This window comes from Gymnoscopelus microlampas, assembly GCF_963454915.1.
Source record: "Gymnoscopelus microlampas genome assembly, chromosome: 12".
In the NCBI taxonomy this organism is placed as follows: Eukaryota; Metazoa; Chordata; class Actinopteri; order Myctophiformes; family Myctophidae; genus Gymnoscopelus; species Gymnoscopelus microlampas.
This window is the reverse complement of record NC_139949.1, coordinates 3,078,965-3,151,053: the sequence shown is the minus strand read 5'-3', so window position 1 is coordinate 3,151,053 and position 72,089 is coordinate 3,078,965. Positions and strand designations below refer to the sequence as shown.

General features: G+C 41.8%; 1 protein-coding gene across 1 annotated transcript; it reads right to left on the bottom strand.

Moving 5' to 3' along the window:
- Positions 1–17,034: 17,034 nt before the first annotated feature.
- LOC311056782 (protein POF1B-like) lies at positions 17,035–32,208 on the bottom strand (the record flags this gene model as incomplete). The annotated part of the gene is made up of 12 exons (XM_084073588.1): positions 17,035–17,365; positions 19,091–19,205; positions 19,802–19,872; positions 20,651–20,785; positions 21,212–21,340; positions 22,266–22,409; positions 22,537–22,650; positions 24,075–24,167; positions 26,603–26,677; positions 29,019–29,052; positions 29,695–29,945; positions 32,164–32,208. 12 exons carry the CDS (start codon positions 32,206–32,208, stop codon positions 17,345–17,347), a joined length of 1,227 nt encoding a protein of 408 aa, XP_083929714.1. The 3' UTR covers positions 17,035–17,344.
- Positions 32,209–72,089: the final 39,881 nt, after the last annotated feature.

Sequence of the window (72,089 nt, the reverse complement as noted above, 5' to 3'; positions counted from 1 at the left end):
CTGATGCTGAAGCTGCTGGACCCAGTGAAGAGACAGAATACCACCAGTATGAGGAGGTGGGTGTACAAGGAGGTTCTGAAGCAGCTGGACCCAGTGAAGAGACAGAATACCACCAGTATGAGGACGTGGGTGTGCAAGGAGCTTCTGAAGCAGCTGGACCCAGTGAAGAGACAGAATACCACCAGTATGAGGACGTGGGTGTGCAAGGAGGTTCTGAAGCAGCTGGACCCAGTGAAGAGACAGAATACCACCAGTATGAGGACGTTGGTGTACAAGGAGGTGCTGAAGCGGCTGGACCCAGTGAAGAGACAGAATACCACCAGTATGAGGACGTGGGTGTACAAGGAGGTGCTGAAGCGGCTGGACCCAGTGAAGAGACAGAATACCACCAGTATGAGGACGTGGGTGTACAAGGAGGTGCTGAAGCGGCTGGACCCGGTGAAGAGACAGAATACCACCAGTATGAGGAGATAGACCACCTTGGAGGTTCTGAAGTGGCTGGAAGAGGCAGGAGACCACCTGTGTATGAGGTGGATCTCTAAGGAGTTCATGTCACATCCATCACATAACTGTCCATCACCTCAGGCAAGGTTTGAACATTTACACTGAACACAATGTACTCCGGTTTCAGGTTTCCAGTTATCCTCTCTTAGGCTGCATGTGGAGATGGGGAGGTGGAGTCACACACCACCTGAGCAGCGTATGTGTCAATGTCAGACTGGAACACAAAACGAACAACACATACTGCTGTGTCCCCTCACACAAGAGGCAGTGGCTCAGGAGGTAGAGCGGCCGCTTGGGAAAACGGTTTGATCCTGTGTTCCCCCAGAGTTAGTGCCGTAGTGTCCTTGAGCAAGACTCTGAACCCTTAACTGCTCCCAGTGAGCAGGTTTGGTGCCTTGTATGGTTTCCTCCACTGTCTGTGTGGGTGAATGTAATGCACATTGTAAAGCGCACAATATGGGAGTGAAGTATGGACATGAGTTCATTCAGCTCACTCTTTGTGGGCACTAACAGAGGAACACTGACTATATTACAATATGTTACATGCTTGTCTGTCACTTTTGGAGCAACAGAAAGCTCCTATTGTATGAGTCAAGGGATGTTTTTTGTTGTGTATTGCATCTTGTAATGTATTGTACCTTTTTATGTTTTCATTCATGGGTTTGTGATTGTTTTCTGGATCAGGGCCCACTTTAAAATCTTGAAAGCGTTCGTGGCCCACCCATCTGACCACTGGGTGGGCCGCGTGCATTTTCAGGCCGTGTTTATTTGAATGATCAATCAATCCATTGTGTTCCAGCTTGGCTCAATGGAACTCTTTGTTTCTATTTATCAGTGTCAAAATGACATTTTCTTTTAAAGAAAAAATATGAATTTATTTACTGGGGACTCCTGCTCCCCAGGCAGGCTCTCTAACCATTCAGCTACGCTGCCCTCAATTACAATGGTCCTGCTTAAAACTGATTTTAAGCAGTTTCAATGTGACACAGAACAAGTATGAAAATAGTGCCTTTTTATAAGGACCATTAGTAAGGACACATTACATGAAGTTCAGGTTGAAAGTCGTTGAAGTGCTCCTTTAATAATAATAAGATAGCATTATCATTTTATTGTCAATTACAGTCATAATATTGCCAGACTTTTTTGTTTGGTTCGTATTGTATTAAACAAGCTTGTTATGTGCATTAACCCTTATTGTACATAGTAATGGTATAGATGTGTTACTAGTTTTATATGATTTAATATCTATTTTAATAGTTTGTATTTTTGTCATTTCCATGTTATTACTTATCTCTGTTGTTGTATTAATGTATGTTGACTTTTGTTGATTTGAAGTTGAAGTGAACATTGGTATTGGTCCATTATGGCTCAGATTTCAAATTTGACAAACAGGTAAATGCAGTCGTAAAAACAAGTTTCTTTCACCTCCGCTCCATATCAAAAATCAAGCCGTTTCTCTCTGTCCATGACCTTGAAGTCGTTATACATGCCCTCATAACCTCCCGTTTAGATTATTGCAACTCCCTCTACATTGGTATCAGTCACTCAGCCCTATCCCGTCTCCAAATGGTCCAGAACGCAGCAGCCAGGCTTCTGACCGGTACCAAAAAGAGAGACCACATCACTCCTGTTTTGGCCTCCCTACACTGGCTGCCAGTGCAGTTCAGAATACATTTTAAGATCCTCCTTTTTGTTTTTAAAGCCCTAAATGGACTAGCCCCCACCTACATTAATGACCTTATAAGTTACCCCCCCGCCACAAACTGGCAGCTCAGATCAACTGACTTGGGGTCACTAAAGATCCCAACGTCCAATTTGAGGCGCAGAGGTGACCGTGCTTTCTCGGTCGCCGCCCCTGTGCTGTGGAACAGCATCCCACTCTCCATCAGGTTTGCCCCTTCCATCGATTCTTTTAAATCCAGGCTAAAAACATTGTTTTATGCACAAGCGTTCCAATCCCCCTGACACTTTATTGTACGTTTGCTATGCTGTGCATGCTCTTTTTTAAATTACTATGCTTTCTGGTTTTATTATTAATTTTATTATTGTTTGTATTATTGTTGTTTTGATGTATATTGTTGATGAAATGAATTGTGCTGCTGAAATACCTGTATAGCACTTTGGTACAACGAAAGTTGTTTTTTAAATGTGCTCTATAAATAAACGTGATTTGATTTGATTTGATGGATGACAGTGGAAACAAAAACGAGCACATCACTCAGTCTGTATAATGCAGTTTGCCAGGCGCACGGCTCACAAAGTTTCACAATAAGAAAATAACAGCCAGCACTCTGAAGTCCTTCGGGTACTTTTAATTCATTGATGCACAGACAGCATATATTTCAGCGTCAAGCCTTCCTCAGTGTGTATAAATGAATTGAAAGTACCAGAAGTGTTAGGGATGGTGAGTGTGACCCAAGTGCACAGCAAGGAGGAGGCAAAATGGAGGATTAAAGCCCACCCGGGCGAGTGTATTAACAATAAGCTGAACAACAACGGGGGGAAGAGGGGTGTAGGCTCCGATGGCTGCTCCAACTCAGCTCGGGATCCCGGGAAACTGGAGAGGAGAGGAGAAGCAGGGTCAGATACAAATTCACAATGAAAGTGTGCGCTGCCACTGTGTAAGGTGAACAGGCTAAGAGCTCTACTAAACTGGGAAACTAGTCAGCAAGCTATACTTTACCATACGAGTGGAATGGTTAGGATCTGACGCTGAGCTGCATGTCGGCCAGGCTCTTATAGCCTCGGGGGTGATTGCCAACGCAGGGCAGGTGAGGAGATTGGGGACTGGAGGCAGGTGTGCTGAGAGTGTACTTTTGAGCCCTCTGGGTGGTGCTGATGAGTACAGAGAGGCCACAACAGCAGGATGTGGAGGCGAGGGGGAGCGAGACGTAACAAGAAAGACTTCAGAGTGCTGGCTATTATTTACTCATTGTCCATTATGGATGAGCCTATAAGATCCATTCAAACCATTATGGATGAGCCTATAGGATCCATTCAAACCTTTATGGATGAGCCTATAGGGTCCATTCAAACCATTATGGATGAGCCTATAGGATCCATTCAAACCATTATGGATGAGCCTATAGGATCTATCCAACCATTATGGATGAGCCTATAGGATCCATCCAACCATTATGGATGAGCCTATAGGATCCATTCAAACCATATGGCTGAGCCTATAGGATCCATTCAAACCATTATGGATGAGCCTATAGGATGCATCCAACCATTCAAAGACCATTGTGTTCTTTTAAAGCACAAGGACCTGAATGTTTCTTAATGACTGTAAAGTTCACCGTTGATTTGTCATCTGACAGCAGAGTTAAACACTTACATTAATACAAAAATTATGTTATGTTTGATTTTTTTTTTTTAACTCAATAAAGATGAAAGTCCTTGAGGAAAATTAAATGTCTCTTAAATGTGTTTTGTGTTCTTATAACCCAATGAACCCTATTTTAAATGTGTTTTGTGTTGTTATAACCCAATGAACCCTATTTTATCCTTCAGCTATTAAAAAAATCACACCCTGTGTGAAGGTAGCGGCGCCTTTGATACATTTTGTCATCGATATGTGTTTATAATGTGTTTATAGCCATGTGTCACGTGAAGCTTGACCAATCACTTTGTTGACGCACCCGACCAATCAGAACGTTGACGCACACAGACAAAGTCAGGTATAGAGCGGCTAGCGCCGCTAAAAATCACACCCTGTGTGAAGTGAGTGGTGCCTTTGATGAGCCCCGTATTGACCCCCGTATTGATGTTGTCATCAATGTTTTTGGACATACATACATACATACATACATACATACATACATACATACGGACACACAGACAAAGCCACGTATAGGAGTGGTTGCCTTCGGCACCACTCAAAAACAGCAGATGTACAATCCTATATTAATATTGGCTAATGAAAGGGTTAGGCAGACCTCTGATGTCACTCTGACACAGCCAAATATGGAGTGTGTTGTCTAACCTAAATGTGTCGTCATGCCATCAGCCACAAACAAATCAGTCAGCTCCGTATATGGGCACAAAAGGGGCATGCCCATTTATGGGCATATACTGATGATATCAGAGATCTCCATATATGGACATAAAGGGACAAGGACTGACAGATACTGTGTCCAGAGCCACAGATCCGACCTCTATGCCCACATATGGTCATGTCCATATATGGGACCGACCGACTTCAAACTCAGTGCGTGTAGCGGCAAAGGCTTAAGGGCATCGAGTAGTTCGGATATCCAGTTGTCCAGAACCGCCGATCCTACCAATATACCCATATATGGGCATATACTGATGACATCAGGGATCTCCATATATGGGCATAAAAGGGACAAGGACTGACAGATATAGTTATCTCCTTATAGGGACTACAAGGGACACAGACAGATGGGTACAATGGGTACTGTGACAAAGCCCCCAACACTATGACTCAGACATATTGGTTGGATCGGCGGTGCAACGTAAGTGTGAGTAGCTGCCCGTTCGAACTGTAGATGTGCCCAAACCTCTAGTACTATGAAAGGGCCTTTAATGTAGTTTAATACTAACATTTCTAAGTATTAAACCCAGTTGGGGGAACAGGGGTAAAGTATCTGTCCATCACCGTGGAGTTTAGGGGTTTGAATACAACGTGGTGCATCCGGCTTGGCTGAGAATCAAGCACTTCCTGTGGTCCCGCCCCTCTTCGTGCCCATTTCGCCGTTGCTTGGTTGGACAAAAATCCTCTCTCTCCATCCACTACCCTTGAAAAAACATGTTTTTCAGTTTCCTCCTGTTGATATTTAATGTATTCAATTATAAATGTTGCCCTTTTTGTTGTTGTTAATTTTTAAACTGGATATTTTTAAAACTCAGCATAAACAACCAAAAGGAGGCGGAACCAGGGCAGAGCAAGGCAGAAGGAGCCTGCTGGTTGGTCGGTCAGGGACCAATCAGAAGGCTGACAATGGACCGTACTGGGCTGTCAGCTAGGAATGTTGAACAGGAGGAGTAGGTCGGGGGCTCCTCCCTGGCAGGTGAGCCAGTAGGATACAACAGCATGTCATCCCGGTGGGGGTTCCTCACTGGCAGGTGAGCCAGTAGGATACAACAGTGCGTCCCCCCGGTTGGGGCTCCTCACTGGCAGGTGAGTCAGTAGGATACAACAGCAGTGACAAGCAGAGGGATGAATTAATTGGCATGAAGTCTCAACGCTATATCCATTCATAATGCCGACTCCACTATTTGCGCCTTGCGGTGTGGCAGTGGCCTTGTTGTTGCATTATCCCCAAAATTGCTATTTTGCCCACACACGTTTGGGAAAGTGTATAATGGAATCTAAAACCACCCACAATGCCAACTTGGTTTGGTAGAGCGCGCCTGCAATGGATGTCTGTAGACGGCCAGGGCGCACAGCGCGGCACAACATTCAAAGGCTCCCTCTCTCTACTAATTCTCAACAAATCTCTGTGATTCTATTTTCCTATAATCAGCAGAAGGGAGTGTCAATTCCTTGTGTCAATTGTGTTTATATAAGATGATAGTCTATTCAGACAATTTGTGCGTCGCGCAATGCAATGCTCTCCAACTTATACACACAGTTTTATTCAGATCCGTAAGAATGTTTTCTGTGTACACGCGCGTAAATGATGTCGTCGTGTCTCTGAAGTTGTGTTGTGCTGCGGTGAACGGAGCGTAGTGAATGGAATGTGGCGTCCCTGAAGAGTGGAGAAGTTGGTGTTGCCATGTTTGCCTATTTTTTTTCCAGTTCTAATTCTCTAAATACTGTTCTTTAGTCACTGTGTTGAACATACCATTTTCAGAATGTGTTATATTACTGGATTTTATGCATCTTAAGGCTGTGATGATTGTCAAGGTTCATAATGTTATTGTGTCTGTTTTTGTTTCGTTTGTCTAGTTATTTGTTTTGTCTACTCCGTGTACATGTAACGATTGTGACATGTATTTATGTTGGGACCTCCTCTAAAACGAGATGGCACATCTCAAGGGGTTTATCCTAATAAAGACACTTGAATCTATTGTAAGCGGTTTAGGGGCAATATTGGTGGTAGTGTGTTTTTGGCGTTGGTTGTGAAAGTGCAGGTGGTTGTGGGGACACGTTGTGAGCTTGTAGATCGGCTGTTTACCAAGAGGCAATGTTTATGTGTGAAGGTGCTTCATTTGGTGCTGTTTTCATAGACCTTGTTGCTTGTAGGGCTCGCTTCGTGTGGCCTTGTTTTCATAGACCTTGCTGCTTGTATCTCGCGCAAAAGCTGGCAACGCTGCGCAGTTTGATCTCCCATTGTTTGACACATTAACGCTAATAATAAGCTGAGATTTAATGAAATTGAAAAACGGGCTTCGCAGTTGCGTTCAGATGGTAATGGTCAATGGCTGTTAGTCCAGTTCTATATGTCCAAAAAAGAAGGTTCGTTCAAATTTTCGGGGGATTAGGAAAACTATACATTTTTGGAATCTTCAGAGTATAACAAATCAGAAAATCCATGATTCCATTTGCGCAGAAGCCAATATGGTGGCCATCTTGGATTTTGAAAAATGGCAACCTTTGAATATTCGTTTTTCAATATCTCGACTTCTAGATTACATAGGATCTGGATTCTAGTGGCTAAGTCTACATTTTTAGGGTCAGGAAATCCAATGGTGATAATAAAAAACATTTACAAATGATCAATGGCACAGATTTGGGTCATAATCCTTGATTTCTGGGGGAAAATTGAAAAATGTAATATTCGTTTTTCCACTATTTTGACTTCTAGATTACATAGGATCATGATTCAAGTGGTTAAATCTACATTTTTCAGGAAATCCAATGGTGCTAATTAAAATCAGTGATCAATAGCACATATTTACATAACAATCTAGAATTGTAATATATGATTATCTGAAGAGACAGAGATAGATGATTTCTCTCATTGACACAAGGTTGCGTCATTTATTTACACAAACACAAACTAGACCAGTCTATACTGTACATCATCCTCATTATCATCATCAGCTGGCCGTCCTTGTCCTTGTAGTAGCCATTGTTGAGTGGGTCAAGGAACTCCTGCTGACAATGTGTGCCTGACTCCACACTCTGGCCTGGATATGGACTCTTAGGACATACTGCTTGAGAGCACCAAGAGTGGGTGGAAGCTTGTCCCCTTCTGCCATGTGTTTGCAGAATAGATGCCATCTCAGCTCAGGGATGTTTTTGATTTTTGATCCCCTTTGGTAAGTATGCAGTGCATACAAACTTTGTTACTGCAGTTAGTAGATCCTCTGACACATCACTGGTTTGAGAAAGCATCTGCAGAGCCTCGAGGACATCATCACCAGCTTTGAGGTAGCTGTTCCACCAGGTAGGTTTGCCTATCCTAGACAATCTCCCAGTGTTGTCTGCTCCTGTAAAGGCATGAAATGCCGGGCAAAGCTTTTGCTCGATCTGCACCCAGAATTTTCCATATTGGTGCCACTTCCAAAATCCCAGAAGACTGTCAAAATACATTGGCTAATGACAGCAATGATGATAGTGAGTGATATTCTGCAAACACAAGGTAGAAGGGGACAAGCTTCCACCCACCCTTGGTGCTCTCAAGCAGCATGTCCTAAGAGTCCACATTGCTCAGCAGGAGTTCCTTGACCCACTCAACAATGGCTACTACAAGGACAAGGACGACCAGCTGAAACCAGTTACAACTGAGTCCCTCCCAGCACCGGAGGCAATCATTGAGATGGTCAGATGTCACTGTAAAGCAGACTGTTCTTCACTTAGATGTTCGTGCAGATCAGTGGGGCTACCCTGTACAGAGCTATGTCAGTGTACTGCTGACTGCCAAAATGATGAAGACTGTCAAGATACATTGGCTAGTGACAGCAATGATGATAGTGAGGATGATGATACATTGGCTAGTGACAGCAATGATGATAGTGAGGATGATGTATAGACTGGTCTAGTTTGTGTTTGTGTAAATAAATGACGCAACCTTGTGTCAATGATAGAAATCATCTGTCTGTCTCTTCAGATAATCATATATTACAATTCTAGATTGTTATGTAAATATGTGCTATTGATCACTGATTTTAATTAGCACCATTGGATTTCTTGAAAAATGTCGATTTAACCACTTGAATCATGATCCTATTTAATCTAGAAGTCAAAATAGTGGAAAAACGAATATTACATTTTTATTTTTTTCCCCCAAAATCAAGGATTATGACCCAAATCTGTGCCATTGATCATTTGTAAAATGTTGTTAATTAGCACCATTGGTTTTCCTGACCCTAAAAATGTAGATTTAGCCACTAGAATCCAGATCCTATGTAATCTAGAAGTCGAGATATTGAAAAACGAATATTCAAAGGTCGCCATTTTTCAAAATGCTTCTGCGCAAATGGAATCATGGATTTTCTGATTTGTTATACTCTGAAGATTCCAAAAATGTATAGTTTTCCTAATCCCCCGAAAATTTTAACGAAATTACATAGAACTGGACGTGCAAATTCAGATCAAGTGCTCCAAGCACTGAGGAGAACCAGCACACATTTTTGCTCACATTTTTTGCTCTCACCAAGGTCGGTCGACCACAGAGGTTTGTCAAATTATAGGAGGATCAATAACATGTAGGTGATACGTATGTCTATCAACTGTGGTTTTATTGAAAGGCAATGTTATTTATATTTATTTATTTAGCTGTCAATGTTATTTCGCCTGCACACACACAAGCATTTGCAACATAATAGCAAGAATAGGAATACCACGATAACGCAATGGTGACTATGAACCAGCAACAGATTCCACATACCCAAAACCGTTGGAGGGTTCTTTTCCCAAGCTGAAATCTGTGCTTAAACTGCAAGGCTGCATGGCTGTATTGTTAATACACAGCTTAACGTCAGGAAAGTTACACAACTCACTCGCCCAGGTGGTGTCAATAATACTAATCACCGTAATCGTAACAAAATTCAGAATCACAGCGCTGCCTGTTTCTGATTCCGCACGTTAAAGTATATTAATTCATTTGTTTGTCTATTTATTAACTGCTACTGTAGTCTTACCCTGCGGTACATGAAAACTCCTGTTACAGTCATGGATCAATTTCAACCTGGTGTTTGCACTTTCTCCATTTACAGTCCGTACATCTATATAAACGTTCAGATTTCAAATCTAAATTGTTTACCCTATGGCCACGGATGTTAAAATTATGCACGGGACTCTCAAAAGTACCCGTATATTCTGTATTGTTCAATAAAAGGCATTTTAATCCGATCGGTGGCCATTTTCTCATAGAGTTATAATGTATCAGAGTGCAACACCTACCAACCGATAGGGTCGCTTAGTTGAAAGCATATGGAGAAAATGGCCACCGATCAGATTAAAATGCTTTTTATTGAACAATACGGATGGTACGGGTACTTTTGAGAGCCCGTACACAAATGTAACATCCGTGGCCATGGGATAAGCACTTTATATTTGAAATATGAACGTTTCTGTAGATGTACATGGAGAAAGTGCAAACACCAGGTTGAAGTTCATCCATGACAGTCGAGACAGATGACCGTCGTGTATCCATGGCTATTTATTGAAATAATGTCATGCACATTTTTCCAGTGCATAGCCTACTGCAGGCCTTGTTGACTAGATTTAGAAGAGATTTTGATGACTAAATTTAAAAGAGATTTTGAAGCTATTGCTGCTGAAATGATTGATTGAGAGTTTGCCAGGCCTGGGTGTGACTAACTTGCACCACACAGAGTGGAGTGGGTGGGGCTTAGCGAAGGGTCCATTAGGGGTTCAGTGTCTTGCTCAAGCTCACAGCCGGTCTACCATTATTTACAAGCAACTTCACAGAAAAACAAGCCCAATGTGGCTTATAATAAGCAGACCTGGCAACGCTGCAGACAGGGACAAAGGAGTGCGCACGATTGCATTGGGGATAATGGCTTGCGCAGCCTTCTCTTAAAGGCAATGGCATGTGGCACGGTGATTAGTTTTATTAATGTAACGCCCAAACCACACCTATGCATAATGTAACGGGAAGTGCAGGTGTTTTGCGGGTACGGCAGGTGTCCCAAAATTGCAACTTTTGCGGGGAAACGCCCCTTCCGCAGTCCTAAATCCCAAATTAGTGGGTTTAGCCAGTTCGGCCCTTTATTGATAGCCTCGCGTGGCCAGACTATATCATGGATATGAGTCTAAGGGGCGGCATCAAAATAATGGCTCTGGATGCAATTGGTTAGAACTACAACCAACTACCAATTACAGTCTCCCATATTTGAATACTGGGCCCTGATTGGTCACCCCAGACTTCGGGGGCAGGAAATGGATTCACAACGGAGCGGTGCCAGACCGTCGAGGGCAATTTTGTTTTCACTGGCAGATTCATCCCAGGCTACTATATTGAGCCCCTTGTCTTTAATGTTCTGGTGGATTTGTCCGACAATTGCTCACTTAAAAGCTAGGACAAATCCACTGGACTATAACGAACACGAACACACACACACACACGCGTAGATTTTTTTTATTGTGAACATAATGTTCTACTTACTGCAGTGGAATGTGACAACACTCAAAACACATCAACAGCTTCAGTGACTACATGACCTCATAACAGTACCCAGGGTTAGAGTTAAACCTCATTATAAACCATTACACCTCATCATAACACCACTAACATCATTTAAACCTCATTAGAGCATACAAAGCCGAGATATGATTGGTTGTTCTGCTGGTGAGCTGTGTATTATGGTCTGGCATTAGAAGGTTCAGTTGTATTGCCTTAACACCATATCTGTTCTAATACCATACTACTGCACTGAAATACTTGGAGTAGTGCAATACTACAGTACTGAAATACGGGTGCAGTACGTTAGTCCGACAGCGCATTCCTCCGACAGCGCAGCGCTCCGACGCTTCAATACTAAACCCGAACCAAACCCGCACCCTAACCCTAACCGCACGCGGATGCCACATAGTCGGAGAAAAGGTCTGTCGGATTAACGCATGCCTCCCCTGAAATACTTGGGTGTGGTACTGCAGTATTTGTAATATGTTTGTGCCATTATATTTACCTGGTATTTCTCCATAACCTTAAAAGGACCCTCCTGCTCATTTTCCTTGCATTTGTTCCACACTAAATGTAGCCTGGGATCAATACCTTTTTCGAGTGTGTGATCCGGTCAGGAGTGGAAGCAACCCTATGCCTCACCCCCAAATAACCCCGGCCGCGATCAAGGGCATTATAATTTTAGGGCCTACCTAATAAAATCCTCGATGTGGCGTAGTTTAGCTTATTTTTAAAATACAAAATAAATATAAATGTAAGTGTACTTTCCGGGGACTATTTAGACTAGGCTACCTTTGTATTCGATTCAGCATTTAAATTGGGGAACCAAAACAAAGCGGCTCCGCTAAACCGGAAGCAGCAAAAACCGGAAGCCGGAAGCTATTTATTTTCTCTCTTTTTTTGACCGGGTCACACGGGCCATTTAATAACGAATAGCAGGCTTTCCTCCGAGGTGGAAAGACTGGTGATGCCAGGTTTCACTAAATGTATCCCCATATCGCGTATGGGCTTTTGGGTTGTTGGTTGAAATCCTACGTCACACCGTAGCAACGCCACGGCTGAGTAGCAGGTTGATGAAAGGATCTACACCATGAATTAAAAATATATATAGCCTATGTATATTTAATATCATATTGTTTATGTCCCTCAAACGTTTTTCAAAAGGTTTGAGCCTAAATCAAGCCTCAGATATACTCATTCCAACTAACTTCTCTCTGGCTTATAAAGCACTTTCACCTGCAATACCACATTGTCCTTTTTAGGCACGTGGCGCTATTGAGCCAGTTTGTATGCATGTTATCTCCTGATTCTGTGTGGAAAAAGTAAAAAAAAAACATTTTGTGAAATGTTGGAACTGAAAAACGGGAGGGGTTATACAAAGTCGGTATCGCTTGTGACATCACAGGCGGGGGCATGGTGTAGTCCCTTTAAATCACTTTTAGCCATTATGGCTGGGATATCAGAGAAGATTTTTACAGTGTGGCTATAGCAGTGATCAAACTTTTTCACAAGTTATCAAGTTTGGAAACGTCATTTCGTATTATGTTTTTTGAAAGACGCTACTGTATATAAATTCAAGTTATTATTATTCAGCTATGGTGCTTTGTCTTCTATGGTGCTTATTTGTCTCCTAAAGTGCTTACTATGGTGCTGAAAATAGTATAGTATGACTTATAGATTTTTTGACAACATAGTTGGTATAAGATTTATTTTTAATTTGACAACACATCCTATGGTGCTTCTATGCATCTTATGCACCATACTAACTAACTGACTATCTGACTAACTAACTGACTGACTACCTAACTCATTAACTACCTAACTCACTAAGTACTAACCTAATGACCTCCCTCCCTCACTCACAAAGCATTAGTTATTGTTACTTTGTAGATGTACATTATTATTACAAAACATACATTAACCACTTCAGCCCTATTTAAACTTCGGCTGTTTGAAAATAGCCAATCTACAAGATCACAATATGTTGTGTTTTGAACTTGTAGATCTGCTATTTTTAAAATATTTTTACATCATTTGAAAACTTGAAATGGGACATTCTGGCATAATGAGTACTTTTACTTTTGGTAGCCTACTTTAAGTATATTTTGTAACTTTTTTAATTAGGTACTTTCACTTGTAACAAGGCATTGTGGTAGTGATGCTTTTACTTCATATTTAAAAAATTGCGCGCGCACGCACGCACGCGCACGCACACACACACACACACACACACACACACACACACACACACACACACACACACGCACACGCACACACACTGTATTATTCTTGTAATTAGTGGAAGGTAAAGTTCTATCAGAAACTGGATAATAAAACTTCAACTATGATGAAACACATTGGTGGGACGGGACCTGTTTTTGGGTCGCTGGCAATTTTTTATGGGTCACGGGTAAATTTACTATCCCTTTTCTTTTTTTGTTTCCTACATTTAAAAAATATGTATTATTTCAAATATTATTTTCACATTTTTCAAAAACAAACCACAAATTGATATTTTTTCCAAAAAACTTCATGAATGAAAATTAAAAAAAATCAAAGAAATTCCATAAAGAAATAGACCTTTAAGTAGTGAAAATAGCACAAGCTCACAACACGTTGCATTGTGACACGTTGTGAGCATGTAGATCTGTTATTTTCACTACTTTAGTGTGACAATCTTGTTTGATTACGGCTTTATTTTACGGAAAAAAAATAATACGGAGATACAAGGTTTCTGCCCGACACAATAGTCGTAATTTACAAAGAGCTTTGTTAATCAAACCCATCTGTAGCAGTGAGATTTGAATCATGTCACACACGCACGCACGTACACACACACAATGCACACGCACGTGTTACACCCAAAAACGAACAAAAAACAATGCAAGCAGATTGAAGAGTTACGTTTAATAACAAAGATATCAAAGATAGAAACAGTTTCAGTCCAGACATCTGTTCATTAACCCCTTCCTGTCTTGGTTTGCAGTTAAATTGGACGTCTAAGACATCTGTCGTCGTCATCGTATCACTACGACTCATTTTACATGATATTTTACTTTACGTTTAACCTTGAACCTGAAAATAACAGATCTATACAAGTTCACAGTGTGTTGAGAGGTGTGAACTTGGCCATGTTGACTGCTCCGTCACCCCCTAAAACCCCCCTTAAACAATGAATATTTATTCAAATATTAGAAGGACGGAAATGTTTAATAGAGGGGTCTTTAACGTTTTTCAGACCCCTTAGCTAAGAGACAGATGAAGCAGGGACCCCCACTACATATTGTATACAATTGTGTTGCAGATTAAACTATTCAATATATTTCTCCATAGACTTAATTGACAGCTCTATCATTGGGTAGCGTTGTGTTCGATTCATGGTGATGTGTATTTTCAGACAGTTAACCACTTAAACCCTCAAAACTTGCACTTGGTCTGCTCTTTTTTCCCTCTACGCCAAACCTCTTTGGCAAAAATAGCCGATTGGCTATTTTCAGCTCAGAATAGGGATGCTGGGTTAATGGGTTAAAGATTTGGCAGCCCCCATGTAGTAAATATGAGGACCCCCTAGGGGTCTTGGACCCCTGTTGAAGACCCCTAGTTTAATAGACTAGGCAACTACAATCACACTTCCCTAGCATCTTTCCTATTTCCTCCCACTTCTCTATAGCTCCACCCACCACCCTCCTCCCAAATATCTGTTATTAAAAAAAAAAAAAAAAGCCATGCTAAGGGGCCGTGCACACAGGGAGAGCCTTGCCGCTTTTTGAGCTGACAGCACCAGTCTTCCTTGTATTTCTAGGTGCGCTCCTCTTCCGAGCGCCGAGCATTGCGCAGATTCACACTTCAGCGATCCCGGTGTTATTTTTTGGGTGCAGTGCCCTGATATCCACAGTGTGGATTCCACACTGTGTGAACACTAAGGACATGATATCGACACTGTGTGTGAGCACTATGGACATGATATCCACACTGTGTGAACGCTATGGACATGATATCGACACTGTGTGTGAGCACTATGGACATGATATCCACACTGTGTGAACGCTATGGACATGATATCCACACTGTGTGAGCACTATGGACATGATATCCACACTGTGTGTGAGCACTATGGACATGATATATAGTAGTAAACAGGGCTATCAATCCCATCATGCGTAGCGGGATTTGCATATCCTTTGTTTAATGGTTTAGGGTTAGGCTCTCTTTGTCATGTATGCTCTCTGAGACCAAGTGTTTGCCACTGCCCCCTGATGGAACCGGCTGGTTCCAGTGACCAGGAGGTCTTAACTAAGATACCTTTTCACAACAGTTTTAACAAAATATGATTGTTTATACATCTTTATTTGACATTCTCATTAGACACAAGCCAACAGACTAGTGATACCTTTCAAAACGATCGGGTAGAAATCGCGGATTTTACCGCGATTCCACGATGTTTGGATGGAAACTGAGGATTTTGTTAGCAATGCTAGCACATGCTAGCTCTAACCTTATATTTTAATGCATGTTTATGCATTTATTTCATATTTACATGTCGATTTAAGCTCTGAAATTTCTGTCAGACATACTCTGGTATGTGAAGAGTCTAACTGGGCTATAAACTCATTTTGTGTAAAAAATGGGCACAAGCGAGATGACTGTCCTCCAGTCAAAAATGGTCACATATGGACATGATATCCAAAGAATAATAAAGTATCAATCTATGGACATATCCAAAGCACTCCTCAGCTCAAAATGTGTTTCTCTGTGGACACGACCCCCTCACCCACACACCTCTGAACATGTAGAAAAATCATAACCCAAAACAAAACATGACATTTACTAGAATAACCCCAAATAAAATAACATGACATTAACTAGAATAAATCATGAAATGACATCAACAGGGACACCTTGGGAGTCCAGCGGTTCCCAAACGTTTTAGCTCGAGACCCAAAATGAGACATGTGATGTCTCCCCCCGGGGACCCAAACTAGTGAAAATAGCAGATCTACAAGCTCACGAAGTGCTGCAATGTGATGCAAGCTTGTAGATCTGCTATTTTCACTAGTTCTTAATTATAATTTTTTATATGGAATTTCTTTGATTGTATTTTTAAATGTAAGAACATTCTTGATTCAATGATTTTTTTTAAATGTAGGGGTAAAGAAATATTATTTTGGACTTTTTTTTAATAAAAAAGATAAAAATAAAATGACTACTACTACTACTACTACTACTAATTAAATAAAGAATGGGTCCCGACCCAGTGTTTGTGGACCACTGCTGTAGACAACCACAAGGTCTCTCTGGTCCATTGATGGTAGCATGCTTCTGTTAAAGGCAGGTGACATGCAGAATATGACATCACATGCTAGTTGGTAGCCATAGTGCCTTAGCTCAGCGGTTCTCAAACCTTTGATGCCACAACCCCCCCAAAATACAAATATTTGAACTGGGGACCCCCCAAAATAATCATATTTGAACTGGGAACCCCCCACCCTGACTAGCACTTGGAATTGTAGGAGTTGAGGCATTACATGTTGTTCCACAGATACATGTGAAAATAGCATTGTAAGCTTGTAGATCGGCTATTTTCTAAATTGTTACCTCTTTCTTATGTAACATTTGGCCAATGTTTTTATAGTATAGTGTGTTGACTACTTATGATGCAGTAATGGTCTTGTTTTTATTTATTTATTCTTCATTTTCAAGGTATTAAAAGACTTTTAAGACCTTTATTAATTGTCACTTTAGAAATGTGCAGATACCCTGTATACACGTACAGTATGCTGTATGTTGGTTTGTTTACTGTTGACTGAGGAAACAATGTTGCACATTAAGCTAATCATCTGTGGACCACCTTAGGGGGTCCCGGCCAACAGTTTGAGAACCACTGCCTTAGCTAGCTCTGTACTTTGTCCCACCACTGCCCCCCCCCCACAAAAACCCACACTTTCCACCTCCACACAACAACAACAACAATACAACATTAATAACAATAGAGGGGGAAAAAAACTAAACAGATTAGGTCGACAGAGAAGTCGATTTCTCATTGGTTGATAAATTCATGCATCAATATATTAATTTCCAAAAACCCTAAGCAACCAATCAGACACATTTGAGTCTTAAGCGAGGATTTCAAACCACCAATCACCATGTACAGTACGGACTGAGAGAATTCAACCAATCACCAGCTGACCCCGCCCGCCCCCTATAGGGAGAGGCGGGGTCTAGATCCTCTTGCTGCGGTTGTGATTGGTTCATTCCTGTCGGAGAGAAGAGGTGTTTCTTTAAGGAGTTGTAAACACTTCCTGTTTTGGAACGAAACAGACACACATGTTATTGTTACACAATAAAGGCACGCACGCGCACGCACGCACACGCACACACCCACACACACACAGTTAAAACAATAAGACCATTAGGGGGAAAAGGATTTTTTCAAATGCTAGTTTCCAGATGTAACGTATTTTATTGACTGGGGATGAAATGTTCATTATCAATATCACACCAAATACAAACCTTTTCTGGATCAGGGCCCACTTTAGAAACCTGAAAGCGTTCGCGGCCCACCCACCTGACCACGTCTAAACACGTGTCAAGTGGTCAGGTGGGTGGGCCGCGTGCATTTTCAGAGCATGTTTTATGTTAACTCATTTACTGCCAAGAACAACTTTAACGACTTTTTTCCCCATAGGCCCAGACTGCCAAGAACTACTAAAACGACTTTTTGAGAAAACAAAAAAAAAGATAAGATTTGTTTTTCTCACACAGAACCCAAGATATCGTGATCCGAAGATTTGCTGCTCCATTTACTTCTTGGTTAACTTATTACTTAAAAATCCTGTATCTCTGCTCCTGTGTACTTTTTTCTTACTATGTATTTTTGCAGCCAGAAATAAGTTTGGCAGTGAATGAGTTGAAGGGATATTTCACTTTCAAAAAAATGTTGAGACATTTTATCGTCTACTCAGGCTTTTGTGTTTCACCCCAGACGCCCCCTTCCTATACAAACCCTTGTAACTTCAAACTCCATTTTAACCATGTTAGATTAATCGGAAACATCCGTCCTTGGTTCTGGTGACTGATGTTGTCCTTCTAATACGTGAGGAGACCGTGTTTTTTCAATTTCTTTTTTCATTTATTTTGAAGATTTGTTTCGGAAAATGAAAAAATGGATACAATAAAAAAAAAATGAAATAAATGAAAAAAAGTAATCGAAAAAACACGGCCCCTCACGTATTAGGAGGGCAGGATGAGTCACGAGAACCAAGGACGGGTGTTTGTGATGAATCTAACATGTTAAAAATGGAGTTTGAAGTTATAATGGGTTTGTATAGGAAGGGGGTGTGTCTGATAATGAGAATATCAAATATTTAAATACTGAATCAAGCAACTTAAAAACTGTCTGGGGGGCTCACAAAAGCCTCAAAAGTAGCAGATCTACAAGCTTGAATTTGCGCCGTGTTTCCAGCTTGTAGATCTGCTACTTTTGCTATTCTTGAATTTGAATCCTGACAGAGACGACACGTACGATATGAAGATAATGATGAAAAGGAGTAAAGCGCTCCTTTAAATGGTGTCGTGCACAAATATAGCAGATCTACTAACTCGGCTGAAAAATCATTCGCAATTTGGCCCAAAACAGTCATGCCAGAATGAAATGTTTCACTGTTGTAGCTTTACTGGACCACAGTTATGATACTCCATTAGTTTATTAAAAGCTATTTGTTTTTTATAATCTATTAGTTTGATTAACTTCAAGTTTGATTCCACCTCTATTTCAGATCGTTGTTTTATAGGTGTCACGATTCGCCTAATCCAGGATTCAATTCCACTTTCGATCTTAAGGTCACGATTCGATTCAATGTTTAAAACATCCTTTTTTACAGCACTATATCATTATTCATTGTTAGGCTGTTGAGTCTTGATTTGTAAAGAACAACAAGTTTCTCTGTCCTGCTATGCTACTATAAAATGAAGAAAGATGTTATATTGTGTGTGTGTTATTCTCCAGCAGGTGGGGGTGGCTTCACCTGTTTGATAATTTCTCCGGTCCTCTCGATGACGATGGTTTTCTCGTCCCTGATGGGAGACGTGGCCAGATAGTCGTCACCTAGGAGACCCAGGATGGGATACTGGTTCCTGTACCTACACACATGTACACACACATGTACACACACACACACACACACACACACACACACACACACACACACACACACACACACACACACACACACACACACACACACACACACAGTCACACACACAGCTCATTACCGTTTTCAAAAGGGATTCATATTTTATCTACACTTTTTAAAAAAGAATACAACAGCCCCAAGGCATAGGCGGCGGGTGAGCTCGACAATTGGGAAGGCTGGGGATCGGCCGCACGCTGGGGATCGGCCGCGGCTGGGGATCGGCCGCGAAGTTTTTGGTTACTTTATTTCGGTTATAGGGTTAGGGTTAGGGTTAGATTAGGGTTAGGTTTTTTAATTCATATTTCTGCCTGATTTTACTGATTTATTATTAATTCCCAGAATTTCCCAGCATAACATTTCGGAAGGCTTAGCCTACCCTAGCCTTCATTACCCGCCGCCTATGCCCGAAAGGGCTGACACAGAAAAAAACAAGATAACAAATAACCACTTAAAAACAGATACCTACACAATGACAGTCGATAACACAAAAAACTAAAGATATAAGTAAAGAAAGAAAAGACAGAGAAATTATGGGATGTTTACCTCTTAGTGATGGTTGTCTTGGTAACACTCTTGGAGCTGTCGGTTCTCTCCTGCTTCAGTCTCTTGATCTCCTAAAGGTCACACAGAGGTCAAACAAGATTTACATGTTTTGATATAGATTATTAGTTTCCATTATAGATTCCATTATAGCATGCTAACTTTCCAGGAATGGAAAGGCTGCAGTTTCTATTAGCTTGGATTCCCCCATCGATGATGTCACTGGTAGGCAGGTTTCTGAACTGTCCACAAACCACCAATGAGACACAGAGTGAGTAGACAGAAATGGTGCCATCTTATAATGAGCAATAGTGAGGACCAATTATATGAAGATAAGGTTGAAGATGGGTGAAGTGCTCCTTTAATTATTGATTAATGGTGAACTAATGTGCGCCGTTTCCTGATAAAGGGACAAGCTCATCTTGTCTGCGCAATCATTCTATTGAATGGGTCACCACTTTTGGTGTGACACACAGCTGACGGTATTACTGGTCTTGTTTTTATTACATTAACTTGTTGCACCTGTGAGACATGGCAGAGATTGAGAGAAGACAGAGAGGTTGCCGTGGAAATATTCCACTATCTTTGGATTTATTGGTGAAAGGAGGAGAACGTCAATGCAAATTGGCCTTGATGATTGATGAAGCCCAGCACAGCTCACAAGAGTTACTTTTAAAGGAGAATTCTGCCTATGATTTTGTGATATCATAGGACGAGTGGTACAGTAGAAACAATTCATAACTCCATCCTGAATCAACCGCAGCTAAAAAACAGTGGGACTCGTGTATTTTATGTTTTTGTCCCAGATGGGCCACTGTAGACTTTGCAAAGTGACGTATATTGTTTACTGACCTCCTCCTGGGTGGATATTATGGTCTGTCGTTGCTCCAACATGGACAGAAGTTCAGAGATCTTCAGCTGAAGAGATTTATCTGAAGAAGAACGATCACATGACTTTACCTCCAACTGGAGTCTGGACACCTGAGACTGAGAGAGAGACATAGAGATAGAGAGCGAGAGACAGAGAGATAGAGATAGAGATAGAGATAGAGAGAGAGAGAGAGAAATGAAGAACAATGCAACAGCATACAGCCTCTACATAAGCTTTGCATTATGCAGGACAAAATGAATAAGAAGATAACACAGTAAGCATGTCAGATAGAGTCCTTTCTGTAATGAACTGTTGTTACTTCACAGATAATTAAGACTATTGAACGAGTAGAGTGACAATTTTATTTCATTGTAAATCTTCACGGCTACTAAGATCATCTTAAGGTCCGTACACACCGGGAGCGTTTATTTGGTGCAATTAATGTGCGTTAATTCAATGAAGGAGGCATCTCACCAAATGAATAGTTTGATGTGAAACAATGGTGACACATTTCCGTTTCATTCATCGGCGTCGTGCATTACCTGTAGACGTTGCACTTCAGTGTTTCTGTCCGTCTTGATGCTGTTCAGCTGCTCTTCATACTGTCGCCTCAGAGCTTCAGTTTTCACCAGGAGAGAGTTGCTGCTCGAAGCGCTGGACGCACTGGACAACTACAATGTAGACAATTGAATGAATTTGTGGGATGAGGAGCACAGCTGAGTATGTGGGTTGATGTATTGATGTATTAACGTTTGTGTCTGCATGTGTTAAAGGAGTAGTTCACCGACTTAAAACTTATTTTCTATCACATCCCATGAAGTCTTTTCAAGTCAATTCATGGAGAAGTTCTTGTCGCATTCCTGAGCCAATAATTTGATGACCGGCAGAGTAGGAGACTCAAAGAGTTTCCTACCGAGTCTCCTATTTACCGATGACCCGGTCATCGACTTATTGGCTCAGAAACGCGACGTGTAATTGATAGAAAATAAGTCATTTCTTTGGGGTAAACTAGTTTAGTTTCAGTTCACTCAACGTCCTGCATGTGTGCCATGCTTGACCAACGACCATTGAGTCGGAATACTGATATATTATTGATTTCAGCTGTCACAATTCCAAACATACAAACATGACCCGCTTTAATTACTTCAGTCTATATTAGTAACTAATGACTAGTATTAAAATACTATTGTCTTTTTTACGTCCAATGTATTTGTATTTAAGTTCATAAGGTTAACATAAGTATAACTACATGCATTTGAAATTAAATTAAAATGTTACTTTTCAGGATTCCAATTCCAAAATAGCAAAAAAAAATCTGGATTCCAATTAAAAATAGCAAAAATAAAATATAATTGTAGATCGGCTATTTTTGCTACTTTTGTGTGACAGAGAATGGCATTTTAAAAAGTTTAAATATGGAGATAAGAGGTGTCTGCCTGACAGTATATCCAATGTTGCCCTCTGGAGGGAGTGTGGAAATAATAGTGGCCCTCCCCTGAGTTAGACAGACAGACAGACAGACAGACAGACAGACAGACAGACAGACAGACAGACAGACAGACAGACAGACAGACAGACAGACAGACAAACAGGTACCTTCTGCCTCAGTAGATCGTTGTCTCTCTCCATCGTGCGGACGGTTCCCTCCAGCTCTTTGATCTTAAATTCTCGTCCAGAATCGTTCGATCGGCAGCTCATTAAATCTGTCTCTAACGACGCACTGCTGTCCTTCAGAGACGTCTGCACACACACACAATTTCACTTTTAAATGTATTAGCATGACAGTATGAATTATGATGCTTTTTACAGTTTAGATAGGACAGTTCACGCACGCACGCACACACACACACACACACACACACGGTACCTGAAGCTGCCTGTTGTTCTCTCGCAGGGCCTCTAGGAGACGATCATACTGCACCGCCTGATCAGACTTAAAACTGAGATCTCTCTCTAGAGACTCCTTGTCACTCTCTAAACGCTGAGACACAGACAGACAGAGAGACAGAGACAGAGAGAGAGAGAGAGAGAGAGAGAGAGAGAGAGAGACAGACAGACAGACAGACAGACAGACAGACAGACAGACAGACAGACAGACAGACAGAGACAGAGAGAGCAAGAGAGAGAGTTAATTTTATCTATAAAGCACATTTCAAAACAACCAAAGGCTGACCAAAGTGCTGCACAGCAAGGCAACAGACAGACATTGAAATACAGTGCATACAGTACCAATAGCTGAGTTTAAAACACATAGGAGTTTAAAAGAAGTGTCCAACCATTGCTCCATAAAGGCAGGAGGTTTTTGAAAAGGCCAGAGGGAGAACAGGTGTGCTTTAAGTCTGCATTTAAACAATATCCAAGGAAGGTGCAGAAACAAGTCCCTAGGACTGTTTTGTGTTATCCTTTTAGCATTAATGTCTGACTGTACCTTGTGCTGTTTACTGTTCTAAACTGTTGATCTAAGCCTGGTGGTGTTGGGGCGGGGCGAAGCAGCTCAAATATATCTACGGTGGTACCAGCCCATGTTGGGCTTTAAAAAACAAATAGTGACGTTTTAAAATCAATTCTGTATTTGACAGGAAGCCAGTGAAGGGAAGCCAAACTGGGAGTGACTGGCGCCCCACTGTGGGTCTAGCAGCAGCGAGCAAGGTTTCTCTTTTCAGCCCGTGACCCCCCAAAACGATCCTATTTGAACTGGGGACTCCCCCACCCTGACAAGCACTTGGAATTGTAGGCATTACATTTAGTTTGACTTGGCTTCACAGATTAATATTGTGAAAATAGCCGATCTACAAGCTCACAACGCCTCGCACTGCAATGTTTGCCTCTTTCATAAGTAATATTTGACAGTTTGGTATTAAAAAGGTCTTAAAAGTCCTGAAATTCTAACTTTAGAAATGTGTAGATACCTTGTATACACTTATACTGTATGGTTTGTTTACTCTTGAGTGACACAACAATGTTGCACATTAAGCTGATCATCTGGGGACCCCGACCCACAGTTTGGGAACCAGGTCTAGAGAGAGAAGCGCTATAGCAAGTTGCAGTAATCTAGGCGGGAGAAAATGAGGGCATGGATGACTTTTTCCAGATCGTGGGTTGATAGAAAGGATTCGATTTTGTGGCAACTTGTCGAAAACGTGGACGAAAACTCCATTGACAACAGCATTGATCTGTTATTGACTCTGCTATCTAAGGGCAGAGTCTAGGAGCACACACACATTTTTGTCATGTGAGGTGGTGGTATTATTTCTGTTTTATTGTCGTTGAAAAACAAGAGGGAGAGTTTGGATGAGATGGAAATGTAAAAAACTTCATAACAATGTGATGTGATGTCATGTCATGTCATGTCATGTCATGTCATGTCATGTCATGTCATGTCATGTCATGTCATATGAAGCTCACCTTCAGGTCACCGGTGAGGTGAGACAGTTCTTCTCTCAGGCTGCTGAATGTGGACAACAAGAGGCGCATCGACCTGTCTGCTGTTAGACGAGTCTGAGAGACAGACAGACAGACATACACAGAGACACACACACACACACACACACACACAGACAGGCAGTCTTAATTGAAACACGTTGCACTGTGATATTAGAGTTAATTGACATTGATTGGCTGGGAAGTTGATTTCTTCTGCTGCATTCCGATAGGGTTGAGTCAAATTCTATTCTAGGTCTGTTAGGGGAACAGATATACCTGTACACTGTCATGTTGTTATTACTTACGCTTGTTTTTCTTGACCACAGTTTAGAGAGCACATTTAGAGAGCAGGCTATTTTGACAGATGCTAGGGTTCATTGTTTACCAGGTATCCTATAGTTTCAATGTACAGATTATTATGTTGATAGCATATTGTTTACACTGGGGAGAGATTCCTGGTTCTTGTGATCCTAGTGTACTGAGGCACCCCACCGTCACTCTACATTCTATGTACGTATGTGTTTAGCTTGCTTATTGTAGGACACTCTGGATAAGAGCGTCTGATAAATGCCTACATTGTAAATTGTTCACTGTGTTGATGAGAAAGTGTTGGAATAGAGTGATTTATGTTGAAGGTTTGGCAGTGGAACAAACGGCAACACCAACTGGACAGTCAAAACAGATTCAATGTGATTGATGTGATATTGAAGGGTATGGCACTATATAAACTGAACTGTCAAAACAGTTCAAGATGATTGATGTGATATTGAAGCTCATGGCAGGGTTTCAAGAAATGCAGCTTAAAATAATCTTTGTACAGACTGTGCATGCTTCTGCGTGCTCAGAATAATGTTGACATTAGATGTCATGCTCATAACCTGACATAACATGTTGACATCAGATGTTGACAAAACTCTCTCTTTTCTTGTTGTTGTTGTTGATCCAATTGGAACAGAGATTACGGTTCCTTTTTTTTAAACATTTCTGTCTGACAACCGGATTGTAGTTATTATTTAGTCACAAGCTCTTGTTAATACATACTTTTCATTGGTCCAATATGTATTAAAACCACAGAGACGCTTAAACACTTTGACTTCACAACAGTCAATGTTGTTCAATGCTTTGTTCAATGTTTTTTTTATTGTTTTTTTGTCCAAGGACCCCTTTAGCTGAAAGAGAGGACTGCCATTACATACTGTATAACATTGTGTTGCAGATTAAACTTTTTTCATTAGATTTCATAGATAGCTTCATAGACTTGTTTGACAGCACTGTCATCAGTGATGTGTAAATTAATGTTTGTTTGATTGTTTACATAATCCTTTCTATTAATGTGTTGGATTCATGTTAATGTGTATTTTCAGACATTTAACCACTTAAACCCTCAATATTTTTGGCTCTGTACTTGGTCTGATCTTTTTTCCACCTCTACACCAAAACTCTTCGCCGAATAGGGATGCTAGGGTTCAAGTCGTTAATGTAAAGGAAAAAAAAGAAGGACAAAAAAGTTCCAATCACACAATGATTTAGCGACTCCCTCCCCTGTAGTAACCTTGAGGACCACCTAGGGGTACCCCAGCCCCTGTTGAAGACCCCTGCTTTACAGGCTTTCACTTTACTTTCACTACACACGATCACAACACGTCGCGATGCTTGTACCGGCTATTTCTGCTACTTTTGTGACGCTAGTATGATGAAGTAAGGCATTAATTAACAAAAAAGAAGAAGAAAAACACATAACGTCTCTGTCAGGTAGAAATCTAATATGTCTAAAAATGTTACTTTTCAGGATTCAAATGAAAAAAATTGCAAAAGTCGCAGATCTAAAAGCTCTAAACGTGTCGCTTTGTGCGTTTCGAGCTGCAGATCTGCTACTTTTGATGTGTTTGTGTGACACTGTAGTATGATCAAGAAGGGCTCAATGTAGAAAAGAGGTTTCTGCCCGACAGCAAGGATAAAAAGTTGAAGTATGGAGATGGGAAGTTTCCAGTGGTGGAAAGTAATTGAGTACATTTACTTAAGTACTGTACTTAAGTACAATTTTGAGGTATTTTTTACTTTACTGGAGTATTTCCCATTTTCAGTACTTTTACTACTCCAGTACATCTCAGAGGCAAATATTGTACTTTTACCACTACAATTCTTTGAAGACTTTAGTTACTAGTTACTTTTCAGATATAAATTATGATATATTGAAACATACATTAACCACTTTAGTCCTATTTTATACATAGGCTATTTGAAAATAGCAGATCTACAAGCTCACAACCCGTCGCATAGCGACGGGTTGTGAGCTTGTAGATCGGCTATTTTCAAATATTTAGTACTTTTACTTTTAGTACTTTAAGTACATTTTGATGCCAATACTTTTATACTTTTACTCAAGTAAAGTTGTAATTCCGGACATTTACTTGTAACAGAGTACTTCTACAGTGCATTATTGATACTTTTACTAAAGTAAAACATTTGAGTACGTTTGACACCACTGGAAGTGTCTGTGTGTCACTTACCTGCAGCAGGTATCTGATCTGTTGTTTTGTAAGTTCAGAAGCTCCTCTGGGAATCAGAGCTTCAACTTCCTCTTCCTGGAAAACATACGCATGTGCACGCGCGCGCGCGCGCACACACACACACACACACACACACACACACACACACACACACACACACACACACACACACACACACACACACACACACACACACACACACACACACACACACACACACACACACACACACACACACACAATGAATATGCACGACATGTCCTAACATCACATTATGAAGGTTTGCTGTGTTATGAAGGAGACTGACCACTAGGTGTCAGTGTAAGCCTGCTACTTGCACAGTCTAACTCAAGGAGCAGAAATCCACACAAACAAAACTCCTGAACTACATTGATACAGTCTGCTCTGCTGTCTCTGTCTGTAGTTCTAAGTAAGTCAACTTTATTTGTATAGCACCTTTCAGAACATGCTGTACAATAACACACAATGTAAGTAAGTACACGATAAAGTTAAGACACAGAGCAACAGAAAAGCAATAAACATTCAGCTTACGCAAATAGCAAGATAAGAACATCATAAAATAAAGTGCTACTACGGAACACATGTGTTTTTAAAAGACTTTTAAAACAGTCAACTGACTCTGCCTTTTTTTTTAATGCTAAGGGTGAAGCTTTCCCTAGTGTGGGAGCAAACACTGCAAAGGCACTAAGGTCAGCCTTAGTGTTTGAAGCCTGGTCTTTGGGACATCTAGAACAGTGCTTCTCAAACGTTTTCATGTCAAGGACCCCTAAATGTATACATGTGTATTTGGCCACGGAGCCCCATCAGATAATATATTGTGCCAGGGACCCCCTATAGATTTGTGGTGTCAAAAATCTCAGAAATATTTTAAAAAATCACACCCTGTGTGAAGGTAGCGGCGCCTTTGATACATTATGTCATCGATATGTGTTTATAATGTGTTTATAGCCATGTGTCACGTGAAGCTTGACCAATCACTTTGTTGACGCACCTGACCAATCAGAGCGTTGACGGGTCTGACCAATCAGAGCGTTGAGGGGTCTGACCAATCAGAGCGTTGACGGGTCTGACCAATCAGAGCGTTGACGGGTCTGACCAATCGGAGCGTTGACGGGTCTGACCAATCAGAGCGTTGACGGGTCTGACCAATCAGAGCGTTGACGGGTCTGACCAATCAGAACGTTGACGGTGAACACGGACAAAGTCAGGTATAGAGCGGCTAGCGCCGCTAAAAATGTTGAAATATATATATAGGATCAAAGTGGTTACATACTGTAGCTTTTGATATATATTAACTAATTTAGCTGGGGACCCCCTGGAACCCACTCAAGGACCCCTGAGGGTCCCCAGACCCCAATTTGAGAACCTCTGCATTAGACCACGGACCACCATAACTCTGAGAGTGTACAAATGGAACCAAATGGACCCGTACGGGTCCATTTGGTTCCATCTGTACACTCTCAGAGTTACAGACCCATAAGGGTCCATTTGGTTCCTATTTCCTAACTATCAATCATTTGGCTGGGGACCCCGTGGAACCCGTTCAAGGACCCCTGGGGGTCCCTGGACCCCTTTGAGAACCACTGATCGTGAAGGCCATTCCCAGAAGACCTGAGAGATCTCACATTTCTAAGTGGACGGAGTCATTCAGAGATGTACATTGGGGGCCAGCCTGCATGTGTAATGCTTTATAAGTGATTAAAACATATTATTTGAAATAAATTCTACAAGCAATAGGCAGGCAGTCAGTGAAGTGAAGCCAGCACCGGAGTTATGTGTGATGTGAGACTGGTGTTTGTAAGGAGTCTTTTGTACTTAGTTGTAGTCTTAGAGATGGAGGAGAGACTAAGGGTGGTGAAAAGGCCATTACGGTAATCTAGATGACATGAAACACATGAAAAAATGACTTTAAATGAATGGAAAGTTACCTGCACCCGGAGGGCAGTGGGGTAATTGAAGAGAGTGTGTGTGTGTGTGTGTGTGTGTGTGTGTGTGTGTGTGTGTGTGTGTGTGTGTGTGTGTGTGTGTGTGTGTGTGTGTGTGTGTGTGTGTATGTGTGTGTGTGTGTGTGTGTGTGTGTGTGTGCGTGAGTGTGAGTTTGACCCAGTTACCTGGTTGTAATGACCGCATGCATGTTCTCATTGTTAATTAGGGTTGTTTTGTTTGTTTGGTCTTTTGTTTCACATGTACAGAATGTTATTTAGATAGCATGTTGTTTAGACAGATGCTAGGTTCATGATTTACCTGGTAACCTAGTTTACTGAGGCACTACACTGTCTCTCTGCATTCTATGTGTATGTGTTTACCTTGCTTACTGTAAGTCGCTCTGGATAAAGAGCGTCTGATAAATGCCTACATTGTAAAATGTGTTGTGTATATTGTGTAGCAGTGTTACCTTGAAGTCGACACCGGGGTCCAGCTGGTGCTTCCTGTCAGAGGAAAACACACAATGAACGAGATGGGAGGGACAGGGTGTGTGTGTGTGTGTGTGTGTGTGTGTGTGTGTGTGTGTGCGTGTGCGTGTGCGTGTGCGTGTGCGTGTGTGTGTGTGTGTGCGTGTCTTCAGTGCTCATTATGTGTCCATCATTCACATAATGTACTTTAATAACAGGATTATATTTTTTGTAAAAGACGTCGTCGTGTCTCTCCACATGGAGTGAGGAGACAACCATTTGTTTGAAGCTGGTCTTATCTTGAAGCGCAAAGTCTGTGAGGAAAACAGCATTGCACCGCGACGACGCCAGACCAAATGGCCGAAATGTATACGGGGTTGAAGTGGTTAATGTATGTGTTGTAATGACATTCAAAATCTACAAAGTAACTAGTAACTAAAGTTTTCAAATCATTGTAGTGAAGTAAAAGTACAATATTAGCCTCTGAGATGTAGTGGAGTAGAAAGTACTGAAAATTTCAAATATTCCAGTAAAGTAAAAAATACCTCAAAATTGTACTTAAGTACAGTACTTGAGTACATGTACTTAGTTACTTCACACCACTGTACACATCGCATAAGCCAAAGTATGCAAATCCTTTGAGTCCTCGTTAGCTCTTATTATTCTCGTCCATCTTACCGTCCTTGTATCTTGCTAACGTGTTCAGAGATGATGGAGTGCAGGTCACAGTTCTTGCGGTAAACCTCGGCCAGCAGCTCCCCGAAGAAGCGCGTGTCCATCTTGTCCAGAGGGGGCGCTATGGCCGCCTCCGCCCGGCGCTCCATCACCCGGTGCAGGACGGCGGGCTTCACCACGCTGACGATCTCCACCTCCTCCACCTCCACCACCTCCTCAGACTCCTGCTCCTCCTGGTGCTCGTCTAGCACCACCTAGTGGAAAGAGAGAGAGAGAGAGAAGTGTAAACAGGTTTATTTACAGAGCAATTTCATAGTAGAAATAAAGAATATCAAAAATAAAAACACATTGTTTGCCTTGAATAACAATATTTACTAGAAATTGAAATTACAGCACTAGCTTAACGATATAATTAATGACTAATGTTGGTAAAAGCAACGGAATTGTTTCTGTACGCACATGTGTTAACCCTTTAAGACGTGTTCTTTGGCTATTCAAACATTGCAGATCTACAAGCATTTTTGTAGTTCATGGAACTACAAAAATGTAGTTCCAGGAAGCCCCAGCAGCAAAGATTTGAGTTAGAAATGTCCACTTAAAAAAATGTAATTCAAACATTTGCACAAAATAATGTTCATGATTTTTTCAAAAAATAGCAGATCTACAAGCTCATAGCACAGCACTCGGTAGATATGAGCTTGTAGATCTGCTATTTTTGAAAAAATCATGAACATTTGTGCAAATATTTGAAATATTAGCTATATTTAGCTATATTTGAACATTAACTATATTTGAATATTAGCTATATTTGAATAGCCAAAGAATCTAGAATGACACAGATGCGTTCCCGGATTGAATGGGTTAAACAAAGCAAATGTAGCCTAAATCTGTTGACAAAACATTTAATTTGAACACTGTTCCGTGATCACGTGGCTGCGTTGAGCTGAGAAAGAGGCAAAGGGGACAAGCTTTCTCAGCGCAGCATTACATAACTGTGTGGATACTGATATCCAGAACTGTGCGTGGGGCTGTCGGGTGAAATGGTCTTTCAACAGCTCGTCACATGAAAGATCAATGAGTGCCTCCTGCTCAGACAGTGGGAGGCTTGTTGCAGTGTGCGTAAACAAAATGATTGCGGATCGAATTGTCCGTGCGCTCTCTTTTGGGGAAATCGTTACGAAATAGTCTATGTAGGCTACAGGTAAGCCTTTTAAAGCCTTTCCGGGCCTCCAAAAAGGCATCAAGCAGAGCAAAGGCCCCAAAAATCATGTAAGCGCAACAACCTGGAGTTTCTTACTCCAGTGTCCTGACCTGGTAGCCCCCCCAACCCACCCCACGCTTACCGGGGAACTGCTTTATTTACGAGGTCTATAGACCAATTATTTGTTTACTAACATTGAGACTGGATGCACAGATTGTTTCATGCAATCAATTCTCAACCTGTCTCAACCTCCTCCTGTGTGTTGGCTAGTGAGGAGTGTCCTAGCGAGACCTGACAGAATGGGTTTCATTTGGAGGCAGTATGACGTTTGGAGCCAGTGTGACATTGTCTTTTAAGGGGTCTATAGACAGCTATCACCAAAATCTGAGTACCTCCCAAAAGCTTCAGTACCTCCCAAAACAAACTGATACGACGACTACTTCTCCGCCTAAAGCCCATCACCCCATAGCCTGACACTCAGCCTGAATTTTCATTTCGTTTCACTCCATTATTCAGTCTGAAAGCCCTCTCAGTGCAGACATTTTCTGAGGTGGGGGCATGGCCAAAGTTGGACTCTTTGGCGATTGGTTCATACTGGATTATCCCGATCCCGATTCGTCGTGCAGATTTTCAACCGAGAAACCCCCGCCTTCGACACCGTCACCAGCAGTGTTGTGCCTGAACGCGTTCAATGAACAATCGTTCATGAACTCGTTCATATTTTGGGCGAACGTGAACTGAACGTACTGTATATCCGATAGATGAACGTTATCGTGAACGCGTTCATTCTGGCGTTTGTGAACGGCGTTCTCTCTTCGTTCAACTTCGTTCAAGAGTGTCCCAAATTTCCATGGTTACATCGGTTTGTCATGTTGTATTTCATCCTATTCTGTGTTTCCGAGGCGTCTTGAACGCACCATCAGCCAAAAAAAGAGAAAAGCAAGGCTGTGTCTAACATTCATATGCGCAGCGCTGACTAGTCAGAGCAGCACAGACAGTTACGGCCACTCGGCCAGGGCGAAGAGCTGACACAGGGCGAAGAGCTGACCACCCGCTCTGCGAAGCTCATTTCCCGGCCACAAGCATTTGGAAGTTGAATTGTGTCTCTTCCAAAGTATCGGTGTTGTTTCCTTGGCTTCACTGCCGACGAAATTAACTTGAAGCTGGGCTGAATTAATAAGTAAACACCGCGGAACGGCGAAATGAGTTTGGGATCATGTCACAACAACAACGTGGCTGATGCGTCGTAGCACCGTAGCCTAACAGCCGACTTTAGGACGGTAGCCCCGGCCCCCGAACCTCTGAATGACCGTCATATTGTAGTCTGGACGTCCGACCCGACTTTATTTTGGCATTAAAAGTGGACTTCTGCACCTGGCTTTTGATGTTAACAGTGTCATACACTCACTTTGACAAGCCCCCAGCCCCCCCCAAGATGAATGAAAATCTTTAGAAAATAGCAGATCTACAAGCTCACTGTGTTGCACCGTGACCTGTTGTGAGCTTGTAGATCGGCTATTGTCCAATAGCCAAAACTTAAATAGGGCTGAAGTGTTTCATGTATTTGTAAAATCTACAAAGTAACTACTAAAGTTTTGAAATAATTCAAAATAAAGTACAGTACTTGAATAAATGTGCTTAGTTACTTTACACCACTGGAAATAATAAATATAGGGTGCTTTGTGTATGTACACCAGAGTATGTGGATAATATGTTTAAGAAATATATAATGTATAAGAAAATTAAATAAATAACATTGGTTTTATAATGAATTGGATAAATAATAAAAGTATAGTAATAATAATAAATAATATATTTGGTTGCATCCTGCTCCATATACAATACAATGCACTGCTTTTCAGTTCATCATTCAAGTTTGAGCCAATAAAAAATATGCGATTAATATATGATTAATATGCGATTAATCGCACGATTAACTACACAAATCATGCGATTAATCGCGATTCAAAATTTTAATCGCCTGACAGCACTAATACATATTGAAAAAAAAAGAACGAAAAAGAACTGAACTAGTTCATTTTTTGAACCATGAACTTTAGTTCAAAATTTTGAATTATGAACTGAACTTTGAACTAGTTCATTTTAAAATTTGTGAACTGAACTTTGAACTAGTTCATATTTTAAGTGAACTTTCCCAACACTGGTCACCAGACCCTGAATGCGGCGAGGCAATCGATTCAGGGGGTGGAGCCAGGCTACATCACCCATCTAATTCCAACACACGTTGCTAGTGTGAGATGGCTCAGGGTGGAAGACAGGGTGCACCTTAATATCAATGGGATTGGTATAAGACAGTCAGAGGTTGAGAGCCCTTGCCAAACTACTTTTTTTCTGATTGATTGAATACTTTATTAGTCAGAAATGTAAACATCACGTGGTGCAGTAAGACATGAAGGCTATAAAGGATAACATAAAAAAAGTCCAGGGGACTAATTTCCATTGTGGTCCTAAAGGGAGTCTCTCTCACACACACAGCCACTCCCTTGTAGCTGTCCTAGCGTGTTCAGGTATGGTTTATGATGATAGGTCATTACAGTGAAGTACAGCCAGACACACCCAGACTGACTGAAGTTCAAACACACATGTACGCACGCACGCACGCATACACACACCCCCACCCAGACCGACTGAAGTTTCACACACTTAAGGTCCTTGCAGACTGGTGCGTTTTTTTTGTTGCGTTTTATTAATTCGAAATCTGCAAAAAAAAAAAAAACGTCACGCACAACATCCTTGCACACTGAGTCTGATGTTGCAATATTTTCGCAGAACAAAAAAAAAGGTCATGATCTTTTGGTTATGTCACTTGTGAAAAAAATTAAAAGGAAAAGACAATATTGTTGGGTTCATCCTATCATTCCATAAACAAGAAGGAGATTTTCACATGTTGTTGAAGAAGCTGTGGCATTATCCCGACCGTTTCAAAGTTTATTTTAGGATGTCAGTGGCCCAGTTTGATGCTTTGCAAGCAACACTGGAGCCACATATTAAACTTCCACGAACCAATTGATACTGAACAGCTGCCAGTATGTCTACGGTAGTGAGAGAGAGAGAGAGAGAGAGAGAGAGAGAGAGAGAGAGAGAGAGAGAGAGAGAGAGAGAGAGAGAGAGAGAGAGAGAGAGAGAGAGAGAGAGAGAGAGAGAGAGAGAGAGAGAAAGAAAGAAAGAAGAGAGCAGTGGCGGCTGGTCATTTATTGGGGCGGGGTGCGCCGCCGAATTTTTTTTTGCGGTTATGGGTCGGATTGGGCTAGTTTTGGTTACTTTATTTCGGTTTTAGGGTTAGGATTCGGGTTAGGATAGGGTTATGTTATTTAATTCTTATTTTTGTCTGATTTGACCGATTTATTATCAAAAAAATTAAACACAATTAAAACTTTTTTTTTTGCAAAAAGTGGGGGGTATGAAATCTTCTCTGTAATAGGAGTATGATAATAATAACTATAATAGAACTACTATGCAAATACAAACTTTGATCTGATGGACAAGGTTCTGTGCAGACTGCAGTCAATTTAGAAACACTTGGTTGGACCCTACCTGCTCGTAGTGTCTGTGTCACTGTTGGCTTGGCAGGTCCAATGCTCCTAACATTATCAGAATGGCAGCTGCTAAATCCTCTGATCTCTGATGACCATAACATTCTCCTCTTCAATACCTTCGGTTTACCCCCAACTTGGAAGCACCAGGAGGTTGTTTGTTTATAATTATTCACAACGTGGTCAGTGGTCGCTATCACTTTTTTTTCCTTTTTCCTCGGTAGCTTTCACTGTTTTAAAATACTTAAATATGCACACTTATCTGTGCAAAAGCTGCAAAGTGTCGCAGCTTTTGCACAGATGTTGTTGAGCTGCAGATTATTTTCTTTCCGACTTGTATTCCACCAGCAACACTGCTCGTTCAACGCGGCCGCGCGTCACTGTCAGTCTGTCTCTGTTATGATGTGTATGCTGCCCCCAAGAGGTTGGTGGTGTGTATTGGTCTGAACGCAGCTAATGTGCGACCCACAGGTCTCCTATCGTTTGCATTGAAGAGGAGCCAATGCGCATGTCGAACTTACAACGAGAGGCACTGAGTAAAGATCTCTGAGCACAAACATGTGACAGTCTGTAACCTATCAGTAACGTTATACAACGTAGAACATTTTTATCAACATTTGACATTTAATCAGGGCAGATTATACCTTTTACCCACTGGTTAGGCCTACTTGCTATTATATATTTACCTTGCTCATTTTAAATAAATTACAGGACAACGCAGATATCAAAGTGAAAGTGATTTTTATTCAGACCGGTGGGGGTGGTGGTGCGGCGCACTTGCGCCCTCTATGGACCAGCCGCCACTGGCATCAAGTGAGGCTTGAACTGGCGACCTTGAGATTGTGAGGCATTCATTTAAGGGAGACGCCATTGGCCCAACAGACAAGTAACTGTGAAAAAGGAGATCACACAGATGATACAGTTTCACGCAAATAGCTGAAAAATCCTGGGTTTAAGTGTTTTTCAAACTGCTCAAAATTGCGGACCATCTAAGGACGGAGCTTACTGGTCAAATCGATACGTGTGTTCCTCATGAGTCAAGGCACATGTGTAAGCAAGTTTCACGACTTTCGGCCAAACAAGGCATGACTTATGCCTGTTTAAAGTCTGCCTTTTCAAAAATTTGCTATAGCGCCCCCTTTTGGCCAATTGGAGTGAGATTGGTTTCAGTGATATTTGGAATGACCCTGTAAATTTCTGCAAAGTTTCAAAGAAATGTGAGTCTGCATGTATGTTTTAGGCACAGATGAATAATTTTCATAAAACTGTAATAGTTAAAATCTATCTCCTCCTGGGATTTTTGAGCAATCTGCACGAAACGTTTAACACTTGAACTTTGGACCACTGCCTACAAAAAATTCCAACGGATTTTCCATAAGTGAAAAAATGCAGAAGTTAGGAGCCAATGACTGTTTTACATATAATTCAAAATGGTGGGCGATCTAAAGGTCAGAGGTCAAAAGTCAGACCACAAAAGTTGTCGGGCATGAAGAGACGCATGTGTGTATCGAAGTTTCATGGTTGTAGGTCAAACAGGGCATGAGTTGTACCTGTTCAAAGTTGGCACTTTCAATTGAGTGCTATAGCGCCACCCTTTGACGAATGAGTGTGAGAATTATTTCTTGGTAGTTTTTCATGAGCATCTACCATATGGCCGAGTTTCGTAAAAAGCATATGCACGGTTAAGCCAGAACTGGCAAAAACAAGTATTTTTCAAACTGCTCAAAATTGCGGAAAATCTAAGGGCGGAGCTTAATGGTCAAATCGATACGTGTGTTCCTCATGAGTCAAGGCACATGTGTAAGCAAGTTTCACGACTTTCGGCCAAACGAGGCATGACTTATGCCTGTTTAAAGTCTGCCTTTTCAAAAAATTGCTATAGCGCCCCCTTTTGGCCAATTGGAGTAAGATTGGTTTCAGTGATATTTGGAATGACCCTGTACATTTCTGCAAAGTTTCAAAGAAATGTGAGTCTGCATGTATGTTTTAGGCACAGATTAATAATTTTCATAAAACTGTAATAGTTAAAATCTATCTCCTCCTGGGATTTTTGAGCAATCTACGTCAAATACGTTTGACACTTGAACTTTGGACCACTGCCTACAAAAATTTCCAACGGATTTTCCATAAGTGAAAAAATGCAGAAGTTAGGAGCCAATGACTGTTTTTCATATAATTCAAAATGGTGGGAGATCTAAAGGTCAGAGGTCAAAAGTCAGAGGGTGAAAGTTGTTCAGCATGAGGAGACGCATAATGTGTATCCAAGTTTCATGGCTGTAGGTCAAACAGGGCATGAGTTGTACCTGTTCAAAGTTGCCATTTTCAATTGAGTGCTATAGCGCCACCTTTGGACGAAAGATTGTGAGAATTATTTCTTGATCGTTTTTCATGACCATCTACCATATGTCAGAGTTTCGTAAAAAGCGACAGCGCGGTTCAGCCAGAACTGCGAAAAGTGGCAGAAGTGACAGAATAAAGCGAATAATAAAACAGGTCCAGAGCTGAGCTCTGGCCCCGTAAATATTTCCAGAAAAAAAATTAAACTCAAGTTCGAATCATACATTTTTCAAAATCCAAAAGATTTTACAATGAAATGACATTGAGTTTTACACCAACTGCTAAATTTATAACCCAAAGATATTTAGTCTACACATTTTGGAAAAGGTTGTGTCATGGCATTTTCAATTACTCATGGTCATACCAACATGCATGTAAAATATGCAAGAATAACAATTCTGTAGCGTATTTCCTAAAATGGTAATACTCTTTTGAAAATGTACCTTTCTTAGTTTTCGCCTGCTGTCTCCCAACATTCACGTTGTGATCCATGACTGCTAGCATGGTACGGGCCAACATGGGAGTCATAAAAGAAGTGGATTCTTTTAGGACTGTATTTCAGCATGGAATTGTGGAATACTTCCAAAAATCCTAGAAGTAAATACAAAATCAAACAAACAAAAATAAATTGACTATGATTACACTTCCTCTAGTAGTCTTCATTTGCCTGTTATGTTGAATGAATTTTCACACAGTCTTTGTAGACTTGAGATCACACCAGTATTTACCATGGGACCACAATCATACCTGTGTGTTTGAATTGTGCCATCTGTTTGAGGTCACGCAGGGCATTTGGGTCCACATTGGCCAAGATCTTTGCGCACCAGAGAACACTTGCATATACCCCCGATCCTATAGGTGGCGGCATTCACATAGTTGTTCGCCTGTGGACACAGACGTCATCAACTATGCGACAATGTTTGTGCTGGTCGTGCATAAATATAGGGTTGGGGAGAGAGTCAACGCACTGAGCGCACAGCGCAGTGGGTGCATCCACACATCTCCGTCAAGTTGCCGTACGGACACCGGAGGCCCCATCCACTCCCATGTTAAGTTTAAAACCGGAAGTACCGTTCCGTTTTTTTTTAACATGGGAGTGGGCGGGGCTAGCGTCACGTAGCGTACCGTTGCACGCTAGCGTACGGGCTTGTGTGGATCCGATGTACCCAGTGAGCGCAGAAGTGAAGGCACAGACTGCTGTTTCTCATCTCTCATGTCTAAATAAAGTACATCAATCCAACGTTTTTTTTTTTTTTTACTCTCTTGGTGTGGGGATTATCTGCCACATGTATGTATCTGTTATAGAGAAATTGCATCATGAGTGAAACGGCTATAGTCCTTGGGAAACCATAAACCTACGTAGGCCTACATCTAAATGAGTTACCATATTTACTTACAAATTTCAAATTACAAAGCCTTATATTAAAGCTATATATTTCTGGGATGCATAGTACTCCACAAGATATACTATATATATAGCCTATATATATATATATATATATATATATATATATATTGTTGCTGTCCTTATATGGCCGTGACACGGCCTCTCTTTCTATCTCTCGCGCTCTCATTCTATTTCTGTATGTAATGTTTTATCCACCTGTTTCCGCGGGTAGTTTCCTGATGAGTGGGAAACATCCTGCGGACGGACCGGAAGTAGGAAGTAGCGGCTCAGTGTGTTTACATTTGCCAGCAGAACGTAGCTGCAGCTTCACAGGTCGCATAGCGATTTTGACTCAAGAACGTTTGTTAGTAAGACTCGGCTTTTCTTAACGTCACAATGAGCTCAGGGACAACGTGTGCTGTGCGTGGCTGTCATTACAACCGAACCAAACTAAATTAATGGCTTAAACTAGAGTGCTTCGTGTGGGGCACTCTAGTACACATGCATTAACACATCATGTATGTGTTAATGCATGATGACGTTAAGAAGTGGCCTCGTATCGCTTTGTGGAGTCCATAGTTCTAAGTAGGCTATGTAAATGTACGGGGTATCTAAAACATTTAGGACAGGTCGTAATAATGGATGCGTACATTTACATAGCCTACTTAGAACGGGAGCGTACTCAAGTTCCCTCAACCCTATGTTCCCTCAGCCCTATGTTCCCTCAGCCCTATGTTCCCTCATCCCTATGTTCCCTCAGCCCTATGTTCCCTCATCCCAAATTAGATGACCCCGAGAGAAAGGGCTCATAGGCCTGATCTGGGTCCTCAGTGGCATAGACCTCAGTCTGTGTGCTTAGGTCCACCTCGAGGGCAGCTACGGCTCCAGGTGTTTTACATCTGTCAACTTGTAGTTGTACGGTAGGCTTGGGATGACCACCTACCAAGAATCTGGTAGGCGGAGGTGATGTGATGGTGAACCAACTATGGGTGATGACGGAACCAGATTCGGAAATGAAGAGAGGGTTGGATGATGACACGTTTTGAGACTAGCGGGTGGATAAGTGGTTCATATGAGAGGTGAATTCAGCTTGAAGATGTGAATGGGAGTGGATATTCCGAATTAGTCCGTCTTAGTGTGTTTGAGTGTGAATATGAGAATGGAACGCAGCTGGTAGGGGTGTTGATTTGCAAGTTGCCTTCCTTGCGGAGGCAGGCTCTGTCAGAGCTACCGACGCACCCCCGGGTCTGACATCACCTCCGTGCGACGGCTCCGGAGGGGAGGAGGACACCAACAGAGCAGATTTAAATAACTCAGTCTAATCTGAAATAGAGGGAATGGGTGGACCTGACCTTATTGGTGGTGGAGCCGTGGTTGAGGAACAGTGGCGGGTGTGAGGATATGGCCCGGGAGAGCGGACAGAGGGATGGGAGGAGGCTTGTTTGAGAAGCGGGAGTTGACGGTTGTCTGGGCGATGTCCTCGGGTAGGGGTGTGCCGATACACTAATTTCACGAAACGATACGATACGATATTTGGCTCACAACTTCGATACGATTTCGATACGATACGATACGATACGCACTTTTTTTATTATGAAAATATATGGAGGAGAAAAAAAGAAAATGCAAACAAATAATTCTGTTTTTGCATTATTCAGACATGCAAACTTGTAGCTTTTCAGCTACAATAGCCGTTTTGAATCCAAATAGTATGACACCTGACCCGAAAAAAAACATGTTGTCACTCTTTTCACTTCGGGGCCGTTTGCATGCCCGATTATTATGATTGTAAAAAAAAAAAAAAAAAAAAAAACGATATTTTTTTTTTCCAAAACGATACATATCGTCGCGAAAACGTATCGCGATATATCGCGGGACGATATATCGGCACACCCCTATCCTCGGGCCATGATGGAATTCAATGGGAGTCCGGGCTATGAATGATGGAATGATGGCTGAACGGAGACGGCGGCCGAGGGGTGTCGGCGGGGCGGGTAGAGCCGGGGGGGTTCTCCGGAGGTGAAAAATCCTCGTCGGCCAAGGCCACCAGAATTAATGTATCGTTGTTCATCGTGTCTTCGAAATGTAGGTTAATTCTTTGCAAACGAATGAACGATGCTTCAATGCAGTAGTCCCACACGTTTGTGCACAGCGTTTCTCTGCACGAAAGCAGGTGAGCACGGCGAGGTATAAATACAACCCTTGATTGTCTTGGGAGGAGGAGATAAGGGAGGAGTTGTTATCAAAAAGGATTGATATCAAAACAGAAGTGGCTGAAAAGAGGGGACACGCTTCCTTCCAAGCAACATGACACTGTAGGTGTTGACATAGTGAACAAAACAAGGTCCCCTGAGTAGCTAAGCAGTGAGGGAGGTTTGATTGCTAGTGATGCTGCTTCACGGTCTTGGTTCTGTGTTCTGTGAATGCCATCCAGGAGCTACAGCTGGGAATTGAGGCTGTTGGCGCTAGTTCCTTAAGATAGTATCAATGTGACAGTAGGTTCATTTATTGTGTTTGGTCATTTGCAAGATAATCTGTGTCACTGTTTGCAGGACAATAGCAATAATACAATATTGCTGATTAACAGTGCTTCATACTGACCTGGAATGAATCTGTTCACATGCAAGTGGAAGGACTCAAGTGATGTGGTGTGGACCTTCTTGCACACCTGGGGCCAGTTGCACCACCTCACACTAAGTTCAAACTTAGCCTAGTTATAGCTTAAACACATTCAATCCGGGAAAGTATCTCTGCCATTTTAGATTTCTTTGGCTATTCAAAAATAGCAGATATACAAGCTCATAGTGCCGCGCTACGAGCTTGTAGATATGCAATTTCTTTTTAAATCGTGAAAATGAGTGCAAATCTTTGAATATGTATTTTAAAAATGTATATATGCACACATTTTAACATAAAAAACAAAAAATAGCAGATCTACAAGCTCATAGCGCGGAACTCGGTGCCGCGCTATGAGCTTGTATATCTGCTATTTTTGAATAGCCAAAGAAATCTAAAAATGACACATACTTTCCCGGCTAAATGAGTTAAATGGCTTTTTTAAAAGCCATTTAAGCTACAACTAGGCTAAGTTTGAAGTTAGTGTGAGGTGGTGCAACTGGCCCCTGTAGTTTGGTAGAATAACACCCCTTTAGTGGTGGTCCCAGTCTCAGTGTACAGGAGCAAACCTGCTCACCCTGAATGCATTTAACATTGCACATTTGTTCCTCCCAGATGGTCAGCATCTTCTCGTAGTCCAAGAGAGGAACACCAAGGAAATCTTTGCCCTTTATCCCGGCCAGCTCGTTCAGAAGGCGTTCAATCAGGATGATGGACTGCTGCTCTCCTCTTCTCCGTCTTCTGCAGTGCATGGCCGGCTCCAGCTTGGTGATCTCCTGGTCCACCATTGTTCCAGTGATACCAAGGACACCTTCCTGTTTCAGCTGTTCCCTTCCCTACGCACCTCATACTAAAGGAGCGCAAAGGTAAGCTTTTTTTGCGTTATCCTGTTGATTATGGTGGATCAGATGTTACAGATGTATGTACAGTATGTGACGTATTTTATTTCATGATCAATTAAGATATCAATCAATCAATCCTTTGTACACCACAGGGCCAGGTGCCACATAATGTGGCATATGTCGAGCTTGAGGACCAGTTCTGACCAACCACCAAATCTTTGTTTCAGTTTTGTCTTCTCTCTACCCTACATACAGTAGACGTGGTGGAGCCACACCAGCTTCTCTGTAAGTGTGGATGAGGTTAGCCGCTATGTCAAGAGGGGGACCTACCTGACTTGTCAGCACACTGATGAGGATTTGGCACACTTTGTTGCACACAGATGTAAGCCACAAGGCAGTCCCCTTGGCTTGGCCTGATAGCTTCTTGGTGATCTGCAATCATATACTGTACATATAGTACATATATAGTACACAGTGACCATGCCTAGGCTAAGCCCACATAAATTGTTTATTTGATGTTATTGCTAGCTTACTATGAAAGTCTGCTCGGCTTGTGTGAGTGTCTGTCTGTGTGCAGTGCACTGCCTGGGTGCGGCCGACAGAGTGCGCCAGAGTGCAACTACAGTCAAAACACACACACACCCACACACACACACACACACACAAAGTCCGTAAATACACAATATTTTTGAGCTGCGTTCGCTTCCAGCGTTCGCGCGTCTTACTTGTGCTAGAATACTATCACAAGTTTAACCACTTAAAGGTCCAGTGAAATGACATTGTCGGTCATTTTATTTTGAAGTTTATGTCTGAAACAGCCTTGAGCCCTTCAGGCTATGGCACGTTACAACCTCTCTCACGTGGTGCGCTGTGTTATTGTTTGTAGCCTGCAGGCGCACGCTGGCCAAGGGAGAGAGACAGCCACTGTGCAGAATGGTTGTTACCAAGTTGCTTATTTCTAACCTTAAATGTTTTCAGATACATATTTTAGTGTGCTGATTAGGTTTGCACCTTTGAAAGTGCAATTTTCATGCCAGACTTCTCTAAAATTCCTCTATGATTGTCTGAATAGTGCTAGCAGGGAGGAGCATTTTGAGTTTGTCCGCGACACCTTTGGATGTCGCGGACAAAAAAAGTAACAGCCTCCTCGAGGGTGTCAACTTCGGGTATTTCATCTGGATCCGGAAAGGGGGTGGAGTCAGCACCTGCTGGTGCTGACTCAGTCAGCATCAGTGGAGTCAGCACCTGCTGGAGTATGTCACATACTTCGCCGCTGAGCTCGATGGTTGACGATGGCTGTGGAGGATTAAACAAAGGCAGTCAGACAACCAGACAGTCAGATGGACACACGCACGCACGCACGCAAACAGATGAATACAGACCTCTCCAAAAAGCTGCTCTGCGGTGGCCTCTGCGGTGGCCTCTGCGGTGGCCTTCCCCGCACCATCGGTGGCCTCTGCGGTGGCCTTCCCCGCACCATCGGTGGCCTCTGCGGTGGCCTTCCCCGCACCATCGCTCCCCTCGCGACTCTCCAGAACCCTTTTTGTGGAGATATAACTCTTCAGCTTCCACTGCGTGGAGGGCTTGAGCTCCTCAACCAGGATTTCAAACTCATCAGGTACGGACTGCTTGATGAGTTTCCATTCATTGGAATGGATGATTTGTATCACTTGGCACATCTTTTCGGCGGGGACCTTGAGGATGTCGTTCCCGAGCTGTACCAACTCCTCAACAGACATGGGTTTACACACCTTCACCTCCTCCTTTCTGCAGAGCCAGGACACAATACTGTCAGTCATCTTCTCATTAAAGGAGCAATAAGCCATGTTGACACAGGAACTTTCTAAAGTATATTTTGTTATTACGGGGCCAGGCTTCCAGCATGGACCCGTTTTGTTATTGGCATTATTCCATTTCTTCTTCTTCTTCTGCCGTTTTTGCCAGTTCTGGCTGAACCGTGCATACGCTTTTTATGAAACTCGGCCATATGATAGATGGTCATGAAAAACGATCAAGAAATAAATCTCACAATCTTTCGTCAAAAGGTGGCGCTATAGCACTCAGTTGAAAATGCCAACTTTGAACAGGTACAACTCATGCCCTGTTTGACCTACAGCCCTGAAACTTCAATGCACACATGCGTCTCCTCATGCCTAACAACTTACACTGTTTGACTTTTGATCTCTGACCTTTAGATCTCCCACCATTTCGAATTATATGAAAAGCAGTAAAAAGCAGTTAAAACCTATCTCCTGGGATTTTTGAGCAATCTGCACCAAACGTTTTACACATGAACTTTGGACCTATGCCGACGAAACGCTGCAAGCGGATTTTTTCTAAGTGAAAAAATTAAGCTTTAATGAGCCAATGAATATTGCAGTTTTATGACAATTATTCATCTGCCCCTAACACATACATGCAGACTTACCATTCTTTGAAACTTTGCAGAAATGTAAAGGGCCATTCCAAATATCACTGAAACCAATCTTACTCCAATTGGTCAAACGGGGGCGCTATAGCAATTTTTTGAAAATGCTAACTTTAAACAGGCAAAAGTCATGCCTCGTTTGGCCGACAGCCATTAGACCTGCTTACACATGTGCCTTGACTAATGAGGAACACATCTATCACGTTGACCAGTAAGCACCGCCCTTAGATTGTCCGCAATCTTGAGCAGTTTGAAAAACACTTAAACCCAGGATTTTTCAGCTATTTGCGTGAAACTGTATCATCAGTGCGATCTCTTTTTTCAGAGGTTTGTCTGTTGGTCCAATAGCTTCCCGCTTAAGTGTATGTCTCAAAACCTCAAGGTCACAGGTTCAAGCCTCACTTGGTGCAGACTTCATCTAAGTTGCATTTCACACAACATGACTATCAATGAATACATCTGCAATTGTTAAAGATAACATGAAATACTTAATTGAGTGTTTTTTACATACTTCATTGTGAAAATAGCTGATCTACAATCTCACAACTTTTCAGATAGAAATGAGAGTATGTTTTTTCAATGTATAACATACTTCATTGTGAAAATAGCCGATGTACAATCTGACAACTTTTAATGGTTTGTGAGCTTGTAGATCGGCTACTTTCACTAGTTTTGGTTCTGAGGAGATGTACAATTTCTTCATTGGTAAATGGTTTGTGAACGAGTGATCTTAGTGTTTGTGAAACAGGGGCTTGGGCATGACAGAAGGCAAGAGTTTGTGATCCTCAACAGACAATATCAGCCTGGACAAAGCTATAGCACTATAGGTAGTGTTGCAGCTACCTAAGAGTGCCTCATGACTCATGACTCATTTCAGTTGAATTGCAAAAAACATGACTCAATCTATTCTGTTTCCATGGCTCTCTCTCTCTCTCTCTTCAATCTATTCCGTTTCCATGTCTCTCTCTCTGTCTCTTCAATCTATTCCGTTTCTATCTCTCTCTCACTCACTCACTCACTCACTCACTCACTCACTCACTCACTCACTCACTCACTCACTCACTCACTCACTCACTCACTCACTCACTCACTCACTCACTCACTCTCTCTCTCTCTCTCTCTCTCTCTCTCTGAGGGGCGGCCATAGCTGAGTGGTTAGGGAGCCAGAGGCTCTGGTTGCCCCAGGTACGATTCCAGCAAATGTGTCAATGAAATTTGTCCCTGAGCAAGACTCTTAACCCCTAATTGCTCACAGGCCCTCATTGGAAACAAGACCGCAAGGACTTTCATGAACTGACCTGTTAGGAATTATCTTTTTTCTCTCTCCTGGCCCCGCATTATCGCTGCTTGCAGCTATATTGATTCTTGTAATTCAACCGGAGAGTAAGGAATCTATGACATGGTCTGATACACACAAAAAAAAATAGTGCAGAAACTCACAGAACTAGAAAAGGCTAATTCTGGATTACATCATCTAGAGGGAGGTTTCAGGTTTTGAATGGTAAAAATTGGGTTTAAAGGGATATCACTCTACTCAGGCTTTTGTGAGCCCCCCAGACCGTTTTTAAGTTGCTGATAAGTTGTTCTTATCATATAATGAATCAAGCAACTTAACACTTTAAGACCTGAGGTGATTCAGTTTTTTGGAAAAAAATTCTAAAAAGAATTGTTCAAGATTTTTCAAAGATAGCAGATCTACAAGCTGATAGCGCAGCACTCAGCTAGCCAAATAAATCTAAAGTGACACAGATGCGTGGGGGGCTCACAAAAGCATGAGTAGACGATACAATGACCCAAAGTTTTTTTGAAAGTGAAATATCCCTTTAAGGCCAGGAAAGACCAACCAAACATTTCCAAACAAACAGACACATACAAACATTGTAACACCACCAGTGAGCCCTACAATGTTTGAGGTTGTCTTTAGAATCTGAAAAGTAGAGGGAAAGTGATGCAACCATTTCCCATCCTCTTTAAGTAGTCCTTTGTATTGGCCTGAGTCTTGGGGGTTTAGCGAGGTGGGGTGTTAGTGACCTACCTAGACTTCTTGGGGAACAGATCCTTGCTGTGTTTGGTCCTTTTGGAGAGCTGAACAGCTGACAACGGCTCCTGGATCTCGTCTACCAGAGCTGCCATCATGCCTCGTTTCTTTTTTGCCTCGTTTTTCATCTGCTTCTCCTCTCTCATTGGTTTGCTGGCATGTGGCTGAGAAGGGACGTCCAGCTCCTTGTGCACGGCCTTCAGCTGGGAAGGGAGGGAACAAGGGAGACCAAAGATTAGATCACGACACTCAATTCAATTCAATTCAATTCAATTCAATTCAATTCAATTTTATTAAAGTGTCAAATCACAACAAGTTGTCTCAAGACACTTTACATGTAGAGAAGAGACCCGACAATCCCACCCTGAACAAGCAATTTTTGCGACAGTGGCAAAGAAAAACTCCCTCTTAACTGGAAGAAACGTCAGGCAGACCCTAGGTTCTAGGGCGGGGGCCTTCTGCCTCGACCGTGTCGGGGGAGAGAGAGAGAGAGAGAGAGAGAGAGAGAGAGAGAGAGAGAGAGAGAGAGAGAGAGAGAGAGAGAGAGAGAGAGAGAGAGAGAGATACAGTGCAAGTAGTAACAGTAACAATAGTAGCACATATAATAGTGTAAGATATATAGGATAGTATAATATAGTACAGCAATAATGTGTATGTTGTATATAATGGTATAATATAAGAACGTTAAGTATAGTGGTATAGTGCAGTGTAGTAGAAATCCACGGTCGTGCTCCATGGAGAGGCCCGGTCCCGGTCTCAAAAGATCAAAAAAATAGCAGATGTACATGCTCACAGTGTGGCACTAAAGGGACGCGCTGTGAGCTTGTATATCTGCTATTTTTGAATAGCCAAAATATAACATCTGGATAAAGTGGTTAAAATGATTGTGATGTTGTATTAACCCTCCTGGAACCCTAAATCACTTGAACCCTAGCATCCCTATTCCAGGGGGAACAGTCGCCAAAACTAGCAGATCTACAAGTTCACAACGCATCTCGCTGTGGCGCGTTGTGGGCTTGTAGATCTATTTTGGTGTAGAGAGGAAAGAAGAACACACAGTGCAGACAGAGCCAAAGGTCAAATATTAAGGGTTAAATATCTGAAAATACACATTAACAAGAATCCAACATATTAAAGGGATAGTTTTTGTCGCATTCCTAAGCCAATAATTTGATGAGCGGCAGCGGTTCCGGTAGGAGACACAAAGAGTCTCCTTTGTGTCTCCTACCGGAACCGCTGCCTACCGGTCCGTTGGTCATCAAATGATTGGCTTAGGAATGCGACAAAAACGAAAAAATATCCATGAATTCAAGTCTCCATGGGGTGATAAGTGGTAATCGATAGAAAAAAGAAAAACTATCCCTTTAATAGTCAATATGTTCTAAACACACTCAAACTAAATCAAACAAAAACATGATTTGGCACAACTCTGATGATAGTGATGTCAAGTCTATGAAAAAGTTGAATCTGCAACACAGTTTATTACAATAGTGGGGTTCATCTCTCTCTCAGGTAGGGGGTCCTTGAACACCCCTTTAGGCCACAGCACTCCTGAATGATATTCTTACTTTATAGCATCATTTATGTCATATTACAGTACATACATATGTAAATCATTACAGTATGTCACGAGGAAAACTTTGGAGAATTTACGTTTCCACTAGGACAGATTGAGAATAACTTGACATACGATACGATACGATACGATAATACTTTATTGTCAGTTCACACTGAAATTTGTCTTGCGACCCAGCAGCCATGTATGCAACAATAAACAGTTCACACATTTGACATGACACAAGAAAAACAAAACACAATACAAAATACATACATAAAGACATACAAAGACAAGAGCAATGTCCACCTCTCAGCCTACCCTTGGCCTATAAATCCTGATTGAGCCTCAGTGTCGTCTGATGGACAAAGGACCTCTTCAGTTTGACCTTATTGTATGTAGGAACACCGTATCTCCTTCCTGAAGGCAGCAACCTATATTCTCCATAAAAAACATGGCTAGTGTTTGAAGTGATATTCCTTGCCAACCTTATCATACTATCATTATACGTAGTTGTATAGAGCCTCTGAAGTGGCTGTCCAACAATCTTTGAACAAATGTTCAGTTGCTGCAGCAGTTGTGACTTTAAGGCTACAGACAGACATCCATACCAGGTGGTACTACAGTACTGAAGAACACTCATTATAACAGAAGTGAAAAACAAAAGAAGAATCTGTCTACTAGCACCAAAAGATCTCAAACGGCGAAGGAAATAGACTCTTTGCTTTGTCTTCTTACCCACTGATTCAAGCTGTTCTTTCCATGACAGAAGGTGGTCAATTACTACTCCTAGGTATATATACGAACATACCTGGTTGATCTGTTCACTATGAATAGTTATGGGGGATCTGTGTATCTCTAGTGGGGCACCAAAAACAATCTCCTCTGCCTTTTTTGTGTTAATGATAAGAGCGTTGTTATCGCTCCACTCCACCACCTTATTTACTCTGTGTTGGTGCAGTCCAGGATCACTGGAACTATCCAAAAGGGAAATCAAAACTGTATCGTCAGAGTACTTTAGAATGTATTGGTCTGTTTTGTCAGTGCGACATTCAGACAGACATTCCTCAGTACGACAGCTGTCAGTATAAAGGGTGAAAAGTACAGCTGAGCTTACGCAACCCTGGGGAGCACCAACATTAGTAGTTAATGCTGCGGAGAGGGTTTTGTTCACTTTCACCCTCTGTACTCTGTTAGTAAGGAAGGAAGCATACCAGTGAATTAAGTATGGATTCAGTTGCAACTGCACCATCTTTGACACCAGAATATCAGACTGTATTGTATTGAAAGCTGAAGAGAAGTCTAAGAACAGCACCCTTGCATAATTCTTATTAGACTTATCTAGGTGTTTTGTAATGAAGTGGACCAGTGTGACAACCGCATCCTCTGTACCGCAACCTTTCTTATAAGCAAACTGACAGGGGTCAAATTTGTCTTTAGTTATACTTACAAGATGTTGCAACAGTATTCTTTCCAGTGATTTCATGATCACTGAAGTGAGAGCTATGGGTCTATAATCCTTATGTTCTTTTGGACATTGGATTTTGGGTAGTGGTTTTATGTGTGAGGTTTTCCAACACAGAGGAATTGTGTGTGTGTCTACAGAGGTTTGAAAAATTGGTTGCCACACAGGAGCCAACTCAGATGCAAAGTTTTTGAGGAGAAAAGCACTGCACTCGTCCGGCCCATTAGCTTTCCTTGTGTTAGTACACCGAAACACTTTTCTGACATCCTCTTCAGTGATGACAATTCTGTCTGAGGGGGCAGGTGTTACAGCCTTGAGTATTTCAGTGCACTTAGAGGAATCGCCTAATGATTCGAATCTGGCAAAGAAAGTATTTAGGTCATTAGAAAAGCCAAGTTCATTATCTGTCACAATAGGTTTGGTTGGGGATGACATTCCTGTCATGGATTTCATAGTATCCCACGCCTTTTTGTGATTTTTGGCTTTAAACGCATCCTCTAGATGCTGTCTATGTGTCAATTTTGCCTGCCTCATTTTTATTTTGAGCTTTCTTTCCGTCAACTTGAGTGCACCGAAGTCTTTGTTTATGAAGGCTATTTTCCTTTCATTTATTACATCTTTTATGTCCTTGGTCACATATGATTTATTGTTCGGAAAGATTTTAATTTCCTTTGTAGGAACAACCAGCTGTACACAAAAATTAATATAATCATTTGTAACATTGGTTGTTTTGTCCAATGAACTTTCTCTAAATGTGTCCCAATCTGTACAGTCCAGGCATGCTTTTAGTTGTTCCTTGCTTTCATTTGTCCATGTCCTAACTACTTTCTTCTCCAGTTTTCCCCTCTTCAGTTTTGACTTATAGACTGGAGTTAAGCACACGACATTATGATCAGAGGTCAATATAGGCGGCCCAACCGTGGCAACATATGCTTTTGGAATGTTCACATAACACTTGTCCAGAATGTTATTTTTCCTAGTCGCATCCTTAACATATTGTTCGAATCCTGGCAACACGGTGTCCAGATAGCACTGATTTAAGTCCCCAAGCACGATGGCTGGTGCCTCTGGATACTGCAGTTGCAGTCCGTGTACACAGTCAGCAATGGTTTTTGCTGCTTGTGCAGCTCTTCCCGTCCCTTTAGGAGGCACATATACTAGAAACAGTAAAATGCACCCAAATTCGCGGGGAAGGTAGAAAGGTCTTAAAGTCATGCCTAGGATCTCCACGTTGGGATCGTCGCATATCCTAAGTTTGACGGAGAAGGATCGACACCAGAGATCATTTATGTACACACATACACCACCGTAGCCACTCCCTCCACCTCTGTCCAGTCGTACCATAGTAAATCCGGGGACTTCATAAAGTGAGTCTGGTTTTGATGGCTGTAACCAGCTCTCAGTGAAACATAACAGTGATGCCTCACGAAAATCATGATTGTACCTGGTGTATGTCCGTATCGTGCCTATTTTGTTGTGCAGAGAACGCACGTTGGCCAGAACGATAGAAGGGAGCGGGGGGCGGGTGAATCTCCTCCGTAGTCGGGTCCGAATTCCCCCTCTTTTCCCTCGTCTCCTCTTCCTCTTTCCTCGGATCAACTCCACGGGGATGTTATCAAACACCGGTAGGTGAACGTGGTTTGCCGTTGTGTTCGGCTCCGGCGGCCGTAATGCCAGCAGTGCAGCTCGGCTGTACACACAGGCGGTCCCGGTCGCGCCGTTTTCACGCCAGATGTTTGTGTCGAGTTGAGTCTTTTCAACCGACAGGCAGGAGTTGATAGTCCATAGGATCAGCAGCAGAGTAATTTCTACCGCTCTCATCTTGTATCCCACAACATGTAACGACATATAGGCACACGGACAACACAAATAACGAAAACAATAAGGCATACAAGGCCCTCTGAGATCGCGGTGCAGCCGCAGAGCAGCGCACACGGAAGCAGCAACCCTGCAGCAGCTGATAAACTACTTGCACTCCAGCATCCCTATTCTGGGGGGAACATTCACCAAAAATAGCAGATTTAAAAGTTCACAAGGCGTCACAATGTGACGCTTTGTGAGCTTGTAGATCTGCTATTTTTGGCAAAGAGATTTGGTGTAGATTACAGTGTAACTCAGGTGTGTTCTGGGTTCAAATCCGGGGTAGAAGAGGAAAGTTACATAGTGAAGTTTTAATGTTATGGATGGTATTGGTGTGTGTGTGTGTGTGTGTGTGTGTGTGTGTGTGTGTGTGTGTGTGTGTGTGTGTGTGTGTCTGTCTGTCTGTCTGTCTGTCTGTCTGTCTGTCTGTCTGTCTGTCTGTCTGTCTGTCTGTCTGTCTGTCTGCCTGCCTGCCTGCCTGCCTGCCTGCCTGCCTGCCTGCCTGCCTGCCTGCCTGCCTGCGTGCGTGCGTGCGTGCGTGCGTGTGTCTGTGTGTGCGTGTGTCTGTGTGTGTGTGTGTGTGTGTGTGTGTGTGTGTGTGTGTGTGTGTGTGTGTGTGTGTGTGTGTGTGTCTCTCTCTCTGTGTGTGTGTGTGTGTGTGTGTGTGTGTGTGTGTGTGTGTGTGTGTGTGTGTGTGTGTGTGTGTGTGTGTGTGTGTGTGTGTGTGTGTTCATGCTACAGCCCTCACAGCTCTCTATGTAGGGCAGGAGGAGCTTTAGCTTCCTGTCAACAAGAAACCACACGATGAAGAGATAAGATGAGCTGATGTGTCACCAGTGGTGTAGTGTAGTTATGACTGGCCTCAGTGCAGGGTATTTAGGATGACCCCCTCCCTCCACAGAGTGCATTATTATGAAGCACACATAGATCCTGCATGGGGAATTCACAAAATATAAATAAAACACACAAACACAAAACACACACACACATAGATAAAATATCTCATTACTCAGCTATTTAAAAACAGTATGTTTTAAAACCAACATTAAATGTAAGATGTTGCCTTCCATAGATAACTACACAATGGCAAATAATCAGTTTACAGGCACTATGTGTGGGATGTATACGGCTCATAAATGTGTGCTTTGCACTGGCAGACATCCATGCATGTCAATACATCCTCCATGTTGTTACGTGCAAAGTTCAGTGGCCTCTGGTTTCTATTTACTGCTCAGTGCTCAGATCCGGTCTAGAGCCCGCCTACTGGCTCTGTAATTTGCACACATTAAGCACACAGACCGGATCTGCAACCTGCAACGCCCCTTTTACCTCCTCTTGTTTAGTTCTCATTGGTCTCTGAACTGTCAATCTAAATGTATTCATCTCATTCGCTGTGGGAAGGGTGGGCGTGTCTACTAGTGACTGCAGCCTTTGGTCTGAGAAGCGCGAGCCGAGGAGAGAAAAAAGGTCTGGTACATGGTCGGTCTAATGTTCTTAATTTAGATGACAGACAGGAAGAAATAAAATAACCCACTTTACAGCCAGCCAGTCAGCCAGCCAGTCAGCCAGTCAGCCAGCCAGGCAGGCAGGCAGGCAGGCAGGCAGGCAGACCATAGATATAGAAACCTAGATACCTCATTGGCCTCTGCAGTACGTTGGAGCAACTGGTATCGCGGTCGCCATTTTAGAGTAGGCAAGCTACCATTCAAAGTGACTACTGGCCAATCACAACGCGTCTAACTGACTTTTGCTGCGCGGCTGCCTCTTACGAAAGACCCGCCCCCACCTGCCTCTGATTGGCCTACCGAACGCCCCCTTCTGTGACACACGCGGAAGCTTGCCTACTCTAAAATGGCGCCCGAGATACCAATGCCTCAGAGCCGAAGGAGGCGTCTACCTTTTCTATGAGGCAGACAGCCAGGCAAGGAAACCCTGTTGACAAAGCATTGCATCATGGTCTACCGTTCATGGTTGACTAAATTACACTCAATCAATAATAATAAAAAAGTTACATGAACACGTTCTTAACCCATTGAGACCAGGAAAGAATCTGTGTCTTTTTTAGATTTTTAGCAAACATTTGAGCAAATATTTCAATATATTTATTTTCAAAGCAAACATTTTTAACTTAAATCTTGGCTTCTGGGGGGATTCTACAAATGTAACTCTAAATCCTAAATCCTAGTTGTTGTTTTTTTTAGATTTTTCCTTTTGCTATAATCAGTGACTCAAACTTTTTTCATGTCAAGGACCCCCAAAATGATATGAATTTTGGCCGCGGACTCCCATCTCAATTTTTTTTTTCCAGGGACCCCCAGAAGTCGTAACAGAGTTAAAAATGTGCGCTACAGGAAAAAAAAGATATTCAAAGATGTGCACACATTTTCACGATTTTTCACAAAAATATCAGATCTACAAGCTCATAGTGCGGCACTCGGTGCCGCGCTATGAGCTTGTAGATCTGATATTTTTGAATAGCCCAAAGAAATCTTAAAATGACAGATGCGTTCTCGGTCTGAAAGGGTTAAACTTCAAACACTGACCTCTACCTCAAAATTGCATTTTTATTTGGGCTCTATTTCTTTCTTGATATCTTTAGGCTTATGTATTTATGTATTTACTCATTTATTCATTTAGGTTCGACCAAATGTGTAATTATTATACTTTTGTGCGTGCGTGCATGTGTGTGAGTGTCACCTCCGGCACTGCTTGACCTATCAGTATGAAACTTTGAACACACACTCCCTGTAGGACAAATAAGAAGCTCTACAGCATAAGTTTCAAGTTGGTCTTATGGTGGCGCTATAACAGGACGCTTCAGGAGGCCAGTGGTTGGTCACTTTTAGACGCCCACTCCTGCCACAGCGAATTACATTCATTCATTTTTTTCAGATTGACAGTTAAAGGTAGGGTAAGTGATATTTTTTGGTTAAAATAAAAAGTATTTTGTTAAAATGTTAAAACACTATATTCTGATAGTAATCATTGCTATAGAGTGTTTTTTCAGTAACAGATGTCTCCCTGTCTCTCCAGCTCTTTAATAAACAGAAAATAAATTTTCCGGTAGGTGTCAAATTCTCAGCCAATCAGGAGAAAGTACACATTTTTAAGCTTAATTTGTATAGTGTTCCAGTTCCAATTTTGTCAGCTCATTTCTTAGTGTCATCACTTCCAATTTCACTTGTTTAATCTGTATCCTGATTGATTTCTCTCTCCTGGTTGGATCAAATTGGAAATGAAACTGAAACAAAAATGCATTTTCTGTTTAATAAAGAGGTGGAGAGACAAGGAGACTCCTGTTACTGAACAAACACTCTATAGCAATGAGTACTATCAGAATATAGAGCTATTTAACACTTATTTTAACCAAAGCAAATCACTTACCCTAAGCGACGAATGAGAACAAAAAAAAGGTTTTGAAAAAAAGGCATTGCAGGTTGCAGATCCAGTCTGTGTATGAGCCTCATGTGTGCAAACCGAAACAGTAGGCGGGCTCTAGACCGGATCTGAGCAATGAGAAGTGAATAGGAACCGTTTTCCCGCAAATCCACCATTTGATCACCTGGTCAGCTTTTGCGGGAGATTTATGGTCGCTCGCGAGTGTCCGGGAGCAGACGCTAATTCCCGGGAGACTCCCGGAACTTCCGGGAGAGGTGGGATGTCTTAATCTGCATGCCTTGACGTGTGTGTGTGTGTGTGTGTGTGTGTGTGTGTGTGTGCGTGTGCGTGTGCGTGTGCGTGTCCGTGTGCGTGTGCGTGTGCGTGTGTGTCTCTTCATGCTGCAGTCCCTCAGAGCTCACACTCACTAGCTGTAGCTTCCTGTCAACGAGAAAGGTGTGAATTCACATGAAACCACGTGATGAAGAGATACGATGAGCTGACGTGTCACTAATAAACACACAGACGACAGCGAGTGTTGATCACAGTCACAATCAGAACCAGTCGGTGAAGATCGGTGAAGTTCCAGTTGAGAATCCAGTGTGAGTGAATCCAGACATGGGTCAAACAGGGATAGTGTTGTTCCTTCTGCTCTTCAGCTCAGGTAAACACTTTGAAGGACACTTGTTGGTTGATGTGGATGTGAAAGACAACATGACGCTTAAACAACATCAGTACTGCTGCCTGCGTCACTGCATGTTAACATGCACTCTGTGTGTGTGTGTGTGTGTGTGTGTGTGTGTGTGTGTGTGTGTGTGTGTGTGTGTGTGTGTGTGTGTGTGTGTGTGTGTGTGGGCGCGTGCCGTGAAGTGAAGTGTTTTTTTTTTCCTTGAGTCTGTAAGCATGCATATGAATAAATTAGGTTGATTAGAGTTTTGCCGTGGCATATTCATAATGTTAAGTTAAAATGTATGACCTATTCATAATGTTAACCCTTTAAGACCTGGAACGCATCTGTGTCATTTTAGATTTCTTTAGCTATTGAAAAACAGCAGATATACAAGCTCATGGCGCGGCACCGAGTGCCGCGCTATGCGCTTGTAAATCTGCAATTTATTTTTTAAAGCTTGATTTTTTTTGCAAATCTTTGAATACATATTTTTTATTGCGAACATTTGTAAAATATTTTGTTCCAGGGATCCCCAGGAGCAAAGATTTGAGTTACAAATGTCCGCTTTAAAAATATATATATACAGAGATTCCAAAAAAAATCACAATTTAAAAAAAATAGCAGATCTACAATCTCGTAGCGCGGCATTCGGTGCCGCACTATGAGCTTGTAGATCTGGGTTAAGTTAAAAGCTTGTAGATCTGGGTTAAAACATATATGGCATATTCATAATGTTAAGTTAAAATGTATGGTGTATTCATAATGTTAAGTTAAAACGTATTGTCTATTCATAATGTTACATTTAAATGTATGGTCTATTCATATGGGTCTTTTTCTGCTTTATTCTATTCTTTATTGATAGTCCACAGTGTAGAGATAGTAAGCAGGGACTGAGAGTCAGGGAGTGACATGCAGCAAAGCTCCACCGGGCTCAGGAATCAAAGTTTACGTGGTACACACCTTAACCACTCAGCTATCCATGGCCCCTAAATGTGTAAAGTCAATTCACATATTCAACAAAGACACCTCTGTCTTCAGCAGTTATTTTTTTTATGAGTGTGGCTTCATTACACATTTAATGTATTGTTTTTTAAATATTTACATTGTATCATCAGTAAATTATCAGTGAATTATGCTCAGTGTAACAGCTACGTATGTACAGTGCATATTGTCATCATCATGAACACCATGGAAGATGTTTGTTTTGACGTTTTATTTTGTTTTGTTTTGTTGTGATGCTCATGGTTGAAACTAGGTGTCCTACAGTATCTTGCACACCGCCTTACCCCTTATCTACTATTTTGAAAAACATTTTAAAATGGTTTTTAAAAAAATGTACAAGCTCACAACGTGTCAATGTAGATCGGCTTTTGAACTATTGATTGAACTATTTAAAAATGTTTTTCAAAATAGCAAAGTATGGCTTATAAGTTTAGGCATAAGGGGTAAGATAGGGCCATTGGTCTCTTCAATGTGTGAATTTACATTACAGCACTGGTTCTCAAACTTTTTTATTTCAAGGACCCCCATAACTCTGAGATAACATTACGGGTCCAATTCCCGTCCGATTCTGCTAAGGATTACATTGTCAACTACGGGAATTCCCGTCTGATTATTTTTTTTATTGTTTTATAAAAGATTGCGCTGTTCTCCAACCACAACCTGTTACACTGAAGCTCATTTAGTTTTTATGTCTCTCATCAGCTCTCCAGACTGAACCAACACACAACACAAAAGGTAAGTCTGCCTGTCCGCCTGTCCGCCTGCCCGCCTGCCTGCCCGTCTGTCCGTCTGTCCGTCTGTCTGTCTGTCTGTCTGTCTGTCTGTCTGTCTGTCATTCCGTCCGTCCGTCTGTCCGTCCGTCCGTCCGTCTGTCTGCCCTTGCCTGCTTGTCTATAAGTCTTTCTGTAAGTCTGCCTGCCCACCCACCTGTCTGTCTGTCTGTCTGCCTATCTGTCAGTCTGCCTTTCAGTCTGTCTTAGCCTGGGATCAATACCTTTTTCGGGTTTATGATCAAAGACATTGTAATAGGGCCAACCTAATAAATACTTGATGCAGCATAGTTTAGCTTATTTTTAAAATACAAAATAAATATAAATGTGAGTGTACTTTCCGGAGACTATTTAGCGTCTGTCATACGTTTGTCATCCCACAGGGATCCCACAACAAAATCCTCCCACTATATTACACATATTTAAAGTGAATAAAAAGGTCAGTCAGTAAATACAGCAGCTTCACAACATCCAAAGATGGTGATTAATAAATCTATATTTATAATGTTATTTATGTACCTAGATGTTACACGTAGATAGATAGATAGATAGATAGATAGATAGATAGATAGATAGATAGATAGATAGATAGATAGATAGATAGATAGATAGATAGATAGATAGATAGATAGATAGATAGATAGATAGATTGATTGATTGATTTGCAAGGTGTGTGAATTTTTAAATGTAAACCGACTCAAATGTAATGTCTCACGTTCTTTAGAGGTGGAGCCCTTCCTCATCGTAGCCAACAACTACAACATGATGAAGATCAACTTAGACGGCTCCAGCTCCACAGAGCTCAAACAGGTGAAAACCATTAGACATAACAATACAGCCTATGTAATGGTGGGAAGTAACTAAGTACATTTACTCAAGTACTGTACGTAGGTAAACAAAATATGATTTTCTTTTTACTTGACTTGATTATTTCCAATGTTCAATACTTTTACTTCTACACCACTACATTACAAAGGCACACATTGTACTTATGACTCCACTACAATTATTTGAAAATGTTAATTACTATTTACTTTACAGATTACTTTATTACAAAACATACATTAACCAGTTATGACCTATTTTATACATAGGCTATTCAGAAATATACGCAAAATGATTTAAAAGAATGGAAAAAAGTACTTTTATTTTTGCTAAGTATAATTTGTAATACTTTTGTACTTTTGAATATAGGACGTATATCCTACTTGCAACAGAGTATTTCTGCATTGTGGTATTGATACTTATTATATGATACTTAGTAATCTGAGTACTTTTTCCACCACTGGTAATCCTACACTATATTCTACACACACTGCTTTTGACATGCTGGAATGTATTCCTGTCTGAGACTAACACAACTGCTGTGGTGTGACAGGACTTGAGGGGAGCAGCAGTGGTTCTGGACTTTGACTATCAGCAGCAGATGATCTACTGGATAGATCAGTTCCCCTACAGGATCAGTCGCATGCACATCAGTGGCAGTGACGTCCAGGTCAGTGTGACAATGACAACGATGAGGATGAATGACAGGAAAGGGAAACCAAATGAACAATACTAAGTATTTGTAATATAAATACTTTGTAATATCAATGTTAAATATCAAACAAGAGAACAGGGTGCCTGGTGGCTCAGTCACTTAGTAGTAGTGTTTCCCAAACAGTGGAATGGGACCCGTTTTGGGGTCAAGGACCCATTTTCAAATGTAACAAATGAACTTTTTATTTTTAAACCCTTTTTATTTTTACTTTAATTAAAATATTATTAGAAAATTAAAACCCGCCTAAAGAGAAAAAAATATTCAAACATATTTGAAAAGAACATTGAAAAAATGTGTTCAAAAAAAGAAAAAGCGAAAATTCCGTAAAACATAAATAAATAGTGAAAATAGCAGAGCTAACAACACATTTTGACCCATTATGAGCTTATTGATCGTCTATTTTCACTAGTTTGGGTCCCAGGGAGATATAACATGTATCTTTTGGGTCTCGAGCTAAAAGGTTTGGGAACCACTGAGTTAGTGTACAAAACGTGTGCTCTCTTAATATCAAAATAGCAGATCTAGAAGCTCACGTGTCGCGATGTGACACATTGTGAGCTTGTAGATCAGCTGTCTTTGAAAATAGATATTAAAAGAATATTAAATATTAAATGAAAATGAAAAAAAGCTAGACACATTTGTGAAAAAAATACACACAAGTATTGTATTCAAAATAAAAGTATAAAACATGGTCTTATGGTATGGTTCATTAACAGGTCCTTCACAACACGTTGACCAATCCAGAGGGTCTGGCTGTTGATTGGGTGGGAGGTAACCTGTACTGGTGTGACAGTGACACCATAGAGGTGTCCAAACTAAACGGGTCGTACAGAACAGTCCTGGTCAACACCGGTCTGGACCGGCCATACTCCATGGCTGTGGATGTACGCTATGGGTAAGAGCACTGTGGTGACATCATGAACCTCACACTCAGGGATGGGTTAACCCCCGCACGGGACCCTGGGTTGACAATTTTTTAGGGCCCCCCCTAAAAAAATTGGAAAAAATAGAAAAAAGAAAAAATCTAGAATTAGTCTTTTGTTAGCAAAAACATTTTTTCTTTTGGGCTAGTGAAAGTTACAGGTATGGTGTGTATGATATGAAATGTGAGCTTTACAGTAATCCTTAATCTTATTCCATCATATTCAAGGGCTTTTGTAGCCCCTTTCGGGACCCTGTACCTTTTTTGTATTTGGGAAGGCGGTATCCAGGGTCCCTTGACGCTCAAATCTCGTACTCGCGGAGTACAAGATAGAGTTTACAGAGTTGCAGTAGTAATGCGCCAAAAGCTGCATTGATCCGTGCGGATCGGCGTTGCCGTTTAACATGTTTAATAAATTAGTAAAACTTAAACTCCTCTCTCACACTCTTGTCCACTGCCCATGTCCCGCCTCTCCGCGTTGTGACTGACAAGCTGCGCGTCCTACGTTACTGCCTCTGATTAGCCGAGCTCCTACATGCTTGCATGACAGTCACAACGCGGGGAGGCGGGACATGGGCAGTGGAGAAGAGTGTGAGAGAGGAGTTTAAGTTTTACTCATTTATTAAACATGTTAAACGGCAATGCCGATCCGCACGGATCAATGCAGCTTTCAGCGCGTTACTACTGCAACTCTGGGTAATTTGAGAAAAAAACAGGGTCCCGAAAGGGGCTAGGGCTTTTGGAGAGAAATGAGACAGACAGTGGTGCACTTTCAGTTCAGCACTGCAGAGGGGAGCTGTGTGTGTCTGTGTCCAGCTGATGCTCATTGGCGCTCGTTAATGCATCAAGGAAGGCAATTATGTTTCTGCACTGTCAAATAGGTCTACATCTATGATAGCATAAAAGCCAAAGCTTTTACAAGCGACCCTATGCCTTATAGATATTTTGCTAAAGCTGTTGTTAATAACTAGGCTACATTTGGTTGGTAAAGTCCAGATGACAAGAATATGACTATGATTTTAGTGAAATGTATATGTATAAAGTATTTATATTATATTTGTTATTAGTGTCTATGTCCTCTGAAACAATGTGGTTTATAGTGAGAAGTTACTTCACTGGTTCCTTAAGCTTGTATGTATAATTGACTCCGCCAGGCCGAAAGACATGGCTAGAGTACGTTTTACCCCCTGTCTGTCCATCCATCCGTCCGTCTAGTTGTATATATTTTTGTGTGTAAAACACAATATGGAAAGCGGCTGCCACGATCAGTCCCAATAATCTGATTCGACAAAACAAGCTGCATGTGTCACAAGCAATATTCATAAAATATTTGAGGTAAAAACATATTAATTGCAATGATGCCTGAAACAAGTATTAGCGCGGCCCAGTTCCCCCGAAGGGCTGTGAGAGCCAAGGGGGCCCCGGCGGCCCAATGCTACAGCCCTGCTCACACTTAATGTATCAACCACCCTGTGAAACACCACGGATACAAGAAGACTGAATTACATCTAAACATAGAACTGATGATATTGCATCATTTTGTTCCTCTTACAGATCTAAGTTTAAAAAGTCACTAATAAGAATCATATACATATATTGACAAAGACTAAAACAAAGGACATTTTCTACAATATATGATTTTAGTGAATTTATTTTTCTTTATTAACCCAAGACCAGGAAAGCATAATTTGTGTCATTTTAAGATTTCTTTGGCTGATATACAAGCAGATATACAAGCTCATAGCGCGGCACTCGTATATCTGCAAAAAAATGTTAAATTGGGAAATTTGGATTTGAGTTAAAAAATATTATATATATTCAAAGATTTGCACACATTTTCACAATAAAAAAAAAGATCTACAAGCTCATAGTGTTGCACTCTGTGCTGCGCTATGAGCTTGTATATCTGCTTTTTTTTGAATAGCTAAAGAAATCTAAAAATTACACAGATGCAATACAGTTTCAGTTAGTATATATTTTTTGTAAATCCTCGTTTTTATTTGTACTTCAGTTAACTAAAATGTTTTATTCTATTCTACTTTTCCTTATTGTATTAGATTTATTTCACTATAATAACCCTGGTATGTACTCTTCATCATGTTGTATGTCCACTAGTACTGTACAGTACTGTATGTGTGATTAGTTGTGAATAGTGACCCTGACACAGTGTCTCCCTGACAGATACTTGTACTGGTCAGACATAAGTAACAACAACCCCCACATAGAGAGGATGGGGATGGACGGCACCAACAGGACAGTCATCGTGAAGGATAAGATCTCCAAGCCCTACGGTCTGACGTTAGACTACATCAACGATCACATCTACTGGAGCAACGAGGAGAAATACATTGAGTTTGCCAACCTGGATGGAACCAACAGACACACAGGTAACACACACACGCACACGCACGCACGCACGCACACGCACACACACACACACACACACACACACACACACACACACACACACACACACACACACACACACACACACACACACACACACACACACACACACACCAGAAGTGTTGCGTCACTTGGGCAATAAAGCTCTTGCCCAGTCTAGCTGCTGAAAGACGGCCAGAAAAACAAATTCTGCTCCTCCGACAACAATTGATACATTACTGCTACTTACTCACTTTACCACAGTGATACATTGGCTGCCACATTCACACCTTTTACCAAGTTACAAAACTGCTGACTCTGCATATCAATGGTCCATGTGTGACCTGTTAAGTACCGTAGTTTGTAGGAGGCATAGGCTACTGTCAGATGTCCTGAAGGAGTCCAAAAGAGAATGGATAATGGTCCTGGGATTCAATAATGAAATTACAGAGGTGAGTAACTAAGTAAATATACTCAAGTACTGTACTTAGGTACAATTTTGAGGTATTTGTATTTTACTCAAGTATTTCCAATTTCTAATATTTTTCCTTCTACTTCACTACATCTCAGAGGCAAATATTGTACTTTTACTCCACTGCAATTATTTGAAAACTTTAGTTACAAGTTACTTTGTAGATTTTGAGTATTACAAAACATACAGTAGATCGGCCATTTGTAGATTTGTATACATTTGATAACTTGAAATGGGACATTTTGTATAATGAGTACTTTTACTTGTGGTACTTTGTAAAGGGAATCAGACCCTGGGCGAGTTAGACCCAGACTCCCTCACCAGAACCCCTTCGAGGTGTGCTAATTCCTCTCCGGTTATTGGAATTTTAACCTTACTCCTACTTATCGCTTATATCTAGAATGGATAAACTCTTGTCTCTTGAGTTCAACCTTAAGGATCTATTCTCGGTAGATTACAAGTGGCTTCCGACAACGACTAGACTCAGACTTGGACTAGACATTGCTCAAAACTCAAGCACAAATCTAAAATAAGATTTAATAACACTCAGTGATCGGAAACCAATACTATTGCCTTGGCGTCTTTGACCAGCAGTTACGGGACACAACTACTGTTGTATCTGCGTGTGCTCCAACATCAACTGTAACAGACCTAATTTCACTCCTGGCTCTGCGTTATTACACAGCAGCTAGTGTCTAGTGATTTCTCGTGAGTAGCGCTCTGTATCTTGCTTGTATAGGAAATAAATGAGAGCCACTCGTTGAGAAATGAACCTAGCACCAACCACCTTACTTGGTAATAAATAGCAGATAGCTGAGAATGAAACTTTAGACCGTTGACAGGGCCTGTCCCAACCTGTGTCAGTTAGAGAGAAACTCTCAAACACGGGTTAGCTCCTATACTAATGTAGTAATATGTGTTAGCAGTCTTACCACAAAAATACAGGAAAAGAACAAAATACCCGGATATCTTTCTTGGCTAATGAGGCAGTGGGGAGGCAGCCGTCACACGAAAATGAAGTTCAATAAAAAGATTTATTAAGGAAGTGAGTTACAAATATAGAGAGTAAAGTATTGAGAAGAGGAAAAGGCCACCGAAGTGGCTAGCAGCTAAATCTGAGCAAAACATAAGTCTCTAGATGCAAAGTCCAGGAAAAATCTGCCCATCCCTGGGCGACCGGAGGTTAAGTACATCAACCCCTGTGGCAGAACACTGTCATTACATGGCATCGCTCACCCCTCCCTTCCAGTCCAACTTCCAACTCTCGAAGCACGTGGTTACTTCCTGTCACGTCTCACCTCCACCAAGCAGACAGTGCGTGACCTTGGCTGTCTGGCCTGTTATCAGCTTACACAGGCAGCTGGTGAGAAAGTGTGTGGGAAGCGATCTAAGCAAAAACATAGCAGAGCTATAATGTTATAAGCTAAACATCAGTTTTGCATGTTTCAATGGTCTCTAATAGTATGGACCATGTTGGCTTCTTGGATCGGGTCGGTATTGGCTGGGGGGTGCCCCGTAGAATCCTGTTGTAGGATCGGGGCCGGGGTAGGGTCCTTGTTGGGGTCCCCTCGGTGCATAAAGGTGGGGGTACGGCGGTGGTCCCCCCCCTGTTGTAGGGACAGCGTTGTAAGGTGGATTCCAATTGTTCCACCTCTCGCTGCCTTCGGGCCAGGCAGCGGCAGCAGCAGGTGCCCTGGCAGCACGGTTGTGTTTCAGCTTCTCTCTTTTCTTCTTGCCGGCCGACACGGCAGGCGCTTGGGGCAAGGGTCTTACAGGAGCTCGGGGTCTAGGGGTCACATTGATGGCTTGGGCCTCGCTCTCAACATACTTTAAGTACATTTAGATGCAAATACTTTTATACTTTTACTGAAGTAGCCTACCTTTTGAATTCCGGACTTTTAATTGTAACAGAGTATTTCTACATTGCAGTATTGATACCTTTGATTAAGTGAAACATTTGAGTACTTTTTCCACCACTGAAGGCTAGAGTGTGTTGTTGGGGGGGGGGGGGGGGGGGGTACAGACTAGACGCACACACACACACACACACACACACACACACACACACACACACACACACACACACACACACACACACACACACACACACACACACACACAGTAGCTTTAGCCTTCAGCTTGTTCATTTCTAGTGTTTAGTATCTGTTTTAAATAGTTCAGTGTAAGAAAAAACAAGGAAAGCAACGAGAGCATTATTTACTTTTGTATACTTTACTGATACATCATATTCTTTCTAATATTGTGACTCTTTTGGTTTTGTGTGTCCATAGTTATGAGTCAGGACAACATCTATGCCATTACTCTATTTGAGGATCACATCTACTGGACAGACAGGACGACCAGATCCATCTACAGAGCCAACAAGACTCAGGGAACCAACAAGATCAGACTCATCAGATACCTAATCTATTCATATGACATCCACATGTACCACCCCTATAGACAACCTGAGGGTCTGTACAACCTACTGTATACAACACTCTCATTATTACTCTTCATGCCGTTTTATTACTTTTATTTACAATATGTTGTATTAGTGTATCTTGATCTGTTTTGAAAAGTGCTATAAAAAGGACCTGGCATATAAAAACAACCTGGCATCCATATCCTGGCAATGTTGTTATAGGCGAAAATATTGATTTGATTTATTCCCCCCCCCCCCCCCCCCCCCCCCCCCAACATAAAATAATAAAATAGTGACAACAACATCATGTACAAGCTCATATTGCATCACAATGCAGAATGTTGTGAGCTTGTAGATCGACTATTTTCGCAAGGAAAATATACAGTATGTGCCTTAACATTTTGACTTGTTGTTTCTTGGGCACAGTCTGAAAAGCTCTGTTGTAACATACAGTGGAGGTGTGTGTTCTCATAGTCATTACATTGTGTGCATGTTTTCTCCACCCTGCAGTTTCTGGTCATCCATGTCAGACCAACAATGGAGGCTGCAGTAACCTGTGTCTGCTCTCACCTGGAGGAGGCTATAAGTGTTTCTGTCCCACAGACTTCTACTGGTCAGCTGACAACAAGCAGTGCATGTCCAATTGCTCTGCCAGCCAGGTGATTCACCTCAGCTTCACTTGTGTTACTCTGTATGACATGTCTCAGTGTGTGCTTTAGATCAGTGGTTCTCAACCTGTGGGTCGGGACCCCCAGGGGAGTCCCCACATGGTTTTGGGGGGTCCCCAGATCACAGTGAAGTGATAAATTTAAAGATGTTTTTAATACCTAAAATAAATACCATTACTGCATCAAAAGTAATCAACAAACTATACTATAAAAACTGGTCAAACTTTGGGCAAATTGTCAAATAATATAAGAAAAAGCCAAAACATTTGAAAATAGCTGATCTACAAGCTCACAACACCTCTTAGTGCAAGGCGTTGTGAGCTTGTAGATCTGCTATTTTTACACTAGTATCTGGGGGGTCCCCAGTTCAAATATGATTATTTTGGGGGGTCACGGCCTGAAAAGGTTGGGATCCACTGCTTTAGATACATTACTGATTCTAAACATAATCCTCTGTCTCCCCCATCAGTTTGTTTGTAAGAACTACAAGTGCATTCCATTGTCATGGAAATGTGACAAAGTAGATGACTGTGGGGACCGGTCAGATGAACCTGCAGATTGCTGTGAGTACAGACTGAATAATTACCTCCATATTCATATTCATGCTGTATTAGTACTGTGTTTACAGTGTTTACTATGTTTACTACTTCCATGTCCTTTGACAGTTTCCAACATCTGTATAAATATAACAATCACAAGGTTTATCATGATTGGACAGACACTCATTCATCTAACGTTCCTGTCTACATGTTCACATGTCCCATCATGTGGTTTTCCCTTCAATAACCATCTCACCTCTGTATGAAATAAGAGGCCGTGGTGCTCTGATCCTATTTCACTGCAGAGAATGGAGAATAATCACGTCTTGAGTGGCCGGGACTTGATGTAAATTGGAAATCTTTACAGCTTGGTTCAAAAGAGATCTGGAGGCATAGTTTTGGCCCTGAGAGCCTCTCAGTGCAGCATGCAGTGGGTTGAGACCATGGTGGGATTTCTTTCTTTGGCTTTCGTTACAAAACCTTTAACCCGGCCAGTCATGGAGGCTAAGCCGTCAGTACAAATTCAGACGTACGTATCCCATTTGAGATTATGTTCCCTGAAGTACTCGTCTCTGACTCTGAATATTTCATCACATGTAGCATGGTTTTCCAACTCTTTGCAAAATAAAAAGTTCTCTTTGATACAATCTTCATCCACGTACCTCATGTTGGCAATCAGCTGGCAATGGCCACTTGCATCAGTTGAATCGTCAATTTGGAATGCAAATTTCCCACTTAGTCGTGGTTTCTCACAGAGAACAGATTCCATGTCATCCGACATATCATCAATGCGCCGTTTGATGGTGCATAAAAACAAGTGCTCCTCAACTCCAGTCAGGCTTAAAATAATAGACATTTTGACATTATTCTCCCCAAGATATGTTGTGAGGGAAACTTGAGAAAATAGCCGTTTTGGTTAGAACTGACTTTAAAATAACTTCACGTTTAAATTGATATAAAATAATAATATTTCCAAAGTGTCCAAATTAATTCCAAATATTATGAAATTATTTTGCGGCACCCCAGGTTGCCGTAGAACCCATTTTGAGAACCCCTGGTATAATAGCATGAGGACAGTGAATACATCTTAGAAAATCTATAGATCTATAAGCTGACACCGCGTCGCTGACCTCCATGTCCGTGCCTGTCTGCTCGTGCACTGTGAATTGCACGTTCATGAGTTTTACATACGTGGCTCTTGTTTATAGAAGGCGAGTTATGTTTGTTTGTTTGTTTCAAGGTCGGAGATGGCATTTTTTAAATGGGGGGAACGAACTAAAACCAACAACTGTATCACAATACATGCACACTAGTCATATCCCGGACGCATCCGATGTCAATGTAGGGTCATGTTCAGAGAATAACGCACACTACTATGGAGGTGAACAGGTCCGTCTTTACTGAGTGCCAACCACATACGGTGGCAGCGTACATTACAAGCTGGTTAACAACAACAACAATGTACTCACTTACGACCACATACATTTACGTGCTTCCTGTCGTACATATCACCAGTGTCGTAAACCTTGCGCATCACAGACCGGAGCCAACAGTACACTCATACACAACATGCAGGCTATTACGTCATTTGTAAACGTTCCCAAAGACAAATTTAGTTTGACTTGGACCTCTTCCCATCCACTCTATTTAAACAAGCATGTCACAAAGGACACGGCGAGGATGCGCTTTGATTGGCCAGTCATCCTTTTAACTAACAGTTCTGCCTTGTGTTCGTTTTGCGTGACTTCTGCCTTTTAGTAGGAAGGGGCTAGAGTATCTTGCACACTGCCTTACCCTTTATCTCCTATTTTGATTTGTATATATAATAACTGTATATATATATATATATATATATATATATATATATATATATATATATATATATATATATATATATATATATATATATATATATACATACATACATACATACATACATACATACATACATACATACATACATATATATATATATATATATATATATATATATATATATATATATATATATATATATATATATATATATATATATATATATATATACATACATACATACATACATACATACATACATACATATATATATATATATATATATATATATATATATATATATATATATATATATATATATATATAATATATATACATACATAGATACATACATACATACATACATACATATATATATATATATATATATATATATATATATATATATATGATATAAGACATAAGATATGATATAAAATATATATATTCTTTAATTAAAAATAGTTCAAATAGTCGATCTACAAGCTCACAACGTGTAGATGTAGATCGGCTAGTTGAACTATTGTAAAATGATTTTCAAAATAGTAAAATATGGCATATAAGTTTAGGCATAAGGGATAAGGCGGGACGCAAGATATGCCATAGTTCTCTTCAGTGTGTGAAGGGCGGCTGTGGCTCAGGAGGTAGAGCAGGTCGTCCAATGATCCTTGGGTCGGCGGTTCGAATCCCGGCTCCTCCTGTCCACATGTCAAAGTGTCCTTGGGCAAGACACTGAACCCTACATTGCCTCCAATGATTCGGTCGGCTCTAGCTTGCCACCATGGGTGTGTGAATGTGGGAAAAGTGGGGATGCTGGCGTCGACTGTTCGCCGCTCCACCTCCCAATGACCCCCCCCCCCCCCCCTGTATGAATGAATGAACCATTGTATAGCGCTTTGAGTACTTAGAAAAGCGCCATAAAAATGCAATTCATTATTATTACAGCGTTGGTTCTCAAAATCTTTAATTTCAAGGACCCCCATAACTGTATGGACACTTACGGGTCCATTTGGTTCCATTTGTACATCCAGAGTTACAGATTTGTAAGGGCCCATTTGGTTCCTATTGTAACTATCAATCATTTAGCTGGGGACCCCCTGGAACCCTCTCCAAGGAACCCTGGGGGTCCACAGACCCCACTTTGAGAACCACAAGACCGTACATGAGGGGTCCTATCTTGCACGCCTCCTTAACATATTCACTGCCAATCCCGTAGATCTACATGAATAGGTTTGTCAGTGGTTTACATTAGATTGGACCCTTGGGCAGTTTGTGGGTTAATATTGTTCATCTAGATGAAAGGGAAGGGGACAAGGTCATTTGTCATTTTAGATTTATTTGGCTATTGAAAAATAGCAGATATACAAGCTCATAGCGCGGCACAGAGCGTTAAACTTTTTTTAGCAAATCTTTGAATACATATTTTCTAATGCGAACATTTGTAAAATGTTTTGTTCGAGGGACCCCCAGAAGCAAAGATTTGAGTTACAAATGTTCGCTTTAAAAAAATATATATTCAAAGATTTGCAAAATCAATCACGATTTTTCAAAAATAGCATATCTACAAGCTCATAGCGCGGCACTCGGTGCCGCGCTATGAGCTTGATTCATTACATATTGGAGTTACATGGTATTCATTGGGGTTTATAGAGTTACAATGTGTCATCAAGCCCACCATACAGGTGTGTGTGTGTGTGTGTGTGTGTGTGTGTGTGTGTGTGTGTGTGTGTGTGTGTGTGTGTGTGTGTGTGTGTCCGTCCGTCCGTCCGTCCGTCCGTCCGTCCGTCCGTCCGTCCGTCCGTCCGTCCGTCCGTCCGTGCGTGCGTGCGTGCGTGTCACAGTGGATTCATTGATATACATCTACAGATGTATATTGTGTGAATTATGCTCAGTGTAACAGCTACGTACTGTATGTACAGTGCATATTGTCATCATCATGAACACCATGGAAGATGTTTGTTTTGACGTTTTGTTTTGTTTTGTTGTGATGCTCATGGTTGAAACTAACAAGCAACCAAGAGCATACCTAGCGCTAAGGTAAAAGTGCAATATATCAGCTACCTATTTCCTTAAACAGATGAGACAAAGTAGTCAAATGAGCAGGAGCTAAAAACAAATAATTGTATTGACTAAACAAGATCCAATAAACAATTCAACAATAAAACAAGCATTCGTACAACTAGTTAACAACAAGTAGGCCAGGCAAAGAGGAAGGGTAGTGTTTCCTGAAGAGGTGGGTTTTCAGCCTGCGGCGAAAGATGGGCAGTGACTCTGCTGTCCTGACATCAGTGGGAAGTTCATTCCACCACTGTGGGGCCAGAACAGAAAAAAGTCGTGACCGTGTCGATCGACCAGAAGGACCGTTGAGTGGCGGGCGAGTCAGTCACCCCTTGGTGGCCGACCGGAGAGGTCGGGAAGGGTTGTGGGCATTGACCAATACCCGGAGGTAAGAGGGAGCTGTTCCTTTCGCTGCCCTATAGGCTAGCACCAGGGTTTTAAACTGAATGCGAGCCGCTACGGGGAGCCAGTGCAGGGAACGGAGAAGGATAGTTGTGTGAGAGAACTTGGGGCGGTTGAACACCAGACGAGCCGCAGCTTTCTGAACAAGCTCCAGGGGTCTGATGGCAGATGCCGGAGCGCCAGCCAGGAGGGAGTTGCAGTAGTCCAGGCGGGAGATGACAAGAGCCTGGATGAGCACCTGGGCTGCCTTCTCCGTGAGGAAGGGCCGAATTCTCCTGATGTTGTAGAGGAGGAATCTGCAGGACCGTGTCACTGATGCGATGTTAGCCGAGAACGACAGTTGATCGTCCAGGGTCACACCCAGATTCTTCGCAGTCCGAGTTGACGTCACCACAGCGTTCTCAATGGTGATGGCCATGTCTCGGTGAGGACAGCCCTTCCCCGGGATGAACATCAGCTCGGTCTTGTCCAGGTTGAGCTTCAGGTGGTTCGTCGACATCCACTCCGAGATGTCAGCCAGACAAGCAGCAATGCGTGCCTCCACGTGTGTGTCAGAGGGGGGGAATGAGAGGATCAGCTGGGTGTCATCGGCATAGCAGTGGTAGGAAAAGCCATGGGAGCGGATGACAGCACCAAGAAATGTAGTGTAGAGAGAGAAGAGAAGAGGTACACAGACAGCTACACCTCACGACTGACACAGCCCTGGGTAGGCAACCTAGCCTGCCGGGGATCTAGTTTTATGTGAGTTCTGATATAAATCACAGTTTCTCATTCCCACTGTTGGAGACTGGGCTAAAACAGCAGACAAATTGTGCAATGTAATAATTTGTAACCCTTCAGATCACACGTCTCCGCGCGTCCGTTGAATTGGTGAAATTAAAAGCAGACAAGACTGTTAAAATTAAGTGTATTTAATAATTAAGCAGTAATTAAACTAATTACAGATTGAATATAGAAATGTACTTAACAGAGATCTCTGGGCTCCCAATCAACTGTCCTTAACAGCAACAAGTTACTTCGAGGTCAGTTCATCAGGTCTGAGCCCCGCTATCTGTCCCTGGAGCCTATTTATAATATCCTATACATGTTATACTAAAAGTTATCAAAAGAAGTCGCTGTCGGTCCACCATGGTTTCTTCATCAGAGTAGGCAAGTGGTCCCCCCTGGCTGATTTACGGACCGAGTGCCTCGCACCTATGGAATGCAGCACATCCTCCCTACAGATAACAGTCTGGGCATACTGTCTCAATGCATCAGCCGGCAGTAAGCATCCCCATTGGTCCAGGTTCTCTTCCCAGGGTGTGCAAGTGGCCCCACTGATTTACCGGTCCAGCCGACGGTCTTGGTCTCACCAGCCTAGTCTCAGCACCTGGTAATGTCAAAATAGACGCAGCAGACACCATTGTATTCTCTCTCTAACCGTGACGGTCCTAGACATTAGAAGTGAATTGTGTCTTCTGGGAGATAACACAGCGTTCTGCCATGCGAATAGATCATGTTTATCACAGTGACTGTATTTCTAAGGACATAATTCTAGCAAGGCTATAATGATTTCATAAGTTAATAATGTGTTTTCTGTTAGGGTCTATGCGAACAACAATACAACAATACTAATGAAGACACACACATTTGCTCTTAGTAACTGGGACTTGAAAAAACAGTAATAGTAAAAACACACACATTGGCTCTTTAATCACTAGGGCTAAAAAAGGATATACATTGCCATATAAGGATATAAGTCATTTGCTCATAATAACTAAGGCTTAAAAAGGATATCAGTTGCCATATAAGGATATAAGTTGCCAACACCACCCTGTCAATGCCAAATAAATAGCAGCAAACAGGAGTAATAAAGGACATCTTGTCCTATGTTTCAACAGATAAAACACTACCTGCAACCAACCAGCTGTTACACTGAAACTCATTTAGTTTGTTATGTTTCTCATCAGCTCTCCAGGCTGAACCAACACACAACACAACAGGTCTGTCTGTCTGTCTGTCTGTCTGTCTGTCTGTCTGTCTGTCTGTCTGTCTGTCTGTCCGTCCGTCCGTCCGTCCGTCCGTCCGTC